The sequence below is a fragment of the Podarcis bocagei genome (genome assembly GCF_964188305.1).
Source record: "Podarcis bocagei genome assembly, chromosome: 4".
NCBI lineage: Eukaryota > Metazoa > Chordata > Lepidosauria > Squamata > Lacertidae > Podarcis > Podarcis bocagei.
Window position 1 is genome coordinate 1,750,609 of NC_138128.1, and position 71,871 is coordinate 1,822,479.

At 48.1% G+C, this 71,871-nt stretch overlaps 1 protein-coding gene across 1 annotated transcript; it reads left to right on the forward strand.

Moving 5' to 3' along the window:
- Nucleotides 1–11,135: 11,135 nt before the first annotated feature.
- Nucleotides 11,136–37,838, forward strand: GMNC (geminin coiled-coil domain containing; the record flags this gene model as incomplete). Its single annotated transcript, XM_081191202.1, has 6 exons — nucleotides 11,136–11,153; nucleotides 30,295–30,642; nucleotides 31,436–31,556; nucleotides 34,334–34,419; nucleotides 34,984–35,100; nucleotides 36,889–37,838. 6 exons carry the CDS (start codon nucleotides 11,136–11,138, stop codon nucleotides 37,513–37,515), a joined length of 1,317 nt encoding a protein of 438 aa, XP_081047328.1. The 3' UTR covers nucleotides 37,516–37,838.
- Between the last annotated feature and the right edge of the window lie 34,033 nt (nucleotides 37,839–71,871).

Here is a 71,871-nt window from a genome sequence, read left to right on the forward strand (position 1 = left end):
CGTGCTTTCGAACTGCTAGGTTGGCATGAGCAGGGACCGAGCAATGGGAGCTCACCCCATCGCGGAGATTCGAACCGCTGTTTTTCTGATCGGCAAGTCCTAGGCTCAGTGGTTTAACCCACAGCGCCACCCACGTCCCTAAGTAGAATCATAGAATTATGGAATTGGAGGAGGGAGCCCAAGACTCATCTAGTCCAACCCCTCTGTAATTCAGGAACCTCAGCTAAAGTATCCATGGCAGATGGCCATTCAATCTCTGCTTAAAAGCCTCCCAGAAAGGAGAGCCCACCACTTCCAGAGGGAGACCGCTCCATGGTCGAACAGCTCTTATTGTCAGAAAGGTTTAGGCGGAATCTCCTTCCTTGTAACTTGATGCCATTGGTCCAGGTCCTGCCCTCCGGAGCAGGAGAACATAAACTTGTCTCCTCTTCCGTGTGACAGCCCTTAAGTTATTTGAAGTTACCATACTTTGTCTGTCCCGAATTCCACACTGTTTAGTTCCGTTGAATGACCTTCACTGGGTTCCAGGATTATGAGAGAGAGAAAGATCAATACCTGTATATCCATCTTCTTCATACCATCCATGGATTGATCTCTGCTGTAAGGAAAAAAACAACCCACAGCACAACATAGCCATTTCCTGAAGTTTCACCTTTATGCATTTATGAATTTGGTGGAAAAACAGAGACCCCAGTCAGCTGAAGCTTGCGGTCCATGCCACCCCCTGCTTCTTCTCAGATGTTCTCCCCACACCCCTGTGTCAGCCCTGAAGCTTATTGTACAAACTGACAAGACTTTGCAGGAATTCAAGAGGCCGGAAGGTGGCACAGTTTGCTTGTGCTAACTCCAGGCACCAGGCCTTTCTCTCTGACAGATGTCAGAGCAGGACCGGTGTGGCAGGAATGGGGTTTGCCAGAAGCAGGAGCAGAAGAGGACCATTCTCTGCCAAAGTTGAGCAGGAGGAGCCCGACCTGCTCAGGCTGCCTCCTGCTTCAGTGGCTCCTCGACTGATGCTTCGTGGAGCAGGGATCTCTCAGACAGGCCTCCGGACCACTGAATGAGGCCGAAGGAATGAGACGGCGCTCAGAGCCCCTCGATCGGGTTACCAATCATTTGTTTGCAGATGGAGGTTGTCAGGGGGCTGAGGGGTGGTGGAGCTTTGCTCCCTCCCCATCAGTGTGCATGGCCTGCCTTTATTCTTACAGAAGAGAATCTAGTCCCCTTTTAACACTAGAAACCCATTAACCAAAGAGCCCTTCCCCACCAGTGGGGTATGAAATGAACCTCAGCATCCTGCGCCGTTTAATTAAATCTGCCTTAAAACTTCCTAATCCTGCCATAAAGATTTAATCATCACAAGGAAACTATTTTTATTTTTTTTTTTTGCTTCTCCTCACCCAATGTATAATATTTATTGCTATAATCTGCTGATGGCTTCATATTTTCCCTGATGTGGTGTTCATGTGTTGTTTTTTAGTTGTTTAGTCGTGTCCGCCTCTTCGTGACCCCCTGGACCAGAGCATGCTAGGCCCTCCTGTCTTCCACTGCCTCCCGCAGTTTGGTCAGACTCATGCTGGTAGCTTCGAGAGCACTGTCCCACCATCTCGTCCTCTGTCGTCCCCTTCTCCTTGTGCCCTCCATCTTTCCCAACATCTGGGTCTTTTCCAGGGAGTCTTCTCTTCTCATGAGGTGGCCAAAGTACTGGAGCCTCAACTTCACGATCTGTCCTTCCAGTGAGCAATCAGGGCTGATTTCCTTCAGAATGGAGAGGTTTGATCTTCTTGCAGTCCATGGGACTCTCAAGAGTCTCCTCCAGCACCAGAATTCAGAAGCATCCATTCTTGTCATAGCGGTTAACCAGAGGTCTCTTCTGGGAAGCCCACAAGCCGGATTTGAACACAAAGGCACCCCCCCACCCTCTTGTGGTTTCCAGCAACTGGTATTCATAAGCATTTCTGTGGTGGCAGAGCAGAGCCACCCTGGCTTGTAGCCACTGATAGTTTCCTCCTCCTCTATGAATTTGTCTCCTTCTCTTTTCAAGCCATATCAGTTCCTCCTGTGGAACAGAGTTCCACAGTTCAACTCTGTGCTAAGTAAACAAGTCCCTTCTTTCTTCTGTACTTTATCAGAGGTGGGGAACCTCAGGCCAGGGGCCTGAACATGGCCCCTGGACCTCTGTATCTGGCCCTCAGGACTTTCTTCAGGTTACCTGCTGCCACCTGGTGACCCTGTTCCATTAGTGCATTTACCCGAGCAAAATATGTCCTCAACGGATGGTAATGCCTCTTGCTTGCCTAGATGGAGAGATGTGTGTATACAGAACCCTCTGAATTTGTGTGCTTGGAATGTCTCACAGAATGGGAGGCTTGGGAGGGATCCCAAAGGCCATCTAGCTCAACCTCCAGGAATCACAGCTCAACAATACCTGATGAAATTTGAATCCATTGGTTTGGGACCTGCCCTCGGAAGCAGCAGGCAACCCGCTTGCTCTCTCTGCCCTGGGACAGCCCTGCGGATATTTGAAGGAGGGTCTCATATCCCTTCTCAGGCTCCTCTTCTTCAGGCTAAAAAACCCCAGCTCCTTCAACCGTTCCTCATCAGGCTTGGTTGATAATCCCAGTCGCATAATTTCTAGCTTCTCAATATCCGTCTTAGACTGTGGTGCCCAGAACTGGACACAGTATTCCACAAGGGGACATACCAAGGAAGAACAGAGCAGTGCTATGCAGTGTCGCCCTGCAGCCCACCTCTGCCCCTGCCACTGAGGACGTCTCATTGCCTGGCAACCGAAAGGCTCCCTGAACACAGACAAGCCCCCCCCCCAAACAATCATGCTACCCAGCCCCACCTTGCTGAGTAACAGGAGACCTCGAGCTGCAGAACTGAGTAATCAAAGGCTGAGCGAGGCTTGGCTGTCAATCTCCGAAACCTCTCCGGAGCCACGTAGGCCCAGCTGAGTTTCACACGCCAGACTCTCCCTCTGCATTGGCCCACCAGTGCCTTCCCCACACATTGCCTCTCCTCCTCCTCCTCCTCCTCCTCCTGCTCACATCCTTTATTCTCCCCTCCTCCGGCCCCTTTCGATTTCACGCTGGCTTTTTAAATTGAGGATAAAGGTAATTCGCCCGACAATGCCACAGCTGGAATGGAATATGCCCTGTCTGGGCGGAGGGGAGGGCTCAGGGCTGGCTGGCTGGCTGGTGGCGTCAATTGGATCAGCCCACCCCCACCCCAAATACCCTCGGGGGCCGTCGCTGCTCTGGCAGGGGCAGCCTCTGGCGACAAAAGTGGGAAGTTAACTTAATTGAGAGCATATGGTTCTGGGGCTGAAGCTGACTGGGCAGCCACCTTGTTAGCTGGGAGTGGGCTGTAGGTGTTCAGGCGGAGGTGGAGGGGGAAAGTTTTGGTCGGGAGGGTGTGCCTGAAAGCCCCAGCGGCAGGCTTTCGGGGAGGACCGATTGATCCTAATCTACTCCTTTTTGTTTGGCGGCGGCGTGCCGCTGGCAGGAACAGCTTGGTAATAACAGAGATTTGAGGCCGCTAAGTCCTTGCGGTTACGGGCGGCACGCGGTCCACAGCCCGCTTCCCCTCCTCTAATTGGCCTCGCCAACAGCGGGGACCGAAATGAGACGAGGGGCTCCGAGAAGAACACATGGCCCACCTGAAATTGCACCCCGCAAGCTGTGGCACAGATGTCTCCGGGCTTGCAGTGGGGTGGGGGAAAGGGGAATGTGGTAGACTGAGGGGTGGGGGTCTGAGGGTTTGGGGAGCAGTTAATGAGAGGGGGCGAGGCTTGAAATCATAGAATTGTAGGGTTGGAAGGAACCCCAAGGATCATCCATCCCACTCTCCTGCAACACAGGAATCGCAACTAAAGCATCCCTGACAGATGGCCAGCCAACGTCTGCATAGTAACCTTCAGTGATGGAGAGCCCACCATGTTCAGAGAGAGTTCATTCCACTGTTGAACAGCTTACTGTCAGGTGTGCGTGCTGGAGCCAGGCCTTGTGACCAATAGGACTTTGCAGGACTGGGGCTTTCCTAAGTTTGTTCTGAAAAGACAAGGCGCGGCCGCACAGGTGAGGCCGATTGGTAACTCACATCACCTGGTGGCAAGAGCCGGCAAGGGTTATAAGGTCAGCATTTCCCTTCGGCTCTTTGCCACAGCAACACGTTTCCTGCCTTGGTGCATTTGGCTTCCTGATTCTTGAACCTCAGCTTCATGACTCCTTGCTTCTTGATCCTTGGACCCCTGACTTCATGACTCCTTGCTTCCTGACCCTTGGACCCTTGGCTTCCTGAATCCTGGCTTCTGGTCCACTGTTCCTGCTCCCACCCTCCCATCTTGCTCCCAGTCCTGACGTCCCCTGCCAGGACTTTGATTGCCCGTGAACCAGACCGTGACACTTACCACCAGAAAGTTCTTCCTAATGTTTCGTTTCTTGTTAATTTAATCCACTGGTTCCGGTTCCGCCTGGAATAACAGAAAACCAGCTTGCTCCATCTTCTATGTGACAGCCCTTCAAATTTTTGAAGATGGCTATCATATCCCCTCTCAATCTCCTCTTCTGGAGGATAAATATACCCAGATCCTTCAACCATTCCTCATCAGGCTTGGTTTCCAGACCCCTGAACATCTTGGTCACCCTCCTATGACACAGTATCCTTACACAAAGCCAACTGGCCTTGGACCACAGATGAGGCGGCTCTGCTCATGGGGTAAAGTGAGGCACCTGAATACTCGTCGCTGAAAACCAGAAGAGGGAGAGAAGTATTGTGCTTGAATCCTGCTTGCAGATTTCCCACAGGCACCTGGCTGGTCCCTGTGAGAAAGGATGCTCGACTGAATAAGCAGTTGGCCTGATCCTGCAGGATCTTCTTATGCCATGGAAGATAAACCTATTATGAAGGAGAGGCTGTTAGGAGCCGGAGTCAGTGAAGTTAAGTCTTTATTCAAAATAAAAAAATTCCTTCCAGTAGCACCTTAAAGACCAACTAAGTTAGTTCTTGGTATGAGTTTTCGTGTGCATGCACACTTCTTCAGACACACTGAAACAGAAGTTGCCAGATCCTTCTATATAGTGAGAAGGTGGGGAGGGGTATTACTCAGAAGGGTGGTGGGAATGGGAGATTGGCAGATAGCTGAGATGAGCCTGTTGACGACTCTTAACGACTGTAATAGGTCTTACAGGAAAAGGCAAGGGGTGAGAAGGTGAGAAATGGCTTAGTCATGTATAATGAGATAAGAATCCAGTGTCTTTGTTCAGACCAGGTCTCTCCATGGTTTTAAGTTTGGTAATGAGTTGCAATTCAGCAGCTTCTCTTTCCAGTCTATTTCTGAAATTCCTTTGTAGTAAAACAGCTACTTTGAGATCTTGTATAGAATGTCCTGGGAGATTGATGTGTTCTCCTACTGGTTTCTCTGTTTTGTGATTCTTGATGTCAGATTTATGTCCGTTTATTCTTTGACGTAAGGTTTGGCCTGTTTGTCCAATATAGAGAGCTGAAGGACACTGTTGGCATTTGATGGCATACACAATGTTAGACGATGAGCAATTAAATAGTCCCGAGATGGTATGTGTGATGTTGTTGGGGCCAGTAATGGTGTTGTCCGGGTGTATGTGGCAGCAAAGTTGGCATCTGGGTTTATTGCAGGCTCTGGTGCCAGTGTCCGTGTTAAGTCTGGTTGTAGTATTATTGTGGGTTAGGAGTTGATTAAGATTGGGTGGCTGTCTGTAGGCAATGAAAGGTCTTCCTCCCAGAGCTTGAGAAAGAGAACTGTCATTGTCCAGGAGAGGTTGTAGATCTCTGATGATGCGTTGTACGGAATTTCAGAAATAGACTGGAAAGAGAAGCTGCTGAATTGCAACTCATTACCAAACTTAAAACCATGGAGAGACCTGGCTTGAACAAAGACATTGGATTCTTATCTCATTATACATGACTAAGCCATTCTTCACCTTCTCACCCCTTGCCTTTTCCTGTAAGACCTATTGCAGTCGTCAAGAGTCGTCAACAGGCTCATCTCAGCTATCTGCCAATCTCCCATTCCCCCCACCCTTCTGAGTAATACCCCTCCCCAACTTCTCACTATATAGAAGGATCTGGCAACTTCTGTTTCAGTGTATCTGAAGAAGTGTGCATGCACATGAAAGCTCATACCAAGAACTAAGTTGGTCTTTAAGGTGCTACTGGAAGGAATTTTTTTATTTTGACTATGGCAGACCAACACGGCTACCTATCTTTATTCAAAGAAACCCAAACAGCTCAGACCTAGTGGTCTCAGCAACTCTTTCCAGTAGGTCTTGCCCCAATGAGGCATGGTTGAGGACTGTAGGTCCCTGCCTTCCCACCACACTCTAAGACTCCAGGTCCTTTCCCAGCAACCTGAGTCTCCTTCATCTTATCTCTCTTTGCTCCACTCTTTTCATCCCTCTTCATGTTCTGGGTGACCATGGGGGAGGGAAGCTGGTCACAGCAGGAGAGGGAGACCCCCTGGCTTCTTCAGCAGCATTCCTTCACTCTGACTCTTTGTCCCCCTCCTCCCCAGCCTCTGCTTCTGCCTCTGCTTCTCGACTGATCTCTGCCACAACCTCTTCCCGCTCACTAAACCCTGTTGCCCCTTCAGCTTTCAACATGTCCTTCTCGCAGTCTGCTCCCTCTTCTCCCTCTGAGCACACATTGTCGTTCCACCACCAGCCCCCCAGCTCTGAGCCTTCTTCCCCTGGGAGTTCCCCGGCTGGTGCCTCTCACCACTTCTTGGCACCCAGTCAGTCCATGACGGAAGGCTATCAATGACAACTGGCCAGGATGGCTCTGCTCTGCTTCCACAGTTGGAGGCAGCAATGTTTCTGAATACGAGTGACTGTAACTTGCAGGACTGGAAAGTTGCCCTTGTGGTCAAAACCTGCTTGTGGGCTTCTCAGAAACATCTCGTTGGCCACAGTGATAACATGATGCTGGACTGCATGGGTCATTGGCCTGATCCAACCGACTCTTCTTATGTTCTTAGGTTCTTGACCAGGTGGGAAGCAGGCATGTCTCCTGAGACACAGAGCCAGCTACACAAGGTCATTCCCCTGAAGGAGCCAAACTGAAACGAACATAATCCATGCAGGAGCCTTTCCCTGAGATTAGAAGCATGGCCGTTCTTAAAATCTCAGAGGACTCTTCTATCAACTTCAGAGTAGAAGGCGGCTCCATTTTGTTCATGGGAGATGCAGCTTTCAATGGCTACTGCTCCTAACAGCATCTCTCGTGTGCTGCAGACAGCATGCTTCTGAATTTCAGTGGCAGGGGATCATGAGTGGGACAGTGCTATTGCCCTTTTGCTCCATTTCCCAGCTTCACTTTGGGGCATCCGGTTGGCCACTTTGAGGACAGAATGCTGAACTGGATGGGACTCCTATGCTCAGATCCAGCTGCCAGGCTCTCCTGAAGTCCAAATCTCCTCTTTGACTTTTCAGAGATGAAGAGTTCTATTGAAACATCCTCTGAGCTCTTATGAAAGGCAGGTGAGAAGTCCAAAAGGGCAAAAAGACTCAGGATCTCATCACTGGGTGACGTGCCACCTGTCCCCTTTTCATTGAAAAGCACTTTCGGTCTCTAAGGTAAGAAAACCACCTACCTGGTGTCATGGCTCACTGGACCTTAAGGAGTCCTTGACTGCTCAGAGCCCCAGAAATGGTGGAAACTTTCCCACTGGAGTATTCCAGGAAGCAGTCACTGGGCCTCCCTCTTCTACGGAGATTCCTACAGACAATGAGGAAGAAGCTCAACTCTTCATGATCCAATCTTCCATGAGCAATTGCCCTCAAGGGGGCTAGACATTGGGGCTCCCTTGAGCTCTTGCATCTTACCTTTTTATCAGGATTCCATTCACAGAGGCAGCAGTGGGGACGTGCTATCATGTCATCAGATCATGTGATCTCCATCTTAAGTGGAAAACTGGTCTTCTCCAGGGAGGAGAGTCTAGCTCCCCAAACTTCCCTGCTACATCATTTTTCATCTTCCCCAACTCAGGAACCAGCACTGGAGCAACATCTGAAACAACTTCTGCTCAGAGCTCCCTGTGATCTGTCCATGGTCCTGATTCTTTGCTGTCATCTCCTGGCTCCCTGGTTCTTGGATCGCTGCCCTGTCCTTTGAATTTCACAGCTTCTAGGAGCAGGGACATTCTCTACCTGGTTGACCAGGCAATACCTCCACCAATGGCTTCATGAGGAGCAGAAGACTAAGAAGGTGTTGGAAGCTGAGAACATTCTTGAAAGATGAAAGGCCAATCCACATCTATTAAGTACAACATGTAACGGTAAACGGAATCACCAGGTTTTGGGGTAATATAACCCTGGACAGAGCAGAGACATCACCTTGCCAACAAAGGTCCATATAGTAAAAGCTATGGTTTTCCCAGCAGTGATGTATGGAAGTGAGAGCTGGACCATAAAGAAGGCTGATTGCCGAAGAATTGATGTTTTTGAATTCTGGTGCTGGAGGAGACTCTTGAGAGTCCCATGGACTGCAAGAAGATCCAACCTCTCCATTCTGAAGGAAATCAGCCCTAAGTGCTCACTGGAAGGACAGATCGTGAAGCTGAGGCTCCAAGACTTTGGCCACCTCATGAGAAGAGAAGACTCCCTGGAAAAGACCCTGATGTTGGGAAAGATGGAGGGTGCAAGGAGAAGGAGACGACAGAGGACGAGATGGTTGGACAGAGTTCTCAAAGCTACCAGCATGAGTTTGACCAAACTGCGGGAGGCAGTGGAAGACAGGAGTGCCTGGCGTGCTCTGGTCCAGGGGGTCACGAAGAGGCGGACACGACTAAACAACTAAACAACAATAACAACAAACCCTGGACAGATGTCAGGAACTGGACTTTTGTGAACTCCCAGGTGTCTACTGATGGAGGCAGTGTAACAGACCATGGAGAAGAAGACTATAAATGGCTGCTCGCCACAATGGCTATGCTCTACCTGAATTGTTGAAGACAGTATGCCTCTGAACACCAGATTCTGAGAAATAAGAAGTGGGGGAAGTGCTGCTGTGCTCATGTCTGACTTGTGGGCTTCTCAAAGGCATCTGGCTGGGCATTGTGGAGAAAGGATGCTGGATCAGACAGGCCTTTGGCCTGATCCAGCTACAGGGCTCTTATTTGTTATACTCTAACCCAGAGGTTTTCAACCTTTTTGAGTTCACAGCTCCCTTGACCAATTACTCTCTCTCTGTGGCACCCCTGTGGGGCTCAGGAATCCTGTTAGGTCACCCCTTGCCTGCAGAGCTAGCAGCCCCTCACCCTTTTCTGAACACTCTCCCTTGTGGAGTGTTCCCTCAGCCTCCTCTCCTGTCTTCTTGGGAGTCCTCTGGGAAGCCACTGCTGCCGCCCCTGATCTCTGAGCTGCCCCCCCCCGTTCCAAAGAGAGCTGCCTCTTCACACTGCCCCATAGGGGCCTGAAAAGCACCCCCTGGCCAGCCCCCAGAGGCACCATCTGCCTACTGAGCTTGTAGCCAGGGCTGCTGCAACAAACAGCTGTGCAAGCCTTTGGGAGGCAGAGACCCTAGAGGGCATCAGAGGGAAGGAAAGAGGGACAGAGGCCAGTGTTGCCCACGGCACCCCTGACCATCATTCAAGGCACCCCAGGATGCCATGGCACATGGGTTGAAAACCACTGCTCTAACCCGTCAGAGTCCCATGGACTGCAAGAAGATCAAACCTATCCATTCTGAAGGAAATCAGCCCTGAGTGCTCACTGGAAGGACAGATCCTGAAGCTGAGGCTCCAAGACTTTGGCCACCTCATGAGAAGAGAAGACTCCTTGGAAAAGACCCTGATGTTGGGAAAGATGGAGGGCACAAGGAGAAGGGGACGACAGAGGACGAGATGGTTGGATAGTGTTATTGAAGCTACCAGCATGAGTTTGACCAAACTGCGGGAGGCAGTGGAAGACAGGAGTGCCTGGCGGTCTCTGGTTCAGGGGGTCACGAAGAGGCGGACACCACTAAACGACTAAACAACAACAACAACAAAATCCATCAGACTAAGTAAGGGACATCTGCTCTTGCTATGGTCATTGCATTTGATTGCTTTATTTGTGTGTGTGTGTTTTCATTTTAGAAGAGTTACCACTTCATCATGATTTACAAATAAAGCTGGCATTGACAGAAAATATACTCTTTCACATGCAACATGCAATGTATCATTTACCCTCATTTAAGATCACTGACCGACACACATAGAAGACTCAATGAAACTTATCTTTGCAAATGAACAGTGTCTTTTCTGGAACAAGAAAATAATGCTCCGATTTGAAATGACGTTCGTTGGGACCCACTTGTCTAAAGCAGGGAAACATCTGGATTTGGCTCATGTGCAAGCTTCAACAAATATCTTTCCCCTCATTTGAAAAATCACAGATTCGAAGGAGGAGAGGTGGGGAAGGAGCAGGTAAATCAACCAGGGACGCCCCTTCCCTTCATTTTGCGGAGCCGCTGACTCGCCTGCCCGTTCTTTCCCGCCAAATGTGAGGCCTGCCATTAGACCGGCTGGCCTCCCCACTGGAAGCAATATGCTTGATCTTTCATTCACAAAGGCCTTGTTTAACATCTTCTGATGCATCCGAACAAACTGCCCCAGTGGGAGGCTGACCTAACCTGGCCTCCCTTATGGGCCCAACAGCCTGTGTTTGTAAACACACCCTTGTTAGATTTGTGGGGGTCACCGGCAGAAGTCAGCTAGTTAATTGAATGTCAGCTCCCCGCCGAGAATGAGACCTAATGAGTCATCCTGCGAGAAGAGAAGGAAGCAGAGATTTGCAAGCTGCCCCCCTCACCGGCACGGGAGATCTAAGACGCCCTTCTTTACGTTTGGCTAAATAGAGATTAAGATCCGCTCATGGATTTGCACTTATAAGCACCAATTCCTGGGGGCTCAACATAGCTCTAATGATGGTTCCTGCAAAAGGGAGTCTTGCTCTGTGAACCTGTGAATATATATTTATCAAGCATGTGGATTATATTGTCCGAGACGTTATATTCTTAGGCTTCCAAAAAGTGCTTAACAAAGGCTTCATAAACATAGCAGTCGTTGATAAAAGGGATGGGGACCTTTTAAGTAGGTGAACAATGGAAGCAGAGAGTCCATGGCGGATCTAATATTGGTAAGGGAGAAAAGGCTGATTTCCCCCAAGAATCAGTATTTGGAGGAATAAAGCTGGATAATTTATTCATAAATGATCTGGAGTCAAAGGTGGGCAGTGAAGTGCCCCCCCAAAAAACACTGAACCACTCGGGATGGTGGAAAACCACAGATGATTCCAAAGAGCTCCAAAAGGGTCTTTTGAAATTGGATGCGCAACAAAATGGCAAATGCGCCTCAAAGTAAAGTTATGCATATTGGGGATGGAAAACCCCCCACAATTCGCTGTTTTGAACTGTGGGAATGTTGTGGATAGTAGGTGAGGATATACTGATTAAATATTATCCTTCTTCTCCCATGCTAGTGAGCTAATAACAGAGCACATTCTCTTGCTCATTGCTGGAAGCAGGTTGATGGATTCGTGAGAATCATTTGAGTTAAGCATTCCAGTCTGGCTTGTCCCTGGTAGGTTTTCCCCATATAATTCCCTCTGAAAATAATAATAAAACAGTCTTCTTTAAAGGTAACAGTTTACATACATTCAGTTGACAGTAGTTTCCTGAAGGCAGGCTTTAGCTGATACTTGCAGTTACATTTATAGAGATATGAAGTGTAGCTTCTTCCTCTGTAGGGATGAGACATGTGCTGCTGGCTGAGGGCCAGCAGAGAGCAAAAGGCAAAACTGAGAGAAGGGCATCAAGAGAGTATCAAGAGGACAGGGGTGAATGAAGGCTGACTGTCCCAGAAACTCCAGAGGGTGCAAAATGCTGCAGCGAGGCTCCTCACGGGGTCTCTGCCATGGGAGCAATATTCACCCAGCGCTTTTCCAGCTGCGCTGGCTCCCGGTGGAGTACAGGGTCAGATTTAAGGTGCTGCTTTTGACCTTTAAAGCCCTTCACGGCCTAGGACCCTCGTACCTACGGGACCGCCTCTCCCGGTCTGCCCCACGGAGAGCCTCAAGGTCCATAAATAGCAACACCCTAGTGGTCCCGGGCCCTAAGGAAGTTGGATTAGCTTCAACCAGAGCCAGGGCCTTTTCAACACTGGCCCCGGCTTGGTGGAACGCTCTGCCTCATGAGACCAGGGTTCTGCAGGCTCTGATTTCTTTCCGCAGGGCCTGTAAGACAGAGTTGTTCCGCCTGGCCTTTGGCTTGGAGCCAGTTTGATTCCCTCCCCCTCTTTCTTTTTCCTTTCTCCTCCTGTGATGAGGCTGCATTTTAACATTTTAACATTTTAATGTTTCAGTATTTTAATGTTGTATTTTAATCTTGTTTTTAAGTTGTATTCATTCAACTTGTTTTTATTATTGCTTGTTAGCCGCCCTGAGCCCTATTTTTATAAATAAAAATAAACATTATTATTATTATTATTATTATTATTATTATTATTATTATTATTATTATTATTATTATTAACTGACACCTGGGGTGGGGCAAACTGCCATCTGTGCACGCATTGTGCCGCTACGTACGACACATGCACGGCATCCTTACGTAGGGCACATGTTTGGAGTTGCTGCATACAGCACATGCGTGTGACACTGCTCATGCGTTGTACATAGCGGTTTGCCGCCGGCGCCGCCCGAGCGCTGTACGTACGATGGTGGGATCCTCCACATACGGCTCCGGTGGCGCGATAGCTGCTCTCACCGCCATAGCCAGGGGTGGCAGGGCCAGCACCCAGCAGGTTGCTTTCTTTTCACCCCTCCGGACATGGCACACGGAGCACCCTGCCCCCCTTTGCAACGCTACTGCAAGAGGAAGGTGACTGTGTGAATGGCCCTTTTATTTTATTTTTTTATATATAATATTTATTGAGATTTTACACAAAAAATACAAAACCTAATTTTTTTTAAAGAGTTAAAAATAATTAAAGTGACCATTACACATACAAAAAAGAAAAGAAAAGAAAAGAAAAGAAAAGAGAACAACAGCTAACACGAAAAAAGAAACCTAAAAAGCGATAGTTGAAAAAATAAAAAGAGAAAGAGAAAAAAGAAAAAAAACAATATCTTAAAAAGAAATAATCCATTTTTCAATATCTTTAAGTTCATTTGCTTATTTCCTTGACCTCCTCACACCTCCCCTTTTGTATTCCCGTTTACAAAGTCCTTTCAGCAAATCCTTACCCTCTTTCATTTATCTTTACACTATAATCTTAACCTATTATAACAATATCTTTTCATTCAAATAACTATCTATATTTACATATTCTTATTAACCTTACTACCAAAACCACTTATTTTCAGTCCAACATCATTCTATCATTCATTAATTTTACAGTATTTCTGTAGATAGTCTTCCAATCTTCTTCCACCGACTCTTCTCCCTGGTCTCGGATTCTGCCAGTCATTTCTGCCAATTCCATATAGTCCATCATGTGAATCGCCCTTTTATAAGGTCTGCTAGGGTTATGACCGTCTACCTGGTCACATGCAGGGGGAGGAGACTCCAGACTAGGTCTAACAGGAAGTCCTCCTGGCTGGAGCAACATTCTCCTGGGTGTCCACTTTGGGCAAACAGGAAATGTTGCATTTGAGAGCTTCAGTGATGTTATATCCCACATGAACATACTCTGATCAAGTCTAAACAAGCAGAAAGAGATCAGGCCCATGGCCACCCAGCTCAGCAATGTTCTCACAATGGCCAACTAGATACCTATAGAAGAAGGGAGCTGGGCATGTTTAGCCTGGAGGAGAGGAGGTTAAGGGGTGATATGATAGCCATGTTCAAATATATAAAAGGATGTCACATAGAGGAAGGAGAAAGGTTGTTTTCTGCTGCTCCAGAGAAGCGGACACGGAGCAATGGATCCAAACTACAAGAAAGAAGATTCCACCTAAACATGAGGAAGAACTTCCTGACAGTAAGAGCTGTTCGACAGTGGAATTTGCTGCCAAGGAGTGTGGTGGAGTCTCCTACTTTGGAGGTCTTTAAGCAGAGGCTTGACAACCATATGTCAGGAGTGCTCTGATGGTGTTTCCTGCTTGGCAGGGGGTTGGACTCGATGGCCCTTGTGGTCTCTTCCAACTCTATGATTCTATGATTCTATGAAAACTCTTATCAGCTTTTAAAATGAAAAGTTGGTTGGCTTTTCTAAGCGAAAATGTTTTTAGCAGGTGCAGTGAAGGCTCCTGCCTGATGTCAATCAGTGTAGCTGCTTCCACGTTAAAAGTTTTAAGTTCTCACAAATGTGAAATGTGTTCTATGGGCCACCTGTGAAAGTGCCAGTTCCACCGTCTGAAGCAGTCAAGTGGGCATATAGGCAATCTCACAGTGAAGCTGGTTCCAGGTTGTGTAGATGCTGCCTAGCCACACTGCATTGCTTTCAATGGGATGTGCAGCTGGACGATCAGCCCTGGGGTGGGAATGAGGCTGTAGATCCAAGAAAAAAAGCACAGTTCATGATGTCCTCACGCTGGTTCGGTGTTCCCTGATTGGCTAGAATGGGGAAGAAATGTGTGGGGTTTTTTAATGGCGTTAAAGCTGTTGCCAATAAAGGAGGCAGCTATGCTTCAGTGGAAGTTCAAGGCCCATGAAAGCCCCCACTACCACACCAAAATAATCACACAGTACTAACTTTGAGTCATACATACTTGCCAAGGTTTTGCTTGATCAAGGAGGAGGTGAGAGGTATTCTGGAAAAAATTTGAATATATCATTATTTTATGTATTGCATTTATGTTCCACCTTTTTCTCCAAGGGGCTCAATGGGGCCTCCATGGTTCTTCTCCCGCTCCCAATTTAATTCCCTCAACAACAGCCCTGTGAGGTAGGCTAGGCTGAGAGGCAGCCACTGGCCCTAGGTCACCCACTAAGCTTTATGGCTGAGTGGTGCATTTGAACCCTGGTCTCCCAGGTCTGTTGTCTTTGTCCATGGAGTTTTCTTGGCAGGGATACTGGAGTGGCTTGCCGGTTCCTGCTCCAGGTGGATCACGTTTGGTCAAAACTCTCCACTATGACCTGTCCATCTTGGGTGGCCCTGCACGGCATAGCTCATAGCTTCTCTGAGTTATTCATGCCCCTTCACCACGGCAAGGTAGTGATCCATGAAGGGGCAATGAGACATCACCTTGCCAACAAAGGTCCATCTAGTTCAAGCTCTGGTTTTCCCAGTAGTGATGTATGGAAGTGAGAGCTGGACCATAAAGAAGGCTAATCGCCGAAGAATTGATGCTTTTGAATTCTGGTGCTGGAGGAGACTCTTGAGAGTCCCATGGACTGCAAGAAGATCAAACCTCTCCATTCTGAAGGAAATCAGCCCTGAGTGCTCACTGGAAGGACAGATCGTGAAGCTGAGACTCCAAGACTTTGGCCACCTCGTGAGAAGAGAAGACTCCCTGGAAAAGACCCTGATGTTGGGAAAGATGGAGGGCACAAGGAGAAGGGGACGACAGAGGACGAGATGGTGGGCCAAAGCTACCAACATGAGTCTGACCAAACTGCGGGAGGCAGTGGAAGACAGGAGTGCCTGATGTGCTCTGGTCCAGGGGGTCATGAAGAGTCGGACACGACTAAACAACTAAACAACAACAACAACTCCCAGGTCTTCTTTATCTGACACTCTAACCACTAGATCACCCTGGCTCTCTGAGAGCCACACAAGGTTTCAATTGCACAAGTTATTTTGGGATGAGCAGCACCTGCCTCGATATTTCTGTTCTCCTCTTGAAGCATTGTCATTGGCATGCAAATGTTGTCAAGTCCAGATGGCAAACTCTCTCCTGCTCAAAAACTCAGTGTGGGCTAAATCTCAATCCCTGGGGCTGGCCATGGGCCAAATGAATGCCAGATCCAACTTCTCGCTCAAACTGTAGGGATGTGAGTGGTCCCCAGGCCCTCCCTCTCCCCCAAAAATCTTCCCTTCCCAGATGTTTCACTACTTTACTGACTTGGGTAGGGTGGTTGTGTCACATTTCTCAGGAGACACCCACTACTAATAACCTTCTGGAGTCGAATACTCCCTTTGCAGCCAGTGTGTTCATCCCAATTTAGGGCTGATACCTATTCCTCTCCCCCCCCCCCCGTTTTATAACTGGATCTCCCTGGCTTGTTCTGCTCTCTGGTTCAGCAGTACCTTCCTGAACAAGAAAGAGTCGGTGCAAGAATTGAGTTTATGAGGACAGCACTTTGCAGCACAGCTCTCAAAAGCATGGAAGGAGAGCCTAAATCTCTTCCCCACTCCACCGATATTTCCAAAGCTGAGCAGTTGGGTAGAAAAAGCCTCTCCGCACCATTTAATAGTTCTGCTGAAAGAAGCTTCACCAAGACCAGGCACGACATGCAAAGTTGTTGGATCGTGGAGCCAAGTGCAATTAGTTCATTGTCATTTGGCAATTCTCCTTCAGTCACAGCCCCAAACCCAAGTCACATATGACGGGAACGAAGTGGCTTAAGAACATGGAATATCTTTCCACTTGTTTGAAAAATCACAGATTAAGAATTGTGGAATTGCAGAGTTGGAAGGTTCACCAAAGGTCATCTAGTCCAACCCCCTCCAAGGCAGGAATTGCAACAAAAGCTTCCACAACAGAAGACCATCCAACATTAGATCTACTCCAGCATCCTCTCCTCACAGTGACCAGCCAGATGCCTGTGAGAAACCAGGAAGCAGGATTCGAACACAAGGCCAATAAAAAAAATCAGCTACTTGATAAGCACCCTACTGAGTTAGATGGACCCAGCATAAGACAACTTCCTACAATCTGCAACAGACTTTTAGTGTTATTACTCTTTTAATCTGAACTTGGTGGCACTTATTAGCTACTTAAGATGCACCTATTTCCTTTGGCCTTTGGAAGCACAGCATGAATTTTGTCCTGAAAATTGTCCTGTTAGTTGTTAGATGCGTTATACTTTTACAGTAGTTATTTTACAGTCTGTTGATTATGGATTGTTTTGTAATTGTGTTTTAGTCTGTTTAATCCATCTTGGGACCATGTGATGAATGGTGGGTACCAAATAATCATCCCCAAACAAGCAAATAAATGCAATCTATCTTGGGAGCTGAATTTCTGCTTTCCACTCATGACATCATTTGGAATACCCTGGTCCTTGCTTTGAATATTGTAGGTTTATCCTCACCACCTCGAGCATTTTTAAAAACAGGATATAAGTTAAAAATAGAGAAGTTAAAGCAGCATCTTCAAAGTATCTTCAACTGATTATGAATAAAATTTTGGGGTGAAGAATGAGTAATAAATTGTAATTATCATAATCATCACCATAATTAAAAAATCAATAGAATACAGTGGTATCTTGGTTCTCAGACACCTTGGTACTCAAACACTTGGAACCCAAACAGCGCAAACCCGGAAGTAAGTGTTCTGGTTTGTGAACTTTTTTCGGAAGCTGAACATGCTCTGTTTTCAAAATAAAAAAATTCCTTCCAGTAGCGCCTTAAAGACCAACTAAGTTAGTTCTTGGTATGAGCTTTCGTGTGCATGCACACTTCTTCAGATACACTGAAACAGAAGTTGCCAGATCCTTCTATATAGTGAGAAGGTGGGGAGGGGTATTACTCAGAAGGGTGGTGGGAATGGGAGATTGGCAGATAGCTGAGATCTATCTATCTATCATCTATCTATCTATCTATCTATCTATCTATCTATCTATCTATCTATCTATCTATCTATCTATCTATCTATATCTATCTATCATCTATCTATCTATCTATCTATCTATCTATCTATCTATCTATCTATCTATCTATCTATCTATCTATCTATCTATCTGCCAATCTATCTATCTATCTATCTATCTGATCTATCTATCTATCTGCCAATCTCCCATTCCCACCACCCTTGTGAGTAATACCCCTCCCCACCTTCTCACTATATAGAAGGATCTGGCAACTTCTGTTTCAGTGTATCTGAAGAAGTGTGCATGCACACGAAAGCTCATACCAAGAACTAACTTAGTTGGTCTTTAAGGTGCTACTGGAAGGAATTTTTTTATTTTGACTATGGCAGACCAACACGGCTACCTATCTGCAACTGGAACCATGCTCTGTTTTGAGTGTTATACTTCCGATTTGAGTGTTACGCTGAGGTCTGTCTGTTTTTGCTATTCATTTTGCATTTATGTTTTTGTTTTTGTTTTGTTTTTGCGACTTTGTGGAACCCAGTTCAGCTGCTGATTGATTGATTGATTGTGTGACTGCAGTACATTCTATATTGCTTTCATTTTATGGATCAGTGGTCTCGTTAGATAGTAAAACTCATGTTAAGTTGCTGTTTTAGGGGTTGTTTTTAAAAGCCTGGAACGGATTAATCCATTTTGCATTACTTTCTGTGGGAAAACGTGCCTTGGTTTCAGAACACTTTGGTTTTGGAATGGACTGAGAACCAAGGTACCACTGTACCATCCAATTTGGGGGTATTGTTGGTGCTGATTGAGGACCACACAATTCTCCTCCAAATTTATGCAACCTCCAGAATCTTTGCCTGAATCTGACATCTCCCAGGCATAAAATCTGATGAGAAGTCACTGGGAAAAATAAAAATTTGGGTGGGTTAAGGTTCCTGATTTTTTCACTGCTGCAATAAAAACTACAAACAGCAGGCAAATTTCATCTTCCTCACTAGTCTGGGAGATGGTCAGGCCTTCAGTGTGCCATCATCCAAAAGACAGGGCCAGATACTCATGGAAAAGCCGCCCACATGAATCCAGCAAGATAAATAGAGTCACACATGTCTGTCCTTTGAGCGACTGACAGTTCACACTTGTGGTCCTTGCTATTATGCTCTGGAGCGAGTTTTCGGCAATAATTTCCTGGCACATTCCTGACTGCATTTAGAGGAGGGGGGTTTCTTTATCCCCTTCCCTGCTGTTCCCTGATCTGCCCCTGGGTTAGCAGCAGCCCCACCAGACTGCCTGGTTCCTGCTGCCTGCTGCTCAGGGGAAGATTAGCTTCCCTGGCCGCCATCTGGGCCACCGGCTCAGGCAAATTCCTCTCCCTTTGGAAGGAGCAGGAAGAAGCAAAGGGGAGAGTTTGCCGGCCCAAATAATGAGACCCCAAACTTGGTAGAGCCCAGCCTGGGCCATAATCATCTGCAATTTGCTCCAAACAGCTGTCCGGGGGTTGAAAAGCAGCCAACCCCTCATCTTCTGCAGCACACGGTTTATCCGTTGCTAAAATTTACCTTGGCTAACAGTAGCAACACCTTGAACTTGACCTGATCTCACATGGGCAACCGGTGCAGGTCTCTGAACGCAAGCATTCAATGCTACAAGGCCTCACTCCTGCCAGCAATCGTGCTAGTGGTGTAGCGTCAGGGGGCACGGGGCAGTTGCTCTGGGTGCAAAATTGTTAGGGATGCAAAATTTCAACACTTGGTGCTTCCTCAATATAGCTGCCTGCTTCTGTCCCTGGGCTCTGTTGAAAATGTTTTCTCATGCAAACCAAGAGGAGACCTCTCCAAACAATGGAATGACTTTTCTTGTCTTATTTCTATGGCTGCGATCTCCTGGGTGACGTGGATGCCTGAGTCAGTTGAATGAGCATGCGTAGTTCATCTGTTTCCCTCCCTCTGCAAGGCTCCGGGCGCAGGCAACCCACGCTACACCACTGAATCGAGATGCAGCCTTCTGCACCAACTGCAGCTTCCAGATGAAGCGAAAGAGAAGCCCCACTGATACATACATTCCCTTTACCCTGGTAGAGGCATCGTTGTACACATTGCTTAGCTGCAGAACTGCACTGCAAAAATCTGAAGAAGATTTCAAAGGATAGCTCTGGGTGTACACTGGGTGTCTTGTTTGGGAAAGTGTGAATTATGTGCGTTCGCCACCCCATATAGATATATGCTTGCCAATGTGTGCACATTGCTCAAGTCTTACAGCTGTGCTTACTGTTCCTTGTGGAGCAGGCAGGATAAAACCACACGCACACATTCTGCTAGGCGGCAGTGGCAGCCCCCAGCCCCACACAGAAGAAGATCTTGACGTCCGCCTAATCCAGCTCCAGCTCGATTCCTCAGCCCAGAAAGCCAACTAATGAAGTTTTCCCAGCAGGCCGGTGGCCTCGCCTCTTGGCCTTGCGCTCGAGGAACAAGGATGGAGACTCCTGCATCAGCAAATACCTTGCAAAAGGGGGACGCAGGGTTTGTGGAGCAGAGCAAGACTGCCGCGAGAGCAACAGGAAACTTTGCTCTTAATGAAGCCCTTTGACAGGAAGGTCTGGACGACGCAGCCTGGCCAGCGAAGGCTCACCTCCACTGCAGATGCCACCCCAGGGAGGTCCTGTCGCTGGCCTAATCCTCTCAGGCGATCCTCTTAATCCTTAGGGGACCATTCCCATGACTCTGTCTTCTTGCTGCCGACTCTGCTTGCTCCCTCGTTTGGGGTACTTGCTTCATTCTTCAAGTTCATTTCGCCCTCTGTCCTGACTCTTCCAACTTTCAGCTTCTTTCGATGTCCACGAGTTCTCATGTTGTGAGAGTAAAAGCTAAAGGACCCCTGGAGGTTAAATCCAGCAGGAGCTGCCTGTGGTCTAAACCACTGAGCCTCTTGGGCTTGCCGATCAGAAGGTCAGCGGTTCGAATCCCCACTATGGGATGAGCTCCTGTTGCTCTGTCCCAGCTCCTGCCAACCTAGCAGTTCGAAAGCACGCCAGGGCGAGTAGATAAATAGGTACCGCTGTGGTGGGAAGATAAACGGCATTTCCGTGCACTCTGGTTTCCATCACGGTGTTCGGTTGCAGAAGAAGTGGTTTAGCCTGCTGGCCACATGACCCAGAAAGCTGTCTGTTAACAAACACCGGCTCCCTCGGCCTGAAAGCGAGATGGGCAGCGCAACCCCATAGTCGCCTTTGACTGGACTTAACCATCTAGGGGTCCTTTATCTTTCTACTTTACCATGTTGTGAGAGAAGGAGAAAAATGTTTATCAATGCTGTGAATAATTTTATAAACTTCTATTGTGTTGCCTCATTCTTCCCTATTCTCCAAACCACTGTTGATACAGTGGTACCTCGGGTTACAGACGCTTCAGGTTACAGACTCCGCTAACCTGAAAAAGTAGTTTGGGTTAAGAATTTTGCTTCAGGATGAGAACAGAAAGTGTGCGGCTGCCCTATTGCAGCAGGAGGCCCCATTAGCTGAAGTGGTACCTCAGGTTAAGAACAGTTTCAGGTTAAGAACAGACCTCCAGAATGAATTAAGTTCTTTTTCTTTTTTTAAAAATTTTTTTATAAATAACTTTTATTTCCAATATTCACTCTTTTAAAATCACAATAGGAAAGAAAAAAAAAAGACATCACAAAATAAACAGATGTAGACAATAAAATATCAAGACGTAAATACATTTCTCCAAAAGTATTAATTATCAAAACATCATTCTGACTTCCCTCCACCACGATTTAAGCTATATCCCATTGATACCCTTCTTGCAGTTCCCAGAATGAATTAAGTTCTTAACACGAGGTTTGTTGTTGTTTGTTGTTTAGTCGTTTAGTCGTGTCCGACTCTTCGTGACCCCATGAACCAGAGCACGCCAGGCACTCCTGTATTCCACTGCCTCCCGCAGTTTGGTCAGACTCATGCTGGTAGCTTCAAGAACACTGTCCAACCATCTCATCCTCTGTCGTCCCCTTCTTCTTGTGCCCTCCATCTTTCCCAACATCAGGGTCTTTTCCAGGGAGTCTTCTCTTCTCATGAGGTGGCCAAAGTCTTGGAGCCTCAGCTTCACGATCTGTACTTGCAGGGAGCACTCAGGGCTGATTTCCTTCAGAACGGATAGGTTTGATCTTCTTGCAGTCCATGGGACTCTCAAGAGTCTCCTCCAGCACCAGAATTCAAAAGCATCCATTCTTCGGCGATCAGCCTTCTTTATGGTCTTCATGGATCACTGCCTTGCCATGGCGAAGGGGCTTGAATAACTCAGAGAAGCTATGAACTATGCCGAGCAGGGACCCAAGATGGACAGGTCATAGTGGAGAGTTTTGACCAAACGTGATCCACTTGGAGCGGGAACCGGCAAGCCACTCCAGTATACCTGCCAAGAAAACTCCATGGACAAAGATAACAGGCATAACACGAGGTACCACTGTACTAATAAATACCAGAAGATAATGAAAATGGGGTTGGTGCTTGGGGTGGCAATGTATAATTAATTGGTGGCACTCAGTTCTTCCTGAGGTGGACAGGTATGTTTCAGAAATGCTTCTGATGAAAGTCTTCCTCTTTCTAGAATCTACCCTTTGTGAGTCCTGGTAAAATGCCCCTCGCGAGACGGTGAGATTTGTTCTTTCTTCAAAAACATTCACTCTTCAGTTGCACTGATAAATCCCAGCTTTGCCCAGACTCGCTGGTCTCCGAAACTCTTAGGGAGAGGAACTGCTGTTGCCTGCAGTTCTCATCTCTAGGCTTGCAACACACCCTCCATCCCCTAGAGGGCATGCGCAGGCTGGAAGGCGCATTGTGACCAGTGTGGCAATGAGCCTCCGGGGACATTGGTACACTTCCCTTAACAGGAGAAGGCAAAATGATTTAAAGACTTTTGGTTTAGGAAAAAAGGTGACCTGGGGAGCAATCCCATGTGCTAGAATATGGCACAAAGTAAGCTGGCACGAAGTAAGCAGGGACGCGGGTGGCGCTGTGAGTTAAACCACAGAGCCTAGGACTTGCTGATCAGAAGGTCGGCGGTTCGAATCCCTGTAGGATGGGGTGAGCTCCCGTTGCTCGGTCCCAGCTCCTGCCAACCTAGCAGTTCGAAAGCACAAAGTGCAAGCAGATAAATAGGTACCGCTCCAGCGGGAAGGTAAACGGCGTTTCCGTGCGCTGCTCTGGTTCGCCAGAAGCGGCTTAGTTATGCTGGCCACATGACCCGGAAGCTGTACGCCGGCTCCCTCAGCCAATAAAGTGAGATGAGCGCCGCAACCCCAGAGTCAGCCATGACTGGACCTAATGGTCAGGGGTCCTTTTACCTTTAAGCTGGCATCAATTCAGCCGGCAAAAAGTTACACCAGTTCCAAACCTCATTAAGGAGCAAGGCATCTGTGACATCACCATACCCCATATGTGCCCACTCAGCCGGTTTGACTGGCAGAACTGGCACTGTTACAGGCACCTCATAATACCCACACCCACATTTGCAAGTACTTGGTTGTTTCCTGTGGCACTTGGGAACTCCCTGCGCATTGACATCAACCATGGGTCTTCACTGTAGTCCTCTCAGTGCCTGCTAAAAATATTCTTGTTCAGCCATGCCTACTGAGATGTTTAGAAAGTGGAAGTGAGTTTTAATCTGAGCATATATATGTGCGGAACTGGTGCTGGAGCACATACATAATGGAGCTAGCCACAGGTGGCAAAGACAAAATCAAGGGCATGTCATGCTCTGAGCAGTGGACCCATGACCATCTGAGACAGTCCCATGGTTGGCATCTTTTTTCTCTTAAGTATTTTACTGCTTTTCCACTTATAATAAAACATTGCAGTGGTACCTCGGGCCACAGACGCTTCAGGTTACAGACTCCGCTAACCCAGAAAAAGTACCTCGGGTTAAGAACTTTGCTTCAGGATGAGAACCGAAATCGTGCTCCGGTGGCGTGGTGGCAGTGGGAGGCCCCCATTAGCTAAAGTGGTACCTCAGGCTAAGAACAGTTTCAGGTAAAGAACAGACCTCCGGAACGAATTAAGTTCTTAACCCAAGGTACCACTGTACTTGAAATACTATGAACAAGAAGAGCAGCTAGTCTGTCATTTTTTAGGGGGGAGACAGGGAAGCAGCTTAATGTCAGAACCACTACTAAGAAGAACTTTAGGATCCATATTAACGACTCTCATCCAATAGGTCTTGCCAGATGTTTCTGTGAGTCTGAGGATGTTCATGGAATTAGTGAATTGTAGAATTGTAGCTTTGGAAGGGCCCCAGGGGTCATCTAGTCCAAGCCCCTGGCCACCCAACCTCTGCTTTAAAACTTCCAAGGAAGGAGAGTCCATCACCTCTTGAGGTGGCCCCTTCCACTGTCAAACAGCTTTTACTGTCAAAAAGTTTTTCCTGGTTTTTAGTCAGAATAGGTTATCTCAACTGATCATGAAATCATGGAACTTCTGAGTTGGAAGAGACCCAAAGTATCATCTAGTCCAACCCCCTACAAGGCAGTCCAACCCCCTACCCTCTATTCCAACCCCCTACCCTCAACTAAATCCTCCATGAAGCATCTAGATGGTCAGCCAACCTCTGCTTAAAAACCTCCAGTGAAGAGGTCCACAACCTCTCGATGGAGTCCGTTCCCATGTCCAACAGCTCCAACCATGAGAAAGTTCTTCCTGAGGTTTAGTCAGAATCTCAGTTCTTGTAACTTTAATTCCTTTGTTCTGGACCTGCTCTCCAGAGGAGGAGGAGAAAGAAAGTTAGATGCATCTTCCATGTGACGACCATTCAAATATTTGAAGATGGCTCTCATATGGAAGATTCTGTCTCTGGTCAGCCTGACCTGACAGGTCAATTTCTCGCCAGAACAATGGACCACATGTGAGCATCCCTTGAGTCTATTGACAGGGCTGTTGTCCAGATTTAGTACCGTATATTTTGCTCTATAAGACTCACTTTTACCCTCCCAAAAAGTAAGGGGAAATGTGTGTGCATCTTATGGAGCGAATGCAGGCTGCACAGCTATCCCAGAAGCCAGAACAGCAAGAGGGATTGCTGCTTTCACTGCACAGCGATCCCTCTTGCTCTTCTGGCTTCTGAGATTTAGAATATTTTTTTCTTGTTTTCTTCCTCCAAAAACTAGGTGCGTCTTGTGGTCTGGTGCATCTTATAGAGCGAAAAATACGGTAATTTCAAAATGAGCCTCTGCCAGCAAAAATGTCAGTGTATCCTGGTGAGATAAATGCTGATTTGATTAATCTATTATTCCTAGCAAGGCTAACAAAGGAGTTGGGCTTATGATTTGTATTACAAACTGATCCCATCTTTGAGATGCTGAGAGCCAATGGAGGGTCCTTGAAGTCCCCCCTCTCTCCCTCTCCTCAGTGGCATAGCAAGGTCAGCTGGTACCCGGCGCAGAAAATTTTCCGTCACCCTGCCACACACATTGAAATTATTAAAAGAGGGGGAAATAAGAGACTGTAGCGGGATGTAATGGTTGCTGATCATATGTGCCAGCCCTGCTTTTAGCCTGGGCTTGGCATTTCATGGTGCCAGCTGGGTTATCTTGGGAAGGGAGGCTCCGAAAGAATGGGCACTGATTTATACCTTCATTGTCTATGCTGGGCACAATTTTGGAACGAGAACCTTGCAAGGAAGAGGAGTTTGAATCAGATATGTAGTGAGGAATGTTAAAGTAAATGACCCAACGACCTTTCCATCTATATCTGACATGCTTTTAAAAGCGCATTGTTTTACGCTCACATACAGATGAGGAAAAAACTGAGGTTTGCATTCAGAAAGTCCTGAATTCAATCTCTGGCTTCTCTGAGTAGGGCTGCGAGACACCCCCTGCCTGAAACCCTGGTGATTTAGAATCATAGAATCATAGAATCCTAGAGTTGGAAGAGACCACAAGGGCCATCGAGTCCAACCCCCTGCCAAGCAGGAAACACCATCAGAGCACTCCTGACATATGGTTGTCAAGCCTCTGCTTAAAGACCTCCAAAGTAGGAGACTCCACCACACTCCTTGGCAGCAAATTCCACTGTCAAACAGCTCTTACTGTCAGGAAGTTCTTCCTAATGTTTAGGTGGAATCTTCTTTCGTGTAGTTTGGATCCATTGCTCCGTGTCTGCTTCTCTGGAGCAGCAAAAAACAACCTTTCTCCCTCCTCTGTGTGACATCCTTTTATATATTTGAACATGGCTATCATATCACCCCTTAACCTCCTCTTCTCCAGGCTAAACATGCCCAGCTCCCTTAGCCGTTCCTCATAAGGCATCGTTTCCAGGCCTTTGACCATTTTGGTTGCCCTCCTCTGGACACATTCCAGTTTGTCAGTGTCCTTCTTGAACTGTGGTGCCCAGAACTGGACACAGTACTCCAGGTGAGGTCTGACCAGAGCAGAATACAGTGGCACTATTACTTCCCTTGATCTAGATGCTATACTCCTATTGATGCAGCCCAGAATTGCATTGGCTTTTTTAGCTGCCGTGTCACACTGTTGGCTCATGTCAAGTTTGTGGTCAACCAAGACTCCTAGATCCTTTTCACATGTACTGCTCTCAAGCCAGGTGTCCCCCATCTTGTATTTGTGCCTCTCATTTTTTTTTGCCCAAGTGCAATACTTTACATTTCTCCCTGTTAAAATTCATCTTGTTTGTTTTTGCCCAGTTCTCTAATCTGTCAAGGTCGTTTTGAAGTGTGATCCTGTCCTCTGGGGTGTTAGCCACCCCTCCCAGTTTGGTGTCATCTGCAAATTTGGTCAGGATTTTGCTGCTGTATTGAGCTAGGTGAGCTTAGTATAGAGCCGATGAGTCTGACTCGGTCCAGAGCAGTTTCCTATGCTCAGCTTCCTTTGAACCAAGAGTGGCACATGCCTTGGTAGCTCAACTGGTAGAGCACGAGACTCTTAGCCTTGGGGTGGTGGGTTCTGGTCCCATGTTGGGCAAAAGTTGCAGGGGTTGGACTCGATGACTTCTGTGGTCCCTTCCAACTCTACGATTCTATTATGTTGTAATTTCTGGACTCCAGCAAAATTTTACCAGAAGGAAATAACAAATGCAGACAACTGCTGGAGATGTGGGAGTAAAAATGCAAACTTAGACCATATGATGATTAACTGCCTGATGATAAGATCATTTTGGTGCGAGGTGAGGATATATATATATAACTAGAGAATTTTTTTAAAAAATTGTTATTTAGGGGAATTTAATTTAATTCTAAATTATATACCAGAATTATATACCAGAAAAGTGGGAGATTACAAAGGGTCAAAAAATGGATGTACTGTGCCATATTTGAAACAAAAAAACCCCTGTTTTGATGAACTGGAAGAGCCACAAAAATATTCCATGGAGCACATGGATTGACAATATGGACAGACTAGCGACATACAAGAATTGCATGTCGACAGAAATTAAGAATGGATAAATATGAAGAAATCTGGAAGGAATACTTAAGCAATAAGGCGGACAGTGGTGGCAAGTAGGGGGAGGAGAGGTGGGGAAATTTTGTTTAAAAGGTGTAGTTATAGGTATATCAGTACTCAAAAATCTGAATTGTTAAATTGTGTTATTAGTGTTATTGTGATTTTTGTTGCATGTGTTTTTTGTGGTTGTCGTTTGTATTGAAAAAATGATTATTATTTTTTAAAAAAATAATCTGGGTTTTTTTATACTCTGCCCCCCCTACTCAATCTGCTTGCCAACCCCCCACTTCTCCAAATCAACCCCCTAAAATTTCCCCTTTGAATCCCATGAAAGAGCCAGACCTTCTTTCCCCCTTCCTAACTCTGTTTCTGAAGCCGCTTCTCTTTTCTGTTCTGCAGCCCCACTTGGCACCCCTTTGGGTTCCCTGCCAACTGTACAGTTCTATGATTCCGTGGCCTCAGATGGGGCAGAGTATCCTTCCCTGAAGATCTTTAGGCAGAAGGTTGGCTGACCATCCCATCAAGGGTGCTTTAGCTGTTGCGCCTGCGTTGCAGGGGGTTGGACTAGATGACTCTCGGAGTTCCTATGGTTTTATGATACTTTAGTAGCTGTTGCCACGTTTTTGTCAACTGGTGAGGCACTCTTGCACAATAATGGAACAAACAAAAAAAGAGAGTGGATGTCGTGGGGGTGAACCCAAAACATTTCTGATGTGAAAATTTAATAGATTTCATTAGGAAGCTGGTGTGTGTGTGTCTGTCTGTGTGTCTGTGTGTAGTGCATTCTGAGCACAAAGGAAGCCATACAGTCGTACCTCAGGTTACAGACTCTTCAGGTTATAGACGCTGCAGGTTACAGACTCCGCTAACCCAGAAATAGTACATCAGGTTAAGAACTTTGCATCAGGATAAGAACAGAAATCGCGTGGCGGCAGCGGGAGGCCCCATTAGATAAAGTGGTACCTCAGGTGAAGAACATTTTCAGGTTAAGAACGGACCTCCAGAACGAATTAAGTTCTTAACCTGAGGTACCACTGTACATCCAGTCCACCCTGAAACTTTTGCAGGTGTAGAATATTGCAAGTAGGATTGGTTAGGACCACCCAGAGACCCCCAGACCACAAATTGCCATGAATGCATAATAATAATAAAACTTCTAGAGGGGTCCTGTGCAGTATCAAACATTTTCATCACACTCGAGTTTATAGTGTAATATGATTCCCTCTCATATTCGAAAACTGATGTTCTGTGATCTGCAAGAGAAAACAAGACATCTGTATGGTGCTATTTGAAGAAAAAGCTAACTATTATGCATTTTGGAGGGTATTTTAATGATGAGCATGAAATAACTATGCAAGATGCCAGCAGATGGATCTTCCTGGTGAAATTCTCCCCATGGCTGGTGCTGCCAGGCCAGGCCCCCTCAGTCGAGCAAGCTGACTATTCTGCAAAGGCTTGAAGAAGGGAGATGCACTTAATTCGGTTGCTGAATCCGTATTGGAGTGCAGAGGGCTAGTAAAGTCCTCTCCTTTTTCAGAGATTCCTCGAAGGAGAAAAAAAGGAGACCCACGTTTTGTGAGCGAATAAAGAAATCTTACGTTGCTTCTCAAGTTCGCCAGTATTTGTGGTTTGATTACAAAAATCTGAGCTGTACATTCAGTTTAGAAATTCACCCCGCTCCCCCCTTTTTTTACCCTCCATTCAAACCTAGATGCCACCTTGCGAGGACAGCATCACCCAGAACCAAGAAAAAGGGGGACCTGACAAAACAGCAGCGCACCTTGATGTCGTTCACCTCCACCTTGCACTGAAACCCTTCAGGGTGAAAAAGGTGCCCCCCCGAAAAGAAGTGGGGAGCTGCTGACTTCTTGCTGGCCCAGTGGAGAAAAAGAAATGGTTGGATTTGACATCCTTTGGTTCCAACAAGGGACCGCAGCTTCTTAGCCTTCCCCATCTCTCGCTTGGAGTTCCTTCTGTCCAGTTTCGCATCCAGCCCAGGAAATTCGCTTTAGGATCAAAGACGCTCCGTTGCCTCCTTGATTTGCCTAAAGTTAATCGCCAGGTAGCCCAGCGCTGCTTCCCAACAAACTGGCCCAAGCGATCCCGACTCTTCTCTGGCAGGAGAGAAGCTTTTGCAACTCTGCCCCCTCCCTCCCTTCCTCCCTCTCTCCTCCCTCCCTCTCTCCCTCCTTCTCTCTTTCTCCTTCCATTCCCCCCTTCCTTGTGAGGAGGACCTGGGCCAGGGCTCCCTCTCGCTCGCGCTCTCTCGTCACCACTTTGACAGCTTCGCACCAAATCGGACGGCAGGGCGCAGGAGGCGTCGCGCGGGGGCCACTCTCCGCTGGATTAGAACTCGCCTCCTGCTTCTCGCCCGTCCCGTCGCGGAGCTGCCGGCTGGAGAAGGCTCCCCGGAGTTGGAAGGGGAGGGCGGGGGGACGACCGGATCCCGACCCCAACCTGCCAGATGGTAAGCCGGGAAGGGGTCCTTTTGGGCAGGGTCTCTCTCTTGGTGTGGGTGGGTGGGTGTTTTCTGCGTGCCAACTCCCGGGATGTGCTGGCTAGCTAGCGAGCGAGGCGTGTGTGTCATTGTCCGGGGAGTTTGGACGGGCTCGGATTCCAGAAGCCCAAGGGAGAAGCAACTCGGCAGCTCCCCCCCCCCCCCGCGCCACTCGACGTGAGCGCCTCCGGCAGGACGCCCGGTGAGAAAGGCGCTAGTAAGGGACCGAGGGGGTCATTCGTGGGGGCGCTTCCTGCGGGTGGTGGTGGGGAATGCTTTGGCAGAGTCCGCGCCGTCTAAGCCCGCCAGCTGCCCGCCCATCACCTCTAGGTAGGCGCGTTACAGGGCACTTTTTTGGGGTAGGGGGCTTGCAGTTGCAAAGAGGCACCCCCTAGCAATTTCCCAGTCCAAGGGCGCCCCTTGCCTACCATCGTGAGGGGCACCAGGTGGAAGACGTGTTGTTGGGGGGGGGGGAGCTGGAGGGTGTGTGTGTGTGCCTGAGGGTTTCAGACCCTCGTTCCGGATCCCGTCGAAGGGTCCTGGGCGCGCAGCCCGACAGAGGAGCCCCCGCCCCGCCGTCGAGGGGGGGTTTATCCGCTCCTCCCTCTCACCCCACCCCTCTTCCTCCCTCCCGGCAGAGCAGCGCCGCGCCCTGCCCAGAGCTGCCGCCGGCCTTCGCGGGGGGCCCCGTCTGCGCCCGCCCCTGGGCCCACTCGACGTCAGCGGCGGCAAAGGTTGCCCCGGAGACGTGGCTCGACGCCGTCTGGACGGGACTCCTGGACGACGACGAGGCACCGGCCAGCAGCACCGCCGCCGGTAAGGAAGAGCCGTCCGACGGCCGGACACGCGCGGCGCGGGCGCGCAGGCGAGAGGAGGCGGAGGAGCGCTTGGTCCGCCTCGCCTGCGCGCCTCCGCCCGCCCCCTCCAGCCTCCTCCTCCGGCCGCTGCTCTCGCAGCTTCGCACTCTCGGTCGGGGAGCGCGCCAGGTGGGAAGGCGCTACGCTTCCCTGGCTCTCTGCGGCAGCGCTTGCACGCAGCGGGGACCTGTCTGCGGTTCCCAAAACAGCTGGAAGGGACCCACTTGGGCGTGGATAAAGTGGACGGAGTAAAGCACGTCTCCCTCTCGCGTAACACAAAAACCCATGAAGCGGAGCGTGGGAAGATCCAGGGCAGATGAAAGAAAGTCCTTCCTCTTGCAGTGCATAGGTAACCTGTGGAACTCCTTGCCACAGGAGGCAGGGATGACCACCCGCTTTGATGGCTTTAAAAGAGGATCAGGCAAATTCATGGAGGAGGAGAGGGTTATAGATGGCTACTAGCCAAACTGGAGGGACACGGGTGGCGCTGTGGGTTAAACCACAGAGCCTAGGACTTGCCGATCAGAAGGTTGGTGGTTCGAATCCCCGCCGTGGGGTGAGCTCCCGTTGCTCGGTCCCTGCTCCTGCCAACCTAGCAGTGCGAAAGCATGTCAAAGTGCAAGTAGATAAATAGGTACCACTCCGGCAGGAAGGTAAACAGCGTTTCTGTGCGCTGCTCTGGTTCGCCAGAAGCGCCTTAGTCATGCTGGCCACATGACCCGGAAGCTGTACACTGGCTCCCTTGGCCAATAAAGCGAGATGAGCACCACAACCCCAGAGTCATTCGTGACTGGACCTAATGGTCAGGGGTCCTTTACCTTCACTTGTAGCCAAACTGGCTATGCTCTGTCTTCACATCTTTCCAGAAACGCCCCCTGAACTGGTACCCTCTCCCCTCTTCTTGGTCTCCTCTCCCCTTTAGAAAACCCACATGGGATTTCACTTTGAGCATCAAAAAACTAGTGATTCCTTCACAGCATCAATGCTGTGTGTCTTCAGTCTGACAGAGGAACATAAGAAGAGACTGCTGGACCAGCCCAAAGGCCCGTCTAGTCCTGCGTCCTGTTCTCGCAGTGGCTGAACAAGGCCCTTTATGGGAAACCCACACGCAGGATTTGAACACCAGAGCAGCTCTCCCCTCCTGGGGTTTCCAGCCACTGGCATTCAGGAGCATTTCTGCCTCTGATTGTAGACTCAGAGTAGAGCCATCCTGGCTAGGAGCCAGCCATCTGTGAATTTCTCTAATTCTCTTTTCAAGCCATCCAAGTTTGTTGCCAACACTGCTTCCTGTGGCAGGGAGTTCCATAAGTTAATTATGCATTTTTAAACATTTATTTTGTTTTATCCTAGTAAATGATTCCTACACACACACACACACAAAAGCAAAACCTCAAAGCAGTTCCAGAGCCATTCACTGCCTGGAACTCCAAATCAGAAAAGCACTTCTGCAATGCAGAGGCTCCAGGCTTGACTAGAATCAGAGGGCGCTTGTCTTCCTTTCACCCACCGCCAGCAAAGTTAGGACAAGGACTGCAAAAATGGTGGTCTCTGTGCCAAGCCGAGCAGGCTGATCCATCAGGTCAGATGGGGTGTTGCCCCACCAGCCCCAGCTGGTCCCCACATCCTTGCTTCCATTCTTACAACCAGAGGATGGCTCTGGCGCCACCTACTGCTGGCCTCCGTGACTTCTGACCTATCTGTCTTTCTCCCATCTGGAGGTGCCTGTCTGGGGATCCTCAGGTCTGGACCGTTTTCACACATGAATACCCCATCCTGTAGAATTTCATTCGTTGTATTTTATCTGCACGATCAGAACAAATTTCAGGAACCAAAACATTGCATTGAAAAATGTGATTCTCAAGCTGCCTGGCCCCAAAATGGCAACCAGGCATTCTGTTTTGATGACTGTAACCCAGGTTTAAGGAGCCATTTGGTGCCTAGCTAACATATCTGAGTTTCTGAATTCCTGACCTAGCAGGAATTATTTAGCTGTGATTCCTGCATTGCCGGGGGTTGGACTAGATGACCCCTGGTGTCCCTTCCAGCTGTACAATTCTACAATGGTTGATCTCCCTCCTCTGCCTTTTCTCTCTACACTGATTTCCTCCTTGGTATGTCTGGTCGCTCCCGGATAAGTCTGAGGCTGGCAACACTATCATGTCCCTAATTTTATTTTATTTTATTTTATTTTTTATTTTATACTATACTATACTATACTATACTATACTATACTATACTATACTATACTATACTATACTATGGCTACTTCCTGTCGGCAAAGCATCGCCAGTGATGACTTCGCACACCTGATTCTCGTGCACAGACCAGTTTCCTTGCACGAGAGCACCATCTCCAAGCCCCTCTTCCATCCTGGGCCCCTCTCCTTTTGCAAATTAAGCCCTGGAGAGGACTCCTTGGACTCTAAATTGCCCCCAAGATCCACTTGCGCCTCTCCCCACACACTTGCCTCCCAGGCCAATTAACCCTTCTGCTCCTGGGAACAAATGTCATGGCGGCAGGAGTCCCGAGGTTTCTGAGCAGGGGCGAAGGGCTTGTGGGAACCAGCTCCTCAAGGGGCGCAAGAGAGGGGCTGCGTTGCCTTTGTGGTCTGAGTGGGCCTTGAAAGGTACTCCAGGCCTCTCCAGCTCCTCTTGGTCCTGGGATGCCAAGAACAGCTCAGAATGGGGATGTTTGGCAAACTGCAGCAGAGAGCTTGGTGATCAAGTATTATTTAGGGGACAGAATTCATTTTTAATGGGGAAAGAGGGAGGGGTGGGCTTTCTCTTGGGATGGACTGTGCAGCCACCACACCGGACTGTAGCTCAGAAGACGCCGTTGCCATATGCGGCACCCCTGTTAAAGCATCTTCGCTGGTTGCCCACTTGCAGTCCAGCCAGAATCAAGGTTCTTCTATTAATTGACAAAGCCCTGAGCAACTTTGGCCCAGGGTGCCTGAACCCTGATATCCCAGTTCCATCACTGAGATCACCTGCAGGAGCATCACTGGAGGCAGCGATGCTTCTGAGTGTCAGCTTCTGGAAAGCACAGGACAGGAGAGTTGTTCTTGAATCCTGCTTGCTGGTTTTCCACAGTCACCTGGTCAGCCACTGTGAGAACACGATGCAGGGCTAAATGGGATCCATTGGCCTGATCCAGGCTCTTCTCAGGTTCTTAGGAGTGCCATTGGTCATTCCGCAAGTTGGCGAGACTCGTTTGACAACAGCGAGAAACCAAGCGTCTAGTGCAGTGATGGCCAAACCTGGCCCTCCAGCCGTTTTGGGACTACAACTCCCATCATACCTAGCTAACAGGACTAGTGGTCAGGGGATGATGGGAATTGTAGTCCCAAAACAGCTGGAGGGCCAAGTTTGGCCGCCACTGGTCTAGTGTCATCGGCCCAGCCCTGTGGAACTCCCTGCCACTGGAAATTCAGCAGGCACCTTGTGTGCCAACTTTTAAATGCCTACTGAAAACTTTTCTGTTCCACCAGGCCTGTGCAGGAGTATGCCCTTCCACAATGGTAAATTGATGTCTTTTTAAAAAATTGAGACTTTTGTCTTGATCCATTAAGATCCAGTCAAGCATCTGCAGATATAGAATAATAGAATTGGAAGGCACCCCAGGGGTCATCTAGTCCAACCCCCTGCAAGGCAGGAATCTCAGCTAAAGTATCCACTTCTTCAGATGATACAGAGGAAAAATAAGTGAATGGGTGTGTGGGTTCCCTGCCCAACATGCATGAAGGTTTCATTCATCCTCACATTCTTGTAACCCTCAATTCCAGCTCTCCAATTTCTTTGATCTCTCTCTGTTGCTGCAGATCATTTCTGCAATTTGGGCATCTCCCTCCAAGACGATGGAGGTTCTGGAGACCAGCTCTCCACGCAGCTCTACAGGAACAAACAGGTAACAATTGTGAATCTACACCAGTCTGCAATTAGGCTGGGATTTTGATGCCGAAAACCGGGGTTTATTTATTGCAGCTGAATTCGGAGGATGCGTGAGAATATCAGTTTAAGCATTGCTGGCCAGTGTTACAGCGCAGATCTTACATGCTCACCTGCCCCAAGGTATAAAATGCAGCTGGAATGACTTTTGAAGGGGACCCTTTTATTTCTCTTGCCTTGTTGAAATCCCCTCTGAAAATGGAGAAGGAGATGAACTGTTAACCCCGCATTGTGATGGAGCTAATCCTGTGTGTTTAATCCCTGCGCATTGTTCGCTGTTGACTTTCCCCTCCTTCCTGCACACATTTTTGTGCCTTTGTGGTTACGTTTTTCAAAGGAATCTCCTCAAATACACGGCGAGAGAATAGAAAAAGTCAGAAGTGAGTCTGGGACAGTCCTGATCTCCTTGGCTCCCTCGGGTTCCCTGCTGGGTGTCGGGTTCCAAAGGCACCCGTGCAAAGTTAGCAGTTTGGGTTACAGGGCCGCGGAGCTTTCCGTCCTCACCCTTCTCTGTGTTTCGCAGCTTCAAGACACCCTCTTGCAGAAGGAGGAAGAGCTGGCCAGGTTGCAGGAGGAGAACAACCACCTCAGGCAGTTCCTGAACTCCGCTCTGGTCAAGCAGTTAGAAGAGAAAACCAAGGTAACTAGGGCAGGGAGAAACAGAGAGAGAGGGGAGAGAGAGAGATCACAGCCTTCGCGACATAGCCACGTGACCCATTCAGAACATAAGAACATTCTTTGTTCTACAGTGGTACCTTGGTTCTCGAATGGCTTGACTCCCGAATAAATTGGCTTTTGAACGCTGCAAACCGGGAAGTGAGTGTTCCGGTTTGCAAATGTTTTTCAGAAGCTGAACGTCCAATGCAGCTTCCACAGCTTCCAATTACGTGCAGGAAACTCCTGCAGCAAATCGGAATCAGCGCCTTGGTTTTCGAACCCTTTTGGGAGTCGAATGGACTCCTGGAACGGATTGAATTCGAGAACCAAGGTACCACTGTATTTCTGTACTCCAGGCATAATTTTATAAACTTCTGTCCTGCCCCTCTTAGTTGCCTTGTCTCTAAACTAAAAAGTCTCAAATGCTGATCGTTCCTCACTTCGTTCCCTTGATCATTTTGGAGGTGAGGGGAGCAGAAATGGGGTCCCACCACAGATTTGCATAATGGCATGATGATATCGGCAGTTTTATTTCCAGTTCCTTTCCAAATTCACATGGAGACCCTCCAGACTTCCTTTTCATTGCACATCCATGATGATTTGTGCTCAAGGTGCTTTTGGGGCAGTTATACACAATCCCAGTTTCAAAACTGTTTGTGCCTGCAAAAGTTCTGTGATGTCCATACTGCTTCATTTCCAGTTGATGGTTGCCCTGTAACGTCCTGCTGAAATCCTGTAAATGTTGCTGTTGGGATCTGTCTGTCTTTTGCTGTGCTATAGTCCTTCCAGACAGCAGGAATCTTGTAGCATTGGAGAAGCATCACAGAGCACTCAGTAAAGCAGGATAAATTCACCCCAATGCACTATTTCCTGCATCAAGAACATGTTGCAGAAGACACGCACCAGGAATCACCAGGACCTTAAAATTTGATGAATCCTGTGCATCTTCTACTCCGCAGCTAGTGTTGTGATTCGTCCCACCCCTGTGACAACTCATAGCTAACAGGGGCAGGAGTGGAGTCACAGGGCTTAGGTAAACCTGGTGTATTTGAAACAATAAAAAATAAAATAAAAATTCCTTCCAGTAGCACCTTAGAGACCAGCTAAGTTTGTTATTGGTATGAGCTTTCATGTGCATGCACACTTCTTCAGATACATGCACACGAAAGCTCATACCAATAACAAACTTAGTTGGTCTCTAAGGTGCTACTGGTGAGGCGGGTAGCGCTGTGGGTTAAACCACAGAGCCCAGGACTTGCCGATCAGAAGGTCAGAGGTTCAAATCCCCATGACGGGGTGAGCTCCCGTTGCTCGGTCCCCGCTCCTGCCAACCTAGCAGTTCGAAAGCACTTCAATGTGCAAGTAACTAAATAGGTACCACTCCGGCAGGAAGGTAAACGGCGATTCTGTGCGCTGCTCTGGTTCACCATAAGCAGCTTAGTCATGCTGGCCACATGACCCGGAAGCTGTACGCCGGCTCCCTCGGCCAGTAAAGTGAGATGAGCGCCGCAACCCCAGAGTCGGTCACGACTGGACCTAATGGTCAGGGGTCCCTTTACCTTTACCTTTAAGGTGCTACTGGAAGGAATTTTATTTTTATTTTATTTTTTGTTTCGACACCGCAGACCAACACGGCTACCTACCTGTAACTGGTGTATTTGGTTAGGCAGACTCCCCCTTCCAGCCTCTTACGCTTATAAACTGCACAATATTCTCAGACTTGCTCATCAGATGTTCTCTGCCCCCCTCTCTCTGCTGCCCTCTCAAACAGAAGCTGCTGCGGCAGAGCGGCCAGAAATCTCACAGCCCTCTCCAGAGTGGCAAGCGGAGGCTGAGAGCAGAAGGCCTTCCCCTTCCTCGCGAGGCGTCCCACCCGCAGAAGGCCAGGCGGAACCTGCTGGGCTCTTTCTCCGCCTGCGAAGAGCCATGCGACCCCCACGTGGACACCTGGGTCCTCCGGACGCTGGGCCTCAAAGACCTCGACACGATTGACGAGTCACCTGCTTCAGCTAACTACAGTGCCTTGACCCCGGAGCTTCCTCTGGGCTCTTTCACTGGGGACCCACCCGAGGCAACAAACTTTGGGTGCAATGACAGCCAGCCAGCTGTTTACAGGTGTGCAACTTTGCTGTCCGCGGACATGAGAGAAGAGCGTGTGCCTCATGCGCCCGACCTGCCTTGCCACTTCTCACTGCCTGAGAACAACTACCCTCCGCTGCCTTGTGGGCTGCCCTGCTGCTCGGACGCCTCTCCCACCCCAACGGAGGTGGCTTTCACCACCTCCTTGAGCCCCCACTGCAACGTCAAAACACACACCTTCCGCCAGGGACAGGCTTTCGTGCGCCGGGATGAGGATGGAGGGTGGAAGCTGACTTGGGTACCCAAGCAGCCTGAGTGAAGGAGCTTTTCCCTGTCCAAACCCCAAACCCACCTCAGCACTGCCAGGAAAACAATGTGTTTACAGATTAAGAGTGATAAAAATATGAAAGGCCCTATTGCATTTCTGTTTAGAATGGGAGGGCCTGGGATTATCGTTGCTACTGCTAGTCTGATACGCAGCTGTGGAAGTCTAGCTCACTGCCCAGAGGCAAATTGCAGCCACCCATCTATGGATCAAGGCTGATCAATGTGGACAGTCAAACCACGAGCAGTGAGCAGGTGGACAGCAGGCAGGTGATGCTCTGTGCAAGTTTGCAAAGCTACATGGCTCCTGCCAGAAACCTTTTCATCTTCCCTCCAACACCCTCCCATGCACCCCCCCCCCCAAGGAGTTTGAGAGCTCCTTTTGTTCCGGGGCGGGGGTGCGACTTTGTGATTTCTATCCAAGGAGGAGGCCTCCTCTTCAGACCCAGAAACCTTGCCATGTTCTATAGCTTGCCCGGCGGGTAACAACGGCAATCCATTTTGCACATGCTCAGAGATGCTCTGTACCTGCTGCTGGGCCCTAGGCTCGCCCCTGGAGATCCATGGGTCAGATGAGCTTTGGCAGCGGCAGGCAATGAAGTCCCCAAAGTGCTGCCCACATGGGTGCCTGCCTGCCTCGTGCTCATTCTGGAGCAGGGAGAGGCAGGATACGTCCCACCAGCTGCATTTTCCCCTACTGCCGCCTGAAGAAGAGCCCTGAAGTCTTGCCAGAAAATGAGCTGCTCCAGTTGAAGGACAACTTGGTTCCTCCAGCATTGAAGGACTTGGCTTTTCCTTTTCATGTCACCTACTTCCCCCTCTACCGGTGCTGCCCTGGCCCTTTATTGCTTTGCCACAAATAGATTGCTCTCCTTCCACCCAGAGCCGTGTGCTGTGGGAGGTGTCATGTTTAACAGCCCCTGGAGAAGTTAGTGGAGGCCTGGCTGTCAGTGCAGGAAGATGAAAGACAAGCACTGAAACCAAAGCATGGAGTACATCAGAAGCTGCTGGATCAGGCCAGAGGGAGCCCACCTAGTCCAGCACCCTGTCCTCACAGTGACCAAGCAGATGCCCCAATGGAAAGGATGCCCCAAGCAGGATTTGAACAGAAGAGCAACTCTCCCCTCCTACGGTTTCCAGTAACCAGGATGGAGACTCATCGCTGCCTCCAACTGTGGAGGCAAGGAGATTCCACCCTGCAAAGAACTGAGAGCGCAGTTGTCAGTTCCCTGTGGAGAGACACTGCCAGGTCAGTTGTCTTTGCGTAGCTGAAATGCAGTTTCTTCTTTTCTGCTGCTAATTGTACAGTTTCCAGAATTCATTGCAGCTGCGTCTTTGTGACCAGAGCACATTGCGCCCACAGCCAGAAATGCCCTACTGTAGCAAAGGGTGGTTTAGCTGGAAGGGATCTGGGTCTACTCTGAGCCGGTCCAAATGTGTAATCCAGTCCTGACCACTCACATCACCTCCGGCTGAAGACACTGCCAGGGCCACGGACACCAGTGCCACGGCTGCATGAGAATAATGGCAGAGGAGCTGGCTCCCCACCAAAGCTGAAACAGAATTTGGCACAGCTGCTTCTCTCTTCTGGCCCCAGTTCAAATCAAGAATTTTGATTTTTTTCCCAATTTTGAGTGTGAAATGCAATTTTATTTCTTTGCTCCTCTTTTTGTTTTTAGCCACACTACTGACACATCTTAAGGCAATTATGTTAAACGTTAACTTTCCAGATTCACCATTAACTTTGCTTTGTTTCTAACGTCACTAAATCTAAAAATATCAATCAGTGAGAATACTTGGGGGGGGGGAGGTCTTAAATTAGGATAACAGAAACTCATCTTTCCCTTCTTCAGAGAAATTCCAGAATTCTTCCAGATAAGTTCCAGTTCTGCTTCACATTGCTATTAACAACACAAACAGGTTGTAGAGAGATTGGTGTGGCCGGAACATCTTCATTCACCTCAGTCATCATGCCAGGCTTGAAAGGGCTCCACATCCCTTGTTCTTCTAAATTTGTTCTGAAGTGGAACCTAATTCTCTGTAAGCTGAGCGACCTGTATTTGGGCTGTACATTGCAGAATGTGGATGGCAAGTGTCGTAACTGAACACTTCCCTGTATGCAAGTGTTCCTGGCACTTAGACAATTAGAGCTGTTCTCCTTAACATGTGTAGGGATTAGATTCAGGTAGGTAGCCGTGTTGGTCTGACGCAGTCAAACTATATATAAAAATGGAAAATTGTCCAGTAGCACCTTAAAGGTAAAGGTAAAGGACCCCTGACAGTTCAGTCCAGTCACGAACGACTCTGGGGTTGCGGCACTCATCTCGCTTTCCTGGCTGAGGGAGCTGGTGTTTGTCCACAGACAGTTTCTCTGGGTCATGTGGCCAGCATGACTGAACTGCTTCTGGTGAAATCAGAGCAGCGCATGGAAACCCACCAGAGTGGTACCTATTTATCTACTTGCACTTTGATGTGCTTTTGAATTGCTAGGTTGGCAGGAGCGGGGACCAAGCAACAGGAGCTCACCCCATTGCGGGGGATTTGAACAGCTGACCCTCAAACTGCTGACCTTCCGATCGATCGGCAAGCCCTAGGCTCAGTCGTTTAGACCACAGCGCAGATGATTAGCATATTCCTGTCTCATTATATATGCTAATCATCTGCATACTATCCCTTGCTTTCTCCTGTAGGACTAATTGCAGTTGTTAACAGTCTTCATGAGTCAATCACCCAACTCCTAAAACCCAACCCCACCCTCCCACTATATATAAGGGTCTGGTGACTTATGTGTATCTGAAGAAGTGTGCATGCACTTGAAAGCTTAGACCCAGAACAAACTTAGCTGGTCTCCATGGGGCTACTGGACATTTTTTTTAATTTATTTTTTTATATGTGTAGGGATTGTGTGTGTGTGTGTGTGTGTGTGTGTGTGTGTAGAGGAATAAGGATCAAGTGAGCCCCCCCTGCAGTCAAAAGCAATGTAGCCCAGAAGCAGGTTGACCTCCCCAGTGAGAACTAAGCCTAAATTCCATGTTCATTGTTCTCCCAGTGGCCAAGCAGATGCCCCAATGGAAAGGATGCCCCAAGCAGGATTTGAACCCCAGAGCAGCTCTTCCCTCCTACGGTTTCCAGTAACCAGGTTTGAGAATCATTGCTGCCTCCTTTCAACTGCCCACCACCCTTGTCTTGAGAAACCCATAGACACCCCATGAATGTACCCATGAAGCAGCGTTACACTAAGTCAGATCCCTGACGCTTATAGCACAGTATTCTGGGAGCTCCCCAAGAGAAGGTCTTTCCCGGTCCTGCTATGTAAGAACAGAAGAAGCAGCTGCTGGATCAGGCCAGTGGTCCATCCATTCCAGCATCCTGCTCTCACAGTGGCAAAATCGGTGCCTCCGTGGGAAGCCCACAAGCAAGACCCCAGCCCAAGAGCCACTTTCCCCTCCTGCTCATTCCCATAACTAGCATTCAGGAGCGTTGCTTCCTCCATCCATGGAGGGCATAGTTAGTAGAACCATCCTGGCCAGGAGCCATCAAAAGTCCCCTCTTCATCCAAGAATCTGCCTACAGTCAACAGCCAACAGTGTGACGCGGCAGCTAAAAAAGCCAATGCAATTCTGGGCCTCATCAATAGGAGTATAGCATCTAGATCAAGGGAAGTAGTAGTGCCACTGTATTCTGCTCTGGTCAGACCTCACCTGGAGTACTGTGTCCAGTTCTGGGCACCACAGTTCAAGAAGGACACTGACAAACTGGAACGTGTCCAGAGGAGGGCAACCCAAATGGTCAAAGGCCTGGAAACGATGCCTTATGAGGAAGGGCTAAGGGAGCTGGGCATGTTTAGCCTGGAGAAGAGGAGGTTAAGGGGTGATATGATAGCCATGTTCAAATATATAAAAGGATGTCACACAGAGGAGGGAGAAAGGTTGTTTTCTGCTGCTCCAGAGAAGCGGACACGGAGCAATGGATCCAAAATACAAGAAAGAAGATTCCACCTAAACATTAGGAAGAACTTCCTGACAGTAAGAGCTGTTTGACAGTGGAATTTGCTGCCAAGGAGTGTGGTGGAGTCTCCTACTTTGGAGGTCTTTAAGCAGAGGCTTGACAACCATATGTCAGGAGTGCTCTGATGGTGTTTCCTGCTTGGCAGGGGGTTGGACTCGATGGCCCTTGTGGTCTCTTCCAACTCTCTATGATTCTATGATTCTATAATCCTCTTATAAAACCATCTAGTTTGGTGGCCATCACTGCTTGCTGTGGGAGGGAGTTCCACAGTTTAGCTTTGTAAAGAAGAACTTTCTCTATGTGAATACTCATTATTAGAAAGAGATTCAGTCGTACCTTGGTTTTCGAATGGCTTAGTTCTTGACTGTTTTGGCTCCTGAACGCTGCAAACCTGGAAGTGACTTCTCCGCTTTGTGAACTATTTCTGGAAACCGAACATCCAAAGGGGCTTCCGATTGGCTGCGGGATCTTCCTGCAGCCAATCAGAAGCCATGCTTTGATTTCTGAACATTTTGGAAGTCGAATGGACTTCCAGAACGGATTCTGTTCGACTTCCAAGGTACGACTGTAGTGGGGGCTGATCCTGGGAACTTCTGCATGCAGAGCAAATGTTTCCACAGCCTATGATCCTGCACCACCACTTGCTACCCGGAAGATGCCCTCTTTTAATCATGATGATAATGACCCACATTCTTGGAATGCTGCAATGCCAGCAGCAATAAATTTAATTTAATGGATAATCCTGATTAATTTAACTTGATGCATAATATGTGGTTTCTTTATGATTTTTGTTTAATGTTTGTGTGTGAGAGTGATTTTTTATTCTTGTGAAAAGAAAAGCCTCTATTACTTATCGCTCCATTCAGAAAGCATGTTGCTCTTCTGCGGACACATCCTATTGGAATGAATGGGCTCAGCAAGGTGCCCATTCATTGGGGGGGGGGAGAAATTCATGGTGGAATGTACCTGTAGTGATGTCTAATAAAAGTAACACATTGCTTGCCTTGGCCTGAATTTCCCTTTTTCATTTCGATGCCAATTGATTTTGTCGTTCTCCACGTCCTAAAAAAATGCCACGTGCATTCCATCACAGGCTTTTAAAATTTATTATTATTATTTTTAAATGATATTTATTAGTGTTTCACAAAGAATAAAAACAAATTCCAACATTTAAATTACAAAAACAAGACAAATAAAAGATACACAGTAGAAAAACAGTTGATAGAAAAAAGAAAAAAAAGAAAGAATAAAGAATAAGAACAAAGAAAAAAGCCAAAAATCAAAACTAAAATTAGATTAATATTTTCAAATCTTATATTTTCTTCACTAGTTTCTTGACCTCCTCACACCTCCCATTTTGTATTCCAGTTCAAATATTAGATTCAGCAAATCCTTACCCTCTAGCATTTATCCTTACTCCATATATTAACCTATTATTATAAATATCCGTTTCCAATTATCAATCCCTATTTACATTTTCTTAAGCATCTCTTTGCCAGTACCACTTATTTTCAATCAAACGTCATTTCAACATTCCTTAATTTTACAGTGCTTCTGCAGGTAATCTTTAAACTTCTTCCAGTCTTCCTCCACCGACTCTTCTCCCTGGTCACGGATTCTGCCAGTCATCTCTGCCAGTTCCATGTAGTCCATGAGCTTCATCGGGGCTTTTAAAATTTAGAATGGCGCACTAAAATGCCAGCGAGCTAAAATAGGGATTGAGGAGACATTTGATTCAGCTCACACAGAAAGGCAAACTGACCTAATTCACCCCTCCCAAAACAATGTGCAACTGAAACACAGCCAGCTTTCAAAATCCACATTTCTCTGCATTTTGCAGTGCCAAGCAATGGCCACAAAAGTGTAGATTCTAGGGTAAAGCGTGCATCACTATGCGTATCTCAGTGACTGAAAAAAATGAGAAATGAAAATGAACTGACCGTGACACAGAGTCACCCATCCCTAAGTTAAAACCAGTGTTCTCCTTGCTTTAGTCCCAGCCCATAAAGGCAACCCAAGAATTTAAATACAGCAAAATGTCTGGAAACCAATCCTGATGAGGTCACCCAGGAGAGAATGCAGCCTTCAATTGGGATGGGCAAATATGTCAATTTGGTTTCTCACCATTTCTCACTTTTGCAAACTTGAGTTCTACATCAGTTTGTAATTTATTTTTAAAGTCTGCCTGAAAAATTAATCAGCATTTTAATATGAATGTCTCTTAATACAAACATTTTTGTATGAACTCTCTCCCAATATACACATTTCCCCTAATATTTATCTTTTTGCTGAATGCAATGCATTTTTGCAGGTTCTTTTCCTGCATTACTTGGCTGGAGAACGTCTTCTCGGAGAGGTGGGAATTTTGCGTGATGGCTGTCGCTTCAGTTCATGCAATGTTTCAGATGTTCTCCTGCATTGTTTTGCAATGATGTCCTCCGATGGGCCGTTCTGGACTCTGTGGAAGGGTGGCTTGCCTGACAGGCATCATTCCAAAGAGAATGATCTCTTCCCAGGATGACTGCTACTTCTCAGGGCAAGAGGACAGAGGCAAGAGATTGAAGCAGGAGTGGAAGAAGCCAATTCTGGGACAAATCACTTGTGCTTGACATCTGAAAAACAGCCACGTTACTCATTAACTCCTCCTTCTGGACAGGTTGTTGAGTAATTGTGGGCCAGGTGGGATCACAGGGAGATGTTCCTTCCACTGGAATGCAAATGGATTTAATTGCCCATCAAGAAGACACAAGCTGCGCCTCAAACTTTGAATCCCTTTGCTCCTAGCACATCACATTTGATGTCCAGCCCACGATTCTCCTTGATGATTTAATATTATTTTAACCCTTAACAGACGTTCATTGATTTATGAATCATTGACAGAATGAAGGCAAAAGGCCACGGACAATTGCACCAGGTGTTGCAGGGTGGAGCTCCGTGAGGATGGAGACAGAGGTGGCAGAGAGCGAGGATGTCTCCCGGACAACCTGTTCTTTTGGGATGCCTTCAGCTTTTGCCCAGCACACACCACCCAGCCTCAAGAAGGGGAGATCCAAACTGTTTAATGGGGATGAGAATATCGGGCACCGGGGGTCTTTCAAACCAGGAGGAGGCTCTTATGCTATACTCCTGTGCCGCTAAAGTTTTTGCCTCAAGTAGTGTCATTTGGTGGTATAATGAATGGATGCTGACCCCATGTATTCCTGGAATTGGGGGTTCATCTTGGCAAGGATGCAAAATATTTGCTACTATGAATTGTAGAGTTGGAAGGGACCTAGAGCGTCGTGTAGTTCAACCCCTTGCAATGCAGGAATTGCAGCTGATCCCAAAATTCAAAACAGTTTCCTTGTGGAATTCAGGACCGCTGAACATGGTGATAATGTCTGCCTTAGATGCTTGCAAATTCATGAAAGAGGGTTGTTTTCATGTATCCTTTTACTTGCATATTACCAAAAAGTCAATATCGGTAATGATAACTGTATAGCTGGAAGGTGTGCAGAGGAGGGTGACCAGGCTGAAAAAGGGTCTGGAAACCAAACCTTAAGAGGAATGGTTGATGGAATTGGGTATGTTTAGTCTGGATAAGAGAAGACTAAGAGGTTATATGATTGTTGTTGTTTAGTCGTTGAGAGTCGACTCTCCGTGACCCCCTGAACCACAGCACGCCAGGCACTCCTGTCTTCCACTGCCTCCCGCAGTTTGGTCAAACTCATGCTGGTAGCTTCGAGAACACTGTCCAACCATCTCATCCTCTGTCGCCCCCTTCTCCTTGTGCCCTCCATCTTTCCCAACATCAGGGTCTTTTCCAGGGACTCTTCTCTTCTCATGAGGTGGCCAAAGTCTTGGAGCCTCAGCTTCAGGATCTGTCCTTCCAGTGAGCACTTAGGGCTGATTTCCTTCAGAATGGATCGGTTTGATCTTCTTGCAGTCCATGGGACTCTCAAGAGTCTCCTCCAGCACCAGAATTCAAAAGCATCCATTCTTCGATGATCAGCCTTCTTTATGGTCCAGCTCTCACTTCTTGTGAGAGCCATCTTCAAATATCTGAAGGATATGGAAGATGACGTGAGCTTTTTTTCTGCTGCACCACAGCGTAGGACACAAACCAATGGATTCAAATGGCAAGAAAGGAGATTCAGAGTAATATTTATTATTATTTTATTTAGAGCATTTGGCTTTTATGTAATCATTGAAAACAAGACAGTCCCTGCCTGCAGTAGCAGAACGATGGGCCCTGAGAACTCAGCCCTAACTATTGACAGTCGTACTTAGAAATACAAATTGTCCCCCACTCTTGGCTCAGTTAGACCTTCTATTGAGTTTTGGAGGAGAAAGTTGCAACACTTTTGTGGGGTGGGGAGCAAAATTTAGGATCTGATGTCATAGTGTGCTCAGAGAGCAGTTCAATGCCTCAAAGCTTTGCTCACTAGAATAATCAGAGCTCCCCTTGATACTTTAATACCCCCACCTCATTTAAAAAACAAGCTTCTTTGAAGAAATCTTGCCTCTGACCAAGGTGCTGAAAGCAGGAACTCTCCAGTACTGCAGCTATAACTGAATCTCTCCCTTCCAAATGAGGCAACGGAGTAGGAATTTCAGTGGTCTTCACCAAAAAGAGCCTTTGGCTAGACCTTCCTGGGTGTTAAAATCAGCAGCACGGCAGAGGGGGGGGGTCTTTGGTGGTTCCACCATCCCTAAAACCTTGGGAGGGGGTCCAGGAGAGAGTCTTCTCTGTGGCAGCCCCTAAGCTGTGGAATTTCTGCTCCATGGAGAAGCAACCGGCACCTTCATTTTGCAATCTCTGTTATATGCTGAAGAGGTACACCTTCATCCTGGACTACTCTACATGTGTATTTACATTGCTGAGTGGCACACAGGCTATTTTATAAGAGAATCACAGAATTGTAGGGTTTAAAGCATAGGGTGTGAAACACAGAGAAATCAAATACAACATTCCTAGAGTGGACATGAAGAGGGATGTTTGTCCAGCCAGTAGAAAAACTTCCTGTTTCCTCCTGTGCTGGGACAAACTTCCTCTACATGTGACCAGAGGTGGGTGCGACCTTACCTGTGCAGGTAACAAAAGCACAGGACTGGCCACCACATCTCTCTCTTCTCCATTTTGCTTTTGTTGAAGAAGCATCAGCTTCCAGGCAAGAGAGGACAAAGGAACTATCTCCTTATGGTTCCAGTAGTAGATAGGTAGCCGTGTTGGTCTGCCATAGTCAAAATAAAAAAATTCCTTCCAGTAGCACCTTAAAGACCAACTAAGTTAGTTCTTGGTATGAGCTTTCGTGTGCATGCATGCACACGAAAGCTCATACCAAGAACTAACTTAGTTGGTCTTTAAGGTGCTACTGGAAGGAATTTTTTTATTTTGACTATCTCCTTATGGGATAGATTCCAGGTGTATATATTTTGTAATTTAAGTCTGTCTTCTGAGATCCATCTGTGAACAGAATGTGTGAGTAAACTATTTTATACTTTTACATAATAATAATAATAATAATAATAATAATAATAATAATAATAATTTTAAAAAAATATTTATATCCCGCCCTCCCCAGCCAAAGCCGGGCACAGGGCGGCTAACAACAATAAAATATACAAGACTGTATTGTGTCTATTTCTTTTTAGGAGGGAATAAATGGGGAATTACCAGGTTACTTATTTTAGAGGCTTAAACAAGGCTGGGGAATGTTACTCTGCTAAATTATAGAACTTGCTAACGTAAGTTGGAAAGGATATAATTAAACAAAATATCCTCTCCTGCCTCCATGAACATCCCCACACAAAGGGAACCCAGGGATCATCTAGTCCAGCCCCCTGCAATGTGGGAAGCACAGCTAAAGGATCCCTGACAGGTGGCCACCCAAGCTCTGATTTAAAACCTCCAGTGGAGGAGAACCCACCACCTTCCAAGGGGTCCATTCCACCACTGAGCAGCTCTTGCCACCAGAAAGTTCTTCCTGGCATTTAGTGGGAATCTCCTTTCTTGTCATCCGAATCCATTGGAGAAGCTGAAAAAAGCAAAACATTAGAGACTTCCCCTTTGTTTTTGTTTTTTTAAATCTTAAAGGTGACATCGTCTGAGAGAAGGAAGGGGCAGGTATGGTTGCCTTGTTCTTCTCTAGACTAGTTAGACTAGAGACAGAAAGTTTTTCTACTCAAGTTAGGAATTTCCTACAACCAAGCTTCTCTCTGTGCGATTGCAACCGACATAGTGTCTAACCAAGACTCGGCAGCTAAACACAGCTTACTCTGCACACAAAGGGGTTTCAATTGGTAATTGAACCTGGTATCCCAATACTCGTAAAATTGGGCCACAACACTGAACATTTGGCTTCTGGTGGATATAAACATCTGAGCCACCAGGGGAACACTATCTTTTTTTTTTTAACAAGCAATTTATTGGTTTGATAATAAAAAAGGGGGAAAAAACTCAAAAAAGAAATCATAAACACATTTTTAAACCATAACATTTTGCTTGACTTTATTCCCCTTCTTGGTTCCATTGCTTTATACTTCTTCATGCATGTCTATAACACCTTATATTCTTAACAATCCATTTTTAAAACCTTCTTCATCTTATTACAAGTGACTTTAAAACGTTATACTAATGTAAAGATCTATACGCAAAGCTTAAAAAATACGCATTAAACATTTGCCCTTTTTTATAAACTCAAAGTCTCTTTCCTTCTTGAGCTTCAAAATGTCTAATTTATCCTGCATAGTTGAATAGTTAGCTTTGCCAATCTTCTTTATTTTGCTTGGCGGAGACTTCTATCTTCTGTAGGGGCTGTCTGGTCTTGGCCTGGCCTCCACTCTCAGATACATGGACAACATCTTTCACTCTATAAATCCTTTACCTCTCAATATCCTAACCAGATTTTTAATAACAATCATTTTCCACATTCTCTTCACATATATGAACACAGGGGAATTCTAAGAGTGTCTCCATCGAAGACTGCCATGATCAGGGGGAAAGGGATTAGGCAGTCCTGGGGTGTGCTAGACCCAAGTTCTTAAGGGCCTTGCAAATGATTACAAGACCCTTGAACCTGGCGTAGTTCAACAAATGCATGCTTTAAAGCCCTATACAGCCCAGGACCCTCGTACCTACGGGACCGCCTCTCCTAGTATGTCCCACAGAGGAACTTACAGTCTTCAAACAAAAACATCCTGAAGGTCCCAGGCCACAGAGAGGTTAGGCTGGCCTCAACCAGAGCCAGGGCCTTCTCGGCTGTGGCTCCGATCTGGTGGAACGCTCTGTCCCAAGAGACTAGGGCCCTGCGGGACTTGACATCTTTCTGCAGGGCCTGCAAGATGGAGCTGTTCCACCAGGCCTTTGGCCAAGGCACAGCCTGACCCCCTCTCTCCTTCTGTAATCCTCATAGAACTCTAGCCCAATGGTTGCCATTAATTTGATTCTGAACTGATTTTAGAATGAACTGATTTTAGAATGTATTTCAATTAATTGATTGTGATTTTATGTAAACTGTGTTACTTTTATTGTTGTTAGTCATTCTGAGCCCAGCTTCGGCTGGGGAAGGCAGAATATAAATAAAATTTTATTTACTATTATTATTTTGAGTACCAGAGTGCTTGCTCTGTACACTCAAGGGGTTCAACAGGTAATTGACCCAGTCAATCCCAATCCCAATCTACCTGTGGCCTTCACTGCAATTTCCATGCGTCACAATTCAATCTGAAATCCTCTGCCCCTATGTTTGTGCATGCAACCATCAATCCTTGCACTGTCTGTTAGGCATTCAGTGACCAAGAGCTTGGCTGCCACTAGGTAAAAAATTAACTCCCACAGAGAACAAATCAGCGCAAAAGGGGTCAGGTTTCGTTACACTGAGAGCCGTAAATCACCCGGTGTCCAGCTGGCTGCACTGGGGCAATGGGATGATTTGCAAGGGCTTGTATCCAGCATCAGAATCTAAAAGCAACAGATATTTCAGAATACCGGGTGCCAGGGAGGAGCAATGCAATTAGGAAAGCAGGGAGGACAGTCTCTTGCACCCCGCGAGGTAGGAAAATAGGAAGCTGCCTGAGTCAGACCATTGCTCCATCTACCTCAGTATTGTCTACACTGACTGGCAGCACTCCAGAGTTTATCGGCACTCCAGAGTTTATTTATTCATGACATTTATATCTCACCTTTTCTATAAGGAGCTCAAGGTGTCATACAGAGTTTCCCCCCTTCAAAAGCCAGAGATGAGTCCTGCAGGCGAAGAGGCACTGCGATCTCCCCCTCCTGCTGCGACAAGCTCCCCTCCCTGCTGGTCTCCCAGAACCAGGAGAGGCGTGAAGAGGGAGGAGGGGAAGTTAGCTTCAGGCAGGCGCAGTCTCAGATTGCTTGGGATGAAGGGAACTAGGAAGCTGCGGGGAGGCGGAAACTGTAGTCTCAGCAACTGCTTCGTGCAGATCCTGTTTTTGCTAATAAACAATTACCATATTTTTCGCTCCATAAGACACACATGACCATAAGATGCACCTAGTTTTTAGGGGAGGAAAACAAGAAAAAAAATATTCTGAATGAAACAGTGGATGTTTGATTTTTTGTGGTTCATGCTGTGGCCACAGACATGTGATTTGATGGTGAGTTTGGGGTAGCCCAAGGCAAAAATCCTGAGGATTCGTGCTTTGTAACCATGTTTTTGCACCATTGCAGCCCCAGGAAACAGTGGGTGCATGATTTTTTGTGTGCGGGCTGTAGCCATGGACATGCTATGTGATCTGGTGGTGAATTTGGGGTGACCCAATGTAAAAATCCTGAGGATCCATGGGCTTTTACCTCCCCCCTCCCAGGCAGCCTCCTTTATCGCTAGCGTCCCTTACTTCTCTCCCGATCCCACCAATCAGCTGCTTCCTTTCAACACTCCCTTCCCTCTTGTTTGCCTTAGTGTTTTTTCCTTAGCTGGAACAGTTTTTTGCTCCTCCTTTTCTTCTAATTTCTCTCCTCATTCATTTAGTCTCCCTGTTTCCTCTCCTTGCAAGTTTGCTGTCTTTACCTCCCGCCTCCTAGGCAGCCTCCTTTATCTCTAGCATCCCTCTTTCAAAAAAAGAAAAAAAGGAAAAAAGGAAAAAAGCATGAGCTGCTTTTTGCCCCCGGGCAAGTTAGCTCCAGGGACCACACATTCACTCCATAAGACACACAGACATTTCCCCTTACTTTTTAGGAAGAAAAAAGTGTGTCTTATGCAGTGGCGTAGCGTGGGTTCTCAGCACCCGGGGCAAGGCAAGTAATTTGCACCCCCTAACCCATGGATTTTAGCACTCGAGTCTCTTCCGCGCGCCCCCAGATGTTGCGCCAGGTGCGGCAGGCCCCCCTGCACCCCCACGCTACGCCACTGCTCCCACCACAAGTCTTCAGGACAGCCATCCGAAGGCTGGCGCGGGGAGAAGGTCTCTCCGCCCCACCGCCAGGCTTCGGAGCAGCCTTCCGAAGGCTGGTGCGGGGAGAAGGTCTCTCCGCCCCACTGCCAGGCTTCGGAGCAGCCTTCCGAAGGCTGGTGCGGGGAGAAGGTCTCTCCGCCCCACCGCCAGGCTTCGGAGCATCCTTCCGAAGGCTGGCATGGGGAGAGGGTCTCTCCGCCCCACCGCCAGGCTTCGGAGCAGCCTTCCGAAGGCTGGCATGGGGAGAAGGTCTCTCCGCCCCACCGCCAGGCTTCGGAGCATCCTTCCGAAGGCTGGCATGGGGAGAAGGTCTCTCCGCCCCACCGCCAGCCTTCGGAGGAGGTCCGAGGACAGTGGGGTTCCTGCTTCCTCGAGGAGGGCCGGCCAAACGCGCCCCCCCAAATGTTGCGCCCGGTGCGGCCTGCACCCCTGGCACCCCCCACGCTACGCCACTGGTCTTATGGAGTGAAAAATACGGTAATGCCAACTTTCTTGGTGTAATTTACTTTTGGCTTGCTCCTGTGGGCTTGAGGGCAACCTTCTCTATGCCCTGGGCTTACGCATGGGTATGAACTGAACAAAAAATTGACTGCGAAGCCTTATGGCTACACACCAGCCGAGAGAATATTTGGTCCCTTCAAGCTTCTGTCAACTTAGGAAGGTGACTCAACCTTCCTTTCAATCTCTGGCAACCCCCACCTTCCTAAATCAACAGCAGGCTGACGGAACCAAATGGGTGAAGCCCTCAAGGTTGCCTCTGAGCCTCCAAATGCCCCAGCCGGTGCCAAGAACTTGACACGTCCTTGAAAAATGGCCCCTGTGAGCTGTCTTCACTGAATGCCCCTTTCTCCATTGTTTTTGGCCTCCTCTTATGGCTGCTTCTCAGCAGGGAACTGTCACAAAAACAGAAAGAGAGAGGGCTGGAAGGGGGCTCATTTAGAAATGAGGTGGAAATTGGGGAGGAAAGGAAGTCCCAGATTTGTGCGTAATTTTACTTTGCCTCTAGAGCGAGATAGAAATTCTGCAAAGCCCATTCTCAGTGAGGCCAGGGTCACCATGCAAGAGTGCAGCCTCACCGCCAAACTGGAAAGGACCAATTTAGGAGGAACCTGACAGCTGGAGTGAAAGCCAGATAAGGTGCAAGGAGGACTCTGCATGCCCAGCAAAAACAAAAACACCTTGGGTTGAGTAAGTGACTTCAAGGATGAAGAGATTGTGAGGTGCTGTGGTGGCAGAAAGTGTGTGATGGCCTGGGATTCGGACTCGGATTCCCCGCCTCCAGAACCAGCTGAGCTGGGGCTGGGGCCTGAGGCTGAAGGGTCCTCACCTGTGCTGGGTCCTCAGGTGCAGGCACCAGCTGAGTCTGCTCTGGCTCCTGAGGTGATGGAGGACCCGTTGCCTGCAGGTGCTCCACTCTCAGCCCCGTCAGGGGAAGCAGAGGTTGCCTCTGGGTCCGGTCACCCTCCAGCCTCTCCTGAGCTGCAGAAACTCAGGGCAGAGAGGCGGAGGGAACTAAGTTGCCGCAGGAGGAGTGCTTGCCTCCAGGCCAGGAGAGGCGAGTCACCAGGGGATTGGGGCCGCCCTATGCCTTGGGGCAGATAAAAGCCAACAAGCCCCAGGCCCAAGTTGCGGGAGCAATGTTGTTGGTAGCCAGTTCCTGCCTGCACCCTGTCCTACCGGATCTCCTGACCTCACCCGACTCCCTGCTTTGGACCCAGTTTCAACTTTAATGGATGGCCTCAATACTGCACCCTCGACCTCGGACTGGACTCGGACCGTGCCTCATGGAAACCCCCGGGACCAGCACAAATTGCTTGCTATAAACTAAAAAGCCCAGGTGATGTATATTTCCTACACAGGTGTGTGACCTAAACTCTTTTGGACTCTAATGCATTACTGAACAAAAGTCTGACTAACTGGGAATCTGGCTTGAGCTTCCGGAATGAACCCTCAAAGGAAATTTTCTCCCAGCAGAGTCCAGGCTCTTACTTTGCACCCCTAGTCCTCTGCACACTCTCCTCTAAGTTGCATCATTTTCCGGGATGCCATCTGGGTACCAAGTGTGTGTGTGTGGGGGGGGTGCCAACCTGAATAAAATATTGGGGGGTCCCAGGTAAGCCCCACCCTGAATAATCAACCGCAAAACATAGTGCAAAACTAGAGCAGTGAATGGAAATGCAGTTTACCTTCCCACTGGAGTGGTACCTATTTATCTACTTGCACTTTGACGTGCTTTTGAACTGCTAGGTGGGCAGGAGCTGGGACAGAGCAACGGGAGCTCACCCCATCGCAGGGATTCGAACCATCAACCTTCCAATCGGCAAGCCCAAGCCTCAGTGGTTTAGACCACAGTGCCACCCACATCCCAATTATTATCATTATTATTTATTAAATGTCAACACCGTTCTTCATCCCAGGATCACAGGAAGGTTTACAATATAAAAGCACAAAAATACCTAACATAGACTCATCCCTGTCCTTCGGACATGCCGTCTGCAGTTTTCGAGTGTTGGGACTGGAGTCCACCAACATCTGAAGGGCCACAATTCCCTAGCCCTGAGCTGGAATCTAAAACCTCTCCATATATACTTATTTAAATAAATAAAATACACACCTGGAGCGATTACGTTCCTATGTGCCAATTCCCTTTGTCTGTGTTCTAGACAGGTCAGCATTTAACATGCTAAATGCCTGACGTGACACTTGGTGCTTAGAGCGTGGCTGGGGAGGAAGCAGAGTGGAACAGGATGGTTTTCCACGGAGCGGCACTTATTGATTTATTTGTAGGTTGAGCAGCCTGGTGTTGGTTCCAGCTTGGCCTGCCACTCAGCCGCCTGTGACCCACTGGGCTGTTTTGCTCCACCGGCCGTGGTCTGCTGCTTGCCAGCTTTTGTCGAGAAGTAACGGGAGGTGGTCTGTGGTGCAGGAAACATGCCTCTCCCTGGCACCGCAGACAGAAAAAGGCATTGTGCTGGTGGCAGCGGATTCAGACCAACCGCGGGTGGGATTAATGAAATCTCCACCTGGCACTCTGTGCATCTCCAGGACCGGCCACAATGGACAAAGCCAGGAGCCTGGACGCCAGCCGGCCGGATCGGCAACCCTTGTTTGTCTAAGGCAGTGGGACGTCCCTGGTTTGGCTGCGTTACCGACTCTGCACAGAAGTGCTTGTGGGCAGCCTTCCCGACGCGGCTCTGGAGGCAAATCTGCAAGCCTTCTCTGGGCTAGCATTCCGATCTCAACCTGTGGAGTTGCGGGCTGTTCAGTTATTGAATTACGAGAGCTACAAGGTGGAATGAATTGTTATTGCTATGAACAGTAGTAGCAGCGCCATAGTTCTGTCTGAATGTGCAGGATTGGACAAATGCACAGAGGAGAGGGCTGTCAATGGTTGCTGGATCAGGTTTTAAGCAGAGCTTAGATGGCCACCTGTCATGTATGATCTAGCTGAGATCATAACTGTCAATTTACAGATTTGAAAATAAGGGGCCAGCAGCCTCGAAAATAAGGGATCAGCAGCCAAAATAAGGGATTTTCTGGACACAGGTATGTTCAACTTCTGAGCCCCTCCGAGCCAAAGGCAGAAAGCCCAGCCAGCAGCCAAACGAAGCCTCAAGCGGTGGTTCCCACAGCGCAGCAACCCGGCAAAGGGGATGCAGCAAGGAAAACCACCGTCACCTCTCTGCTGGGAAGCGCTGAGCAAAGGCGAGTCCCCAGGCAACGCGGCCGATTTGATCGGCACAAGGCATGCAAGCTCCACCCCCCAGTTGTTCTTAGACTCCTTATTGGGTGAGCAACGCAGCCAAGCAACACAGTTGGAGCCTCCCTCCTCCCTGGCCGGCAGGGAGGGAGGGAGAGGAGCTGCTTCCTTTGAAACCTGGGAAATTTAAGGGACATCATCAATAAGGGACAGCAGCGGGACACGGCGCTGGGATAAGGGACTTTCCTGCCAAATAAGGAATGGTTGACAGCTATGGTTGAGATTCCTGCATTGGAGGGGCTGGACTAGATCACCCACTGGATCCCTTCCAACTCTACTAATCTATGATTTGGCCCTGCCCTCGCTGGTCCTGGAAGGATCCTTTAAAAAAGTCCCATATGCTCAGAGACTTTGCGCCTGTTCATTGGGGGAGATAGGAAACCCAGAGCACTTGTTCTTTAGATGTCCCTTTTATGAAGAGGCACATAGTGAGACCATTGATCCCCTGCTGGTGAGGCTCGCTGACCTCCCGGAAAAGCAAAAATTCAACCTTTTCCTGTTAGGCAAAGATCAGAAGACGACCTGGATGGTCACCAGATTCTGTGTACAGATCTGTAGGCATAGACCATTTTCCAACTTAAACTAGTTTGTGAAGAAAATCCCCAAACTCGGTTTCATGGGTGACTCTGGGTCAACTCCCTGCGGTAGTTTATTGTTGTACTTTGTTTTTAAATTTATTGTTGTACATTGTTTTAATTGTTTGTTTTCCTTCTCTGACTGTACCCCCAAGTGTGTTTTATAAGCTGGTCTCCGACCGTAATAAATTATCTTTCTATCTAATCTATGATTCAATGATTCTAAGCTCAACCTTTCTGTCGAATTAATTTAACTAAACCCTTTTAGTTCAAATCAATGTGCAATGTACTGTTTTGACTTCTATTGTTCCTTAGTAGGAGGCACAGCAAACCACTGTTCTGGAATCTGCTTCTTGTGGGGTAGAGTAGGGGGCACTGGGGTGAATGTATGGAACCAGGGGGGAGGGGTGGCCCGAAAAGGTTTGGCAACCACCGATATGGAAGCTTTGCAGCTCTGATTGAGGACATGTGGCAAATTCTAAGCCTGCCCTCTCTGGAGCACCAAAGGCCTTGTTCTGTCAAGCAATAATCCTTGCCAGGGACGTAACTCATGAACGATCGCTTTGTCAATTCAAAGGCAGCGGAGCCCTCAGGGTGCTTCTCCTCTGCTCATCGTCTATGGAAAGAGGTAACCAATTACGGTCACTTGCATTAAACATTAAACCCACAAGAATCTCCAATTAAAACTTCTTAGGAGGGAGGAATGGATCTTTTTTTGATCTGCCTGTTCCAGCCAGGGACCTGACCTCCCCAGCCTTGTGCCTGGCTTGGGGTGCCGAGTTATTTTTTAAACAAGCTCACGCGGAAGGAAAATAATGAGAAGGAAAGAACAGGGGAAGACACAGTTCTCGAGAGGGGGTCACACTGGCCTGGCACAGCTAAAGCAGCCTGGAATCTTGTGGCATTTTAAAGACCACCAAATTTATGGCAGCACAAGCTTTCATTGGACTGAAATCCCCTTCATGCCCTATCCATAGATTTTCTCAATTGCATTGCTGTATGTGATTTTTATTTCAAATATCTTTTGAAGAGTATTTTGTTTTCTTTCTGTTGATTGTGCTGCTTTACTGATTTCAATGTTCATTTGCAATGTTTCACGCTGTCAGCTTGCAATGCCCTATCCAGTGTTTGAACATAGATTTTTAACTGCTTGGGGTGCAGGCCAAAGGTTACCGTATTTTTTGCCCTATAGGACGCACTTTTCCCCCTCCAAAAATGAAGGGGAAATGTGGGTGCGTCTTATGGGGCGAATGCAGGCTTTCACTGAAGCCTGGAGAGCGAGAGGGGTTGGTGGCACCGACCCCTCTCGCTCTCCAGGCTTCAGGAGAGCCCCAGCGCCAGCCCCACAAGGTCGGGGGACAGAGGGAGGCGGAACGCTGCCATCCCGCTGTCTCCTGAAGTGCTTTGGAGGCTGACGGCGGGGAGAAGAGTGCTTCTCCCCGCTGCCTGCCCCACCACTCCGGGGACAGCAGGGAGACGCAGCACGTTTCCAGGCTCTCCCCGGACCTGATCTCAAGGCGGGCGGCGGGGAGAAGAGCGCTTCTCCCCGCTGCCTGCCCCACCACTCCGGGGACAGCAGGGAGACGCAGCGCATCTCCCTGCTGTCCCCGGACCTGATCTCAAGGCGGGCGGCGGGGAGAAGAGCGCTTCTACCCGCTGTCTGCCCCACAAGCTCCAGGGACAGCAGGGAGACGCAGCACGTTTCCAGGCTCTCCCCGGACCTGATCTCAAGGCGGGCGGCGGGGAGAAGAGCGCTTCTCCCCGCTGCCTGCCCCACCACTCCGGGGACAGCAGGGAGACGCAGCGCATCTCCCTGCTGTCCCCGGACCTGATCTCAAGGCGGGCGGCGGGGAGAAGAGCGCTTCTACCCGCTGTCTGCCCCACAAGCTCCAGGGACAGCAGGGAGATGCAGCGCGTCTCCCCGCTGTCCCCGGACCTGATCTGAAGGTGGGAGACGGGGAGAAGAGTGCTTCTCCCCGCTGCCTGCCCCACAAGCGCCTGGGGGGGGAAATAATTTTTTTTTCTTTATTTCCCCCCCAAAAAACTTGATGCGTCCTATGGGCCGGTGCCTCCTATGGGGCGAAAAATACGGTAGATCCACCAGGATGAGCAGCACTCCTTTGGAGATGCAGAGGGGCTTTCTCAATGCCTGGGGGTGGGGGGACAAGGAAGGACACCAAGGGAGCCCCCTGTTGCTTTTGCTCTGATCCTGCCCTGAAAGCTCCCAGTGCAGAATGCCAGACACACGTCAAACTGGCGCAGGGCCAGCCCGCAAGCATCTCGCTGAAGGCAGAGGAGGGAACCAGCCCTAATCAGGTTATCGTAGCCGTTCCAGCAAGAGCTAAAAGAGCCATTTATCACCATTTACACTAATGCCCCCATTCTTCTTTGCTCTGAGCTCCTGGGGGGGGGGAGAGGAGGGGGAAGAAATTAAGGAGGAGCAGCCAGGAGGTGCCAGGAGTAGCTGGGCACATGGTGGCAGATCTACAATCGACTGGGAGGGTGATGTTCCTCCTCCAGCCCCTTGGACACCCCAAACTTAGTGGCGCAGCAACTGCTTTGAGTGCAGAAGGCCCTTGGCAACTGCAGCAGTTTCAAAAAGATCAGCTTCCAGATAAAGACCCTTCTCTGCCCAAGGCAACCCTTGCAAATTGATGCTGGTCAGAGTTGACAGCACTGGGTTTCTGGGACAAAGAGCCTGGTCCTGGTGCGAGGCAGGTCTTTGTGTTTGTAATAATAATAATAATAATTTATTTATATTCTGCCCATCTGGCTGAGTTTCCCCAGCCACTCTGGGTGGCTCCCAATTGAGTGTTAAAAGCAATACAGCATTAAATATTAAAAACTTCCCTGAACATGGCTGCCTTCAAATGTCTTTTAGAAATAAGATATCTGCTTATTTATTGACATCTGATGGGAGGGTGTTCCACAGGGTGGGTGCCACCTCCGTGAAGGCCCTCTGTCTGGTTCCCTGTAGCTTTGCTTCTTGCAGTGAGGGAACTGCCAGAAGGCCCTCGGCGCTGGACCTCAGTGTCCGGGCAGAACGATGGGGGTGGAGATGCTCCTTCAGGTATACTGGGATGAGGCCGTTTAGGGCTTTCAAGGTCAGCACCAACACTTTGAATTGTGCTCGGAAACGTACTGGGAGCCAATGCAAGTCTTTCAGGACCGGTGTTATGTGGTCTCGGTGGCCACTCCCAGTCACCAGTCTAGCTGCAGCATTCTGGATTAGTTCCAGTTTCCGGGTCACCTTCAAAGGTTGCCCCACATAGAGTGCATTGCAGTAGTCCAAGCGAGAGATAACTAGAGCATGCACCACTCTGGCAAGACAGTCCACAAAATTTTGCATTTTCATTATCAAAAGGTGAAAGGGCAGCACGCGGGACACAGATTTTAGAATTAAATTAATAAGTTCCCAGCTCTCGGAGCAGCCCAGCGATAACAAAGGCTCCTTCGGCCGACTGGACGCTGCTGGCAGAGATGTGGGACATGAGAGTTAATGTGCAACAGGGACATGCCAAGCAGGGAGAGGGCATGAGGGGCGCCCGTGGCGCTGCACCTTAATTGAGCCATCTCCAATTTGATCATTGACAGTAACAGGCTTTGATGAGCTGCTTCTGTGTTGACATTAGCACCGCCTGGCTGCTCACAGTGCCCATCTGAGGCCTCCGCATCGCAGCTGCCTCCATCCTGGCTGGCACAGAGGCATCTCTCTGTCCGTTCCCCTTCATGGCATGTGACCCGTCCCACGTCTCATGTAGACATCAAGGTTTTTGTTTCTTTAAAGGTGACATGGAGGGGGGCGTGTTATCTGCACTGCCATGCATTTCTGTGCTAATGAAGCAAAAAAAGAATTATGCAAACAGAGGAAGTCTCCTTCCTTAGAGGTTTTTAACAAGGTTGCGAAACCATGCGCCAGGGATTCTTTAACTGTGATTCCTGAATTTCAGGGGGTAGGTGACGCTTGGGGGGTCCCTTCCAGAGGTGGAGCTAGCTGCTCTGGCACCTGGAGAGGCACATATGCTGTGCACCTGAGGTGGGGCTAGCTGCCCGTTGGGGCGGGGTGAGCATCCGGGGGGGGGGTGCAGTGATGTCAACCCCCCCAAGGGATGACACTCAGGGAGCATAGCACCCACGGCACCCCCTTCCTCCACCATTGGTCCCTTCCAGCTCTTCCATCTGATATGCAGGCTGAGACCCTCCCTGCCCGTGGACTGTCTCGCCAGAGTGGTGCATGCTCTGGTTATCTCCCGCTTGGACTACTGCAATGCGCTCTACGTGGGGCTACCTTTGAAGGTGACCCAGAAACTACAACTAATCCAGAATGGGGCAGCCAGACTGGTGACTGGAACCAGCTGCCGAGACCACATAACACCAGTCTTGAAAGACCTACATTGGCTCCCAGTACGTTTCCAAGCACAATTCAAAGTGTTGGTGCTGACCTTGAAAGCCCTAAATGGCCTCAGCCCAGTAGACCTGAAGGAGCATCTCCACCCCCATCGTTCTGCCCAGACACTGAGGTCCAGCGCCAAGGGGCTTCAGGTGGTTCCCTCACTGCAAGAAGCAAAGCTACAGGGAACCAGGCAGAGGGCCTTCTCAGTGGTGGTACCCGCCCTGTGGAACGCTGTCCCATCAGATGTCAAGGAAATAAAAAAACCTATCTGACTTTTAGAAGACATCTGAAGGCAGCCCTGTTTAGGGAAGTTTTAAATGTATGACATTTTAATGTATTTTTAAACTTTGTTGGAAGCCGCCCAGAGTGGCTGGGGAAACCCAGCCAGATGGGCGGGATACAAATAATAAATTATTATTATTATTATTATTCCGCTCTGCGATTCTGTTAGCACTGCTTCTTGAGATGGAACCTGGAATCTCCTGCAAGCAAAGCACATGTTGAAGTTTCTCCCTGAGAAGCCCATGATGTTGGCTTCTGTAGAATGAGACCGCTGGGGCCTGCTCTCAGGTCCCTGGAAGATCCCTTTCTTTCTCCAGGTACTGGAGATCTTTTTCCCTTGAGAGCCCACAGGTGGTACCTGGAGCCTTCTGCACTCACAGCATGCGCTCTGCCACTCCAGCATGACCAAGCAGATCTCTGGTGTCAAAGAGGCAAGCTTCCCACCTGCTCGTCTCCCTAAAAATAGAGGTATGTAAGATCCTCAGAAGAACACAAACACCTGGAAGGTGTTTAAAGGATACTTGCAAAACCATATTGAAAAATCAGAACTCCTATCAGAATAAAAAAGTTCCGTTTTAAATACTGGAATACTAAATAAGATGTAATGTGTAATAGAAAAAGAAGCATGAAATTAGGTTAAAGGTGTGTGAAAGAAAATAATAGAAGTGGAAAAAAACTGCAATTGAGTAGATTGGAAGTCTAACACAAAGGTGGGGTGAGGGGTGGTGGATGGTGATGGGAAAAGGAATTATCTGTGGGACTGAGTGTAGGTATGTTTGAACATTTTTAAGGACTGTATGAAATGTATGTTTGTATATTCGCAATATGTGTGTATTAATGCTGAATTATTTTAACAATAAAAACTTTTCAAATTTTTTTTTAAAAAAGAAGAAGAACACGACATACACCCGCCATAAAAAAAATCTCACCCTGCAAACAGTGAGATTGCATGGAATGCAGACCTAAGAAAACAAGCTTTCTCTTCTTGCAATTTCCTTGGCTTGGGAGTCAGCTTCTGGTCGCATTCCAGGCCTGGTGTGGAAGTTGGAAAAAAGAGACAGGCTGCAAAAAGGCAAGAAGTGGGAGAGCAGTATTTATGGAGGCCATTAGAGCATGCTAAACTTGGCTGTATATTTAGAGTTATTTTGAGTGATCCAGGTGCCCCCCCCCCCACCAAGCCATGACCTGCACTTCTGGCTTACTCTTGTACAACAGGTTGTGTCACTCACAGCTTGTTCACCTGTAGAATCATAGAATCATAGAATCATAGAATCATAGAGTTGGAAGAGACCACAAGGGCCATCGAGTCCAACCCCCTGCCAAGCAGGAAACACCATCAGAGCACTCCTGACATATGGTTGTCAAGCCTCTGCTTAAAGACCTCCAAAGAAGGAGACTCCACCACACTCCTTGGCAGCAAATTCCACTGTCGAACAGCTCTTACTGTCAGGAAGTTCTTCCTAATGTTTAGGTGGAATCTTCTTTCTTGTAGTTTGGATCCATTGCTCCGTGTTCGCTTCTCTGGAGCAGCAGAAAACAACCTTTCTCCCTCCTCTATGTGACATCCTTTTATATATTTGAACATGGCTATCATATCACCCCTTAACCTCCTCTTCTCCAGGCTAAACATGCCCAGCTCCCTTAGCCGTTCCTCATAAGGCATCGTTTCCAGGCCTTTGACCATTTTGGTTGCCCTCCTCTGGACACGTTCCAGTTTGTCAGTGTCCTTCTTGAATTGTGGTGCCCAGAACTGGACACAGTACTCCAGGTGTGGTCTGACCAGAGCAGAATACAGTGGCACTATTACTTCCCTTGATCTAGATGCTATACTCCTATTGATGCAGCCCAGAATTGCATTGGCTTTTTTAGCTGCCGCGTCACACTGTTGGCTCATGTCAAGTTTGTGGTCAACCAAGACTCCTAGATCCTTTTCACATGTACTGCTCTCAAGCCAGGTGTCACCCATCTTGTATTTGTGCCTCTCATTTTTTTTGCCCAAGTGCAATACTTTACATTTCTCCCTGTTAAAATTCATTTTGTTTGTTTTTGCCCAGTTCTCTAATCTGTCAAGGTCGTTTTGAAGTGTGATCCTGTCCTCTGGGGTGTTAGCCACCCCTCCCAGTCTGGTGTCATCTGCAAATTTGATCAGGATGCCCTTGAGTCCATCATCCAAGTCGTTGATAAAGATGTTAAATAAGACCGGGCCCAAGACAGAACCCTGTGGCACCCCACTAGTCACTCTTCTCCAGGATGAAGAGGAACCATTGATGAGCACCCTTTGGGTTCGGTCAGTCAGCCAGTTACAAATCCACTGAGTGGTAGCAGAGTCAAGACCACATTTTACCAGCTTCTTTACAAGAATATCATGGGGCACCTTGTCAAATGCCTTACTGAAATCAAGGTAGGCTATATCCACTGAGTTCCCTTCATCTACCAGGCTTGTAATTCTGTCAAAAAATGAGATCAGGTTAGTCTGACATGACTTATTTTTCAGAAATCCATGCTGACTATTGGTGATCACAGCATTCCTTTCTAGGTGCTCACAGACTGTTTGCTTAATGATCTGCTCCAGAATCTTCCCTGCTATTGATGTCAGACTGACTGGGCGGTAATTATTTGGGTCCTCTCTTTTCCCCTTTTTGAAAATAGGGACAACATTTGCCCTCCTCCAGTCTGCCGGGACTTCGCCTGTTCTCCAGGATTTCTCGAAGATGACTGCCAGTGGTTCTGAGATCACATCTGCCAGTTCTTTTAATACTCTTGGATGCAGTTCATCTGGCCCTGGAGACTTGAATACATCTAAACTAGCCAAATATTCTTGTACTGTCTCCTTAGTTATTCTGGGCTGTGTTTCCTTTGCTGAATCATTTGCTCCAAATTCTTCAGGTCGGGCATTGTTTTCTTTATCGGAGAAGACTGAGGCAAAGAAGGCATTGAGGAGTTCAGCCCTTTCTGTGTCCCCTGTTTGCATTTCACCATCTTCTCCTCTGAGTGACCCCACTGTTTCTTTGTTCTTCCTTTTGCTACGAACATACCCATAAAAGCCTTTTTTGTTGCTTTTAACCTCTCTAGCAAGCCTGAGTTCATTTTGTGCTTTAGCTTTTCTGACTTTGTGTCTACACGTGCTGGCTATTTGTTTGAATTCCTCTTTGGTGGTTTCCCCCCTTTTCCATTTTTTGTACACATCCTTTTTTAATCTTAATTCAGTTAAAAGTTCTTTAGATAGCCACCCTGGCTTCTTTAGGCACCTTCCATGTTTCCGTCTCATTGGTATTGCCTGACGTTGTGCTTTTACTATCTCCCTCTTAACAAACTCCCAGCCATCATGAACTCCCTTTCCTTTTAGTATTGCTGTCCATGGGATCTCACCCAGCACTTCCCTAAGTTTTATGAAGTCGGCTTTCTTAAAGTCAAGAAATTGAGTCCTAGTATGCTTGGCTGCTCCTTTCCGCTGTATAGTAAACTTCAGAAGAGCATGATCACTCGCGCCTAATGATCCTTCCACTTCTACCCCACTAACCAGGTCATCAACATTGGTTAGGACCAGATCTAAAATGGCTGTTCCTCTTGTTGCTTCTCCCACTTTCTGGACAATGAAGTTGTCTGCAAGGCCAGTGAGGAATCTGTTTGACCTTATGCTCTTGGCTGAGTTTGACGTCCAACAAATATCCGGGTAATTGAAGTCCCCCATTACTACTATCTCCCTTCCTTTTGCATGCTTGGCCATCTGTTCCAGGAAGGCATCATCTATGTCCTCCGTTTGGCTTGGGGGTCTATAGTAAACTCCCACAATGAGGTCTCTGTTATTCTTCTCTCTCTTAATTTTGACCCAAATGCTCTCACATTGGCTTTGAGGTTCTAAATCTTGGATCTCTTCACAGGTATACACATCCCTGACATATAACGCCACTCCTCCTCCTTTCTTGTCTGGTCTGTTTCTCTGAAATAGATTGTATCCCCCCATTATTACATTCCAATCGTGGGACTTATCCCACCAGGTTTCAGTGATGCCTATTATGTCATATTTAGTTTGCTGTACCAAGAGCTCAAGCTCATCTTGTTTATTTCCCATGCTTTGCGCATTAGTGTACAGACATTGAAGTCCATTAATCATTCCCCCGTGTCTCTTATTTAAGGATTTTTTCCTCCCACCACTAGGTCCGCGTGCTGTTTGCTCCATTTGGTCTATGACATTTGGATGATCATCTTCATTAATTGATAGACTCCTACCTTCAGGAGCACTGTCTCCCTCCCCCACATTAGTCAGTTTAAAGCCCTCCTGATGAGGTTTCTGAGATTTTTGGCAAAAACATTCCTCCCAACCGTTGTGAGGTGCAGCCCATCACTTGCCAGAAGTCCATCTTCAAGAAACTGCAGTCCGTGATCTAAGAATCCAAACCGTTCCTGTTTACACCATTTGCGAAGCCAGCTGTTCACTTCCACTATTTTCCCCTCCCTCCCTGGGCCACGTCGTTCAACTGGGAGGACAGACGAGATGACAATTTGTGCATTTAGTTGCTTCAATTTCCTGCCGAGAGCCTCGTAGTCTCTTTTGATCTTCTGGAGGCTATTGCTTGCAGTGTCATTGGTTCCCACATGAACCAAGAGGAAGGGGTATTTGTCAGTGGGTTTTATGATTCCTTGCAGTCGTTCAGTTACATCTTGGATCTTAGCCCCGGGGAGACAGCACACTTCCCGAGACATCTTGTCAGGCCCACAGATCACTGCTTCTGTTCCCCTCAGTAGGGAATCCCCTATCACCACTACACGCCTCCTCTTGGGTTTGGTCGGGGTTCTTCCGTGAGCTGTCCGTTCCAAGGTCGCCTGCACATTCCCTGAGGACTGACTTTGCTGCTCGTCTTCATATACCTGATCGACTGTAATGAGGGAGAGATCCTCAAATGGAGTCTGCTCTTCGTCTTCCATGCTAGGGGAGAGGACCTCAAAGCGATTGTGTATTTCTAAACAATCAGAGTGAACCCTGGGCCTCCTACTTCTTTGAGTCACGTTTCTCCATATATCTGGCTCCTGTGTTGATGAACTAGCCTCCTTCTCAGGGGAGTCCCCTGTCTCCTCCTTGGTGGGGACGGTGTGCTCTGTTGCTTCCAAGAAGAGCTCCAGCTCTCTAATTCTTTGGAGCGTAGCTACACGTTCCTCCAGTTGCTGGACTTTGTCTTTTAAAAGGGCAATCAACATGCAATTGCTGCAGGTGAAGCTGCCTGCAACCTTTGGCAAGATGGCAAACATTGCGCAGGAATCACAGGCGACTGCAGCTGTTCCCTCCCCTTCCATCTTGAGATCGTGTTGTTGGGGGTGGCTACAGAGGTCCTCCATCATAAAAAGCTTGAAGACAGGACAAATAACTTCGCCCACAAAAAAAAAACCTAGGTCTCCCCCAACAAACGTTTGAGACTAGCTCCCCTAAATCTAAAAGATGGATATAACTGCGCGCGCCGCTAGGCGCGCGCCGCTGCCCTACAAACTCTGAGAAGCTCCTCCCACCGCTAATCCCCTGCCTCAACAGAAACCCTGCCCCCTCTGACCTTTACACAGGGAAAAGAGCTAATCAGCCACAAGAAACACACACACACAAGAAAACCCTTTTTGCTCCTTCTTCAACTGCTGCCCTACAAACTCTGAGAAGCTCCTCCCACAGCTAATCCCCTGCCTCAACAGAAACCCTGCCCCCTCTGACCTTTACACAGGGAAAAGAGCTAATCAGCCACAAGAAACACACACACACACAAGAAAACCCTTTTTGCTCCTTCTTCAACTGCTGTAGAGCCCAGCAGCATTCAACCTCTGCCAGATTTCCCTTTGCAAAGCTCCTCCTCATTGCCATCTGCTGGGCGAATGCGGAACAGAATGCCCTCACTTTTCACAATCGCAGTCCATGCTCAGATTTGTTCCCCTGCAAGAGCTGGAGATGGAGATGGTCTTCATTGGTGGCTGCCATCACCCAAATTGTTCTGGGAAGCTAATGAGAAGTCTGTGTATATGGTGGAGTCCAGAAATTAACTCACAGAACAATAAAGCTCTGAGGGAATAAAGGATAGCTTATAGATTCACAGAATTGTAGAGTTGGAAGGGACCTCGAGGGATCAACCCCTTGCGGGTGGCGCTGTGGTCTAAACCACTGAGCCCCTTGGGCTTGCTGATTGGAAGGTCTGCGGTTCGAAGCCCCATGACGGGGTGAGCTCCCGTTGCTCGGTCCCTGCTCCTGCCAACCTAGCAGTTCGAAAGCACGTCAAAGTGCAAGTAGATTAAATAGGTACTGCTCCAGCGGGAAGGTAAATGGCATTTCCATGAGCTCTAGCTTCCATCACGGTGTCCCGTTGTGCCAGAAGCGGTTTAGTTCTGCTGGCCACATGACCTGGAAAGCTGTCTCTGGACAAACGCCGGCTCCCTTGGCCTGAAAACGAGATGAGCGCCACAACCCCATAGTCGCCTTTGACGGGACTTAACTGCCCAGGGGTCCTTTCCTTTTCTTCACCTTTTACATCACTCCATTATGCAAAGTAAGAGAGCTTTGGGGCTGTTCACATGTTACACTGAACACATGTAATCGGCCTCCACCTGTGCACATAAGAACAGCCTCTTGGGTAAGTCCAATGTCCCCTCAAGTCCAGCTTCCTGCTCTCTCAGTAACCAACCAAATTCCTCTGGGAAACTCGCAAGCAGGATTCAAACTCAAGAGCAACTCTCTCCCCTCCTGTTACAGATAGGTAGCCGTATTGGTCTGCCATAGTCAAAATAAAAAAATTCCTTCCAGCAGCACCTTAAAGACCAACTAAGTTAGTTCTTGGTATGAGCTTTCGTGTGCATGCACACTTCTTCAGATACACTGAAACAGAAGTTGCCAGATCCTTCTATATAGTGAGAAGGTGGGGAGGGGTATTACTCAGAAGGGTGGTGGGAATGGGAGATAGGCAGATAGCTGAGAGAGCCTGTTGACGACTCTTAACGACTGCAATAGGTCTTACAGGAAAAGGCAAGGGGTGAGAAGGTGAAAAATGGCTAAGTCATGTATAATGAGATAAGAATCCAATGTCTTTGTTCAGACCAGGTCTCTCCATGGTTTTAAGTTTGGTAATGAGTTGCAATTCAGCAGCTTTTCTTTCCAGTCTATTTCTGAAATTGTTGTTTAGTCGTGTCCGACTCTTCGTGACCCCCTGGACCAGAGCACGCCAGGCACTCCTGTCTTCCACTGCCTCCCCCAGTTTGGTCAAACTCATGTTTGTAGCTTCGAGAACACTGTCCCACTATCTCGTCCTCTGTCGTCCCCTTCTCCTTGTGCCCTCCATCTTTCCCAATATCAGGGTCTTTTCCAGGGAGTCTTCTCTTCTCATGAGGTGGCCAAAGTCTTGGAGCCTCAGCTTCAGGATCTGTCCTTCCAGTGAACACTCAGGGCTGATTTCCTTCAGAATGGATAGGTTGATCTTCTTGCAGTCCATGGGACTCTCAAGAGTCTCCTCCAGCACCAGAATTCAAAAGCATCCATTCTTCGGCGATCAGCCTTCTTGATGGTCTAGCCATCATGGCTAATAGCCCTCTCCCTCCATGAATTTGTCTAATCTTCTTTTTTAAAGCCAACCAGATTGGTGGCCACCACTGCGTCCTGTGGCAGTGAGTTCCATAGTTTACCTATGCACTTCATGAAGATGCCCTTCCTTCGATCTGTCCTGAATCTTCCAGTGTTCAACTTCATGGGATGCCCGTGAGCTCTGGTGTTAGGAAAGGGGGGGGGGACTTTCCTCTGCCTACTTCCTCACTGTTATGTACAATTGTATAAACGTCAACCATGTCACCTCTGACTCACCTTTTCTTCTTAAACTAAGAAGTCCCAAATGCCATGACTTTTCTTCTTGGGGGAGTCGCTCCAGCCCCTCAATCATTTTGGTTGCCCTTTTCTGAACCTTTACCAACCCTGCAATATCCTTCTTGAGGTGAGGCGACCAGAATTGACACTGACTTCACTTTGGCCTTTCCCCCCCCCAGCTCCTAACAATCAAGAAAAAGAGGGTTAAAAAAAAAATAATACACACTAAGCTCCAGCTTGTTTAACTAAAAGATAAGGGAACTGGGAATTGGCCAGACTTTGTCCAGAGTTGGAAGAAAAAGTGGAGGCAGCAATGTGTGTAAACACCAAAGGAGTTCCCCTTCCACATTCCGAGAATGAGGAGGTAGCAGTGCTTCTGAATACTATTTGCTAGAAACCGCAGGCCGGGATAGTTGCTCTTGTGTTCAAATCCTGCTTCTCTGTGGGAAATCTGCAAGCAGGATTCTTGCGCAAGAGCCCTTTCCCCTCCTGCATTTCCAAGCAGCTGGTATTCAGAAGCATCGCTGCCTCCGATCACGGAGCCATCCTGGCCATCTAAGTTGGTGGCCAACACAGTGGCAGTGAGTTCCACGGTCTAACTATGCACACTTATGGCCTTGACTGCTGTGAGACCCTAGGGGTCATTGCACCTGCTGCCTCTAAGCTCATTGGTGGTTCTGTTCAGGAGTCGTGACTAATAATCCTTCGCCTCCACCCACCTTCCCTGGACTTGCACATGACATAGTTGGCAGGGACTCCCGTGATTCTTGTCCCGCGCTCACCTCCCCCAAGCAAATCTCCTTCGCGGTCAGGTTGGCCCTGAGCAGGAGAGCGATTGTTCTTCCGTGCCAGCCTTGCATCCATCGCTCACTTGCTCTCCCGGAGCCCAGAGGCGAAAGCAGAGGACTCCAAGCAACTGTCAAACTGCGTGAGCCACAAAGGCCATTATTCACCCCTGACAACCCAGGTTACAAAAGAACCAGGAAAAAAAGCCCCATCATTATGAATGGCGTGGGGTGGAAACCGATGAATGGATTTGGGTTTCGTAAATGAGAAGGCTCTGTACCTGCAGTGGGTTAAGTAATAGCAAGGGCATCCAGGAAAGAGACCAAAAGGAGAGGTTCCCTTGGCCAACTTGCATTGAGCTGCCAATGCATTGTAGATCTCTTTCCCTTGACCTGCTCTAGTCTACTGGCACGTGAACAGAGGAGAGCAACCATGATGTTAAAGGGTAAACTCTCCAGTGCAGGAGAGTCCTCCACCTTCTGAGGTTGTCTGTTCCACTATTGAGCAGCTTTCACCATCAGAAAGTTCCTCCCAATGTTTAGCCAGAATCTCCTGCCTTGTCATTTGAATCCATTGGAGCAGCAGGAAAAAAAGCTTCCTCCATCTTTCATGGGACAGCCTTCCAGATATCTGAAGATGGCTGCCAGGTCACCTCTCTGTCTTCTCCAGGCTAAACAGACCCAGATCCTTCGACTGTTCCTCATCAGGCTTGGTCTCGATGGCCCTCCTCTGATTACCTTCCAGCTTCTCAACATCCTTCTTAAATTGTGGCACCCAGAACTGGAGAGAGGACGCCAGCCGTGGTCTGGCTAAGGTAGAAGGGAGCGGTACTATTACTTCCTTTGATCTGGACACTCTACATCTGCAGCCTAGAATAGCGTTAGCTTTTTTGTTTTGCTGCTGTGGAGACTTCCTGCCTGGAATCCAGCAGGACCAGTCAGCCAGTCAGCAAAGACAACACTAAACTAGATGGACCAATGGTCTTATTTATGGCTTATCCACCCTTCTGCTTGTCCTGTGCTTCGAATGCATGGGTCTGAGTGGTTTCCTACTTGACCTACGCTTCCTAGGCAGTTCCAAGCAGTTTCCCCCTTGCCCTGATCTTTTCCAAGGGTAAACCCACCCTTTAGAGGTAAAGGGTAAAGGGACCCCTGACCATTAGGTCCAGTCGTGGCCGATTCTGGGTTTTCGGTGCTCATCTCGCTTTATTGGCTGAGGGATCCGGCGTACAGCTTCCGGGTCATGTGGCCAGCAGGACTAAGCCACTTCTGGCGAACCAGAGCAGCGCACGGAAATGCCGTTTACCTTCCTGCCGGAGTGGTGCCTATGTATATACTTGCACTTTGATGTGCTTTCGAACCGCTAGGTTGGCAGGAGCAGGGACCGAGCAACGGGAGCTCACCCCGTCACGTGGATTCAAACCACCAACCTTCTGATCGGCAAGTCCTAGGCTCTGTGGTTTAGACCACAGCGCCACCCGCATCCCCTTTTAGAAGTAGATCAGGACACATGACAATCTAAGAGTGGCCTTCCCATGTTTCTAAATGGGCAACAGCTCTTGACTAATGTTTTATCCGGTTTTTATCTCCCTTTCCACTGCTGAATCAGCCCCTGGGGTTGGTGGCAACCTAGCTGGCAATGTCTCATCAAATTCATTAAAATAAATAAATCATGAAAACGCTTATACCATCGGACCGAAACACAAACAGGAGTGGGCCCACCGTCTGTTTACATTCGGCTTAATTCTCCCTTTTAGACACAGCCCTGCAACTAGCTCAGCTTACAGAAACAACCACCGGCTGTTAATTTACCAATCTGCGGCATATTCAACGGGTTGTGATGATGGGCTGGGCAGGTCCCTGGGAGTTTGGACGGAACAAAGGGAGAAGGAGAAAAGAAACGATCATCGGGAGACAGAGTGCCCTTCCCTGCCCGTTTATTTGAGCTAATCAATCACGGCGCAAGGCACTTCCTCAACAAACAGGAGGCACAACTCTCTCAGAGAGCTGGGCATTTGCCCCACAGATCCCTGGAAAGGGGGTGGGGAGATGGTGGGTGACTTACTTTGCAGGCCTCGCAGGCTGCATTTGATACTTCGGGGCTCATCTGGGGGAGGGAGAAGGGGGAACGGGTGCTGTTTTGCTATTTCTGCAGGTTTGAACAAAGTCACAGTATCTAGCGAGGCAGAAAGGTAGCAATGGAAGATCCCACTTCCAGATCAGATAAAAGGAAGTCCTTATTCATGCCATGCAGAGTTAAACTATGGAACTCACTGCCACAAGAGGCAGCAATGGCCACCAACCCAGTTGGAGGAGAGGGGCTACTGATGATGGCTAGCCACAGTGGCTCTGCCCTGCCTATGTTGTTGGAGGCAGTGATTCTTCTGAATACCAGTTGCTGGAAACCACAGCAGAGAAGAAGGTTATTGCGCTTGGGTCCTCTTTGTGGGTGTGATGGCCTGGGACTCAGGCTCAGACTCAGAACCAGAGGAGTCTCTTTTATTTCTCTTTTTTAAAATAAAATATTTATTAACTTTTCCAAATTTATACAAAAAAGACAAAAAACAAAAATAAAAACACAAAATACAAAATAGAAAAATACAAAAATTAAAAACACATATAATTTCATTCACCCATTTTCTTAGACTTATTTCTCGGACCTCCTCATACCTCCCCTTTTTGTATTCCAATTCTAATTATTCATTCAGCAAATCCTCATCCTCAATTTTCACTTAATTTTACACCTTTCTTTCTTCTTTTTCCCCAATTATCTTAATCATTACAGCTAGTAACCACTTAACTTCAGTCCAGCATCAATCTAACATTCACCAATTTTATAATATTTCCCAAGATAGTCCTTAAATTTCTTCCAGTCTTCTTCCACCGTCTCTCCTCCCTGGTTTCGGATTCTGCCAGTCATTTCTGCCAGTCCCATGTAGTCTATCACCTTCATCTGCCATTCTTCCAAGGTGGGTAGATCTTGTGTCTTCCAATACTTTGCGATGAGTATTCTTGCTGCTGTTGTAGCATACATAAAGAAAATTCTATCCTTCTCTGGCACCAATTAGCCGACCATGCCCAGGAGAAAGGCCTCTGGTTTCTTCAAGAAAGTATATTTAAATACCTTTTTCAGTTCATTATATATCATTTCCCAGAAAGCCTTAATCTTTGGGCACGTCCACCAAAGGTGAAAGAATGTACCTTCAGTTTCTTTACATTTCCAACATTTATTATCGGGCAAATGATAAATTTTTGCAAGCTTGACTGGGGTCATGTACCACCTATAAATCATTTTCATAATATTCTCCCTTAAGGCATTACATGCCG